Source organism: Phascolarctos cinereus, unplaced genomic scaffold (assembly GCF_003287225.1).
Source record: "Phascolarctos cinereus isolate Bilbo 61053 unplaced genomic scaffold, phaCin_HiC Scaffold_7;HRSCAF=346, whole genome shotgun sequence".
Lineage (NCBI taxonomy): Eukaryota > Metazoa > Chordata > Mammalia > Diprotodontia > Phascolarctidae > Phascolarctos > Phascolarctos cinereus.
Window position 1 is genome coordinate 3386834 of NW_027556180.1, and position 70335 is coordinate 3457168.

At 51.1% G+C, this 70335-nt stretch overlaps 2 protein-coding genes across 2 annotated transcripts; both read left to right on the forward strand.

The window, feature by feature from the left end:
* The first annotated feature begins 21067 nt into the window (after positions 1-21067).
* LOC110193165 (leucine-rich repeat-containing protein 15-like) lies at positions 21068-37067 on the forward strand. The gene is made up of 2 exons (XM_020964807.2): positions 21068-21306; positions 30866-37067. Exon 2 carries the CDS (start codon positions 30871-30873, stop codon positions 32620-32622), a length of 1752 nt encoding a protein of 583 aa, XP_020820466.1. The 5' UTR covers positions 21068-21306; positions 30866-30870; the 3' UTR covers positions 32623-37067.
* A 3465-nt stretch (positions 37068-40532) lies between these two features.
* On the forward strand, positions 40533-47387 carry CPN2 (carboxypeptidase N subunit 2). The gene is given in 3 exon segments (XM_020964779.2): positions 40533-40672; positions 45630-46634; positions 46636-47387. Coding segments are annotated over 2 exon segments (1644 nt in total). The 5' UTR covers positions 40533-40672; positions 45630-45633; the 3' UTR covers positions 47279-47387.
* The last annotated feature ends 22948 nt before the right edge of the window (positions 47388-70335 follow it).

Genomic DNA, 70335 nt, shown 5'->3' on the forward strand with positions numbered 1-70335 from the left:
GCAGCCCCTCCCTCTGACTGGATGGCTCTCCCAAAAAGCCCGCAACCTGGACTGTTTCCTGTCCCCGTTTTCAGCTTCCTTACCCGAGTGTAAGCTGCCTGAGGGCAGGGGCTGCCTTTCTTTCTGCTTGGGTTTGCATTCTCAGTGCTCAGCACAGAGCCTGCTGCCCTGGAAGCTCTGACTCGGGAGGCAGCTTCCATCATCCATCTTCCTCACCCGTGCCTGGAGCAGCTTCCACCCCAGAACTAAAAGGCTGCTGTGACACACCCGTAAACCTTGTCTCCGGGCTCACTTCTCATGCACCTTAACATTTCATTGTATTGACGTAATTGTCACTTCCCAATACACCCCCCTCCCCTTCTCCCCTATGGTGGCTCCTTCCCCCTAAGAGAGCCCCCCTCAAGACATACAATTAAATATAATGACAAATGATACATTATCTAGTAGCACGCACCTCATTCCATGCCTAGAGTCCACTACCCTTCTAGAAGAAAATACATTTCGTCATTGGTCCTCTTGAGTCATGAATGGTCGCCACAATGATTAGAATCCTGAGCTGTCTCAGAGTAAGAAGGACCCTCAGCGCCCAGATAGACCGACACAGACCTTAAAAAGAACCCCCAGATACCCCCTCAGTGCCACACATCCCATGAGCTGTCTTCTGGTGTGTTCGCCTTTGCATTGGGTGGCCAGGCCTCCTTCTTGGAGGCATGTGGACAGACAGGATCCCCCCCTTCCTCTCCTAATAGCCAACTTCTAGATGACACTTTAGGATCGTAAACTACCTTACACAGTTTATTTCACTTCATCCTCGCAACAGCTCTGTGAGATCGGTGCTATTATTATCCCCACTTTACAAATGAGGAGAGAGGTTAAGTGGCTTATCCATAATCATGCAGATAATAAGTGTTGAGGGCAGAATTTGAATCCAGCTCTCTCCTGATCCTCAGGCTGCCAGCCCTCTAAGGCAGGGATTCTTTTTGTTTGTTTGTTTGTTTTTGCTAGGCAATGGGGTTAAGTGACTTGCCCAGGGTCACACAGCTAGTAAGTGTTATGTGTCTGAGGCAGGATTTGAACTCAGGTCCTCCTGAATCCAGGGCTGGTGCTCTATCCACTGCGCCACCTAGCTGCCCCTCTGAGGCAGGGATTCTTAACCTGGGGTTTTTTTAAGCTGGTTCTTCCTAGCTTGCTTATGCTGGAAGAGCAGGGGCAACTCATGAGCCCTCCCTGATCAGCACCTTTGACATTCTCTCTTTCTAACCTTGACCGGTTCGACCCTCCTTGGAGTGGAACCTGCTGGTCACCTGCTCCTGGGGTCTCACGTGTTTATGATGAACTTAGCATGGATAGACAATTGGTTCAGCCTGTTGAAACTCAAAACTCCTGAGCTGCCCACGTCTGCCAGATCACCTTCCTGATAGCGGGATTATGGCAAGCCTGGGGGTGAACTCTCCTTCTCCCCCCTCCCCCTCTCTCTTCCTCTCTCCCTCCCTCTCTCCCTCCCCTCTCTCTCCACACACGTAATATATATATGTATGTATGTATATATATATATATATATATATATATATATATATATATATATATATATATATATACACACACACATAATGTAGCTAGACACAGTATTTCAGTAAAAGTGGTTTTGTCATCATGTTGTACCATCTTTCTCTGGCCCCATTGTCTGAAGGTGAGGTGACACCACAACTCCCAGGCTTCCCCAGGACCGATGAGGTTTGGGGGAGTCTCTCATCTCTGTCATTCACTACAGCCTCCATCAGTGGTGTTCCCCCCAACCTGGGGGGTCCAAGGACTAGCACCTTCAGTTCCCTTTGATCACTTAGATTAACTTTTTTAAAACGTATTTTTATTTTTTTAAAGCTTTTATTTAGTATCTCATTTCCCAGTTACATGTGAAAACAATTTTTAACATTCATATTTAAAACGTTGAGTTCCAAATTCACTCCCTCCCTCCTCCCCTCACTGAGCAGGCAAGGAGTTTGATATAGATTATACATGTGTAGTCCTGCAAAACACTTCCATAATAATAGACATGTTGTGAAAGAAAACAGACAAGAAAAAAAACTCAAGAAAATAAAGTTAAAAACAGCCTGCCCCAGTCTGCATTCAGATATCCCCATCAGTTCTTTTTCTGGGGACATGCGGCATTTTTCGTCCTAAATCCTTAAGGGTTGTCTCAGATGGCTGCATTGCTGAGAAGAGCTAAGTCATTCCCAGCCGCTCATCGAACCATACTGCTGTTACTTTGTACTCAGTATGCTTCACTTTGCATCAGCCCAAGCGAGTCTTTCCAGGATTTTCAGAGAGCTTCCTCCTCGTCATTTCTTATATCACAATAGGATTCCATCATGCAGAGTAACTTTAATAGAAGACTATTTACTTCAAAGCGAATACAATAACAAACACAAACATTTCCCCCAGTACCTCAATGGCATAACACCCACTATACTGCCTTAGTCTCTGGAGCAGGAGGGGATTGATTAAGTTCATGGGTCAGGTGGAGCCTTACCTCTCAGATGAAGGGCTTCGCTGCTGGCAGATGAAGGAGTTTCTGTTTTTTCCTATTGGTTAACAGGGAGTCAGAGAATGCTGCTGAGCAGGAGAGTGGCAAAGTCCCAATTGTGCCTTAAAATCCACGTGGATAATCCTGGGCTTATTAAAGCCAGGGGTATTGACAAGGAGGCTTTGACTATAATCGGGTCACAGGGCCAGGAGTCTGTCTGAATAAGAGTGGAGATGGTGGGAGTAGAGAAAGGGCTGGAGGTGGGAGATATTGTCAGTGGACAGGGCTTGGCAGCTGATTAGATAAGGGAGGGGGTGGAATGAGTCAAAAAATGCTTTCAAGTCCCCAACTCCAGGGCTCTGGGTGGAGAGTGGCACCCTTGGCAGAAATGGGCAAGTTGGGAGGGAGATTTGAGGGAGGTTGGGTGAGATGCAGGATGGGAGCTCAGGAAGATGGGAGCTGCAGATATAAATTTGGGAGGTGTCTGCCTTGGGTGACAAGTCCATGAGAGAGGGCAGAATCACCCACGCAGTGAGAATGGGTAGGCAGAGCCTTGGGGGGGCCCACACTTAGGGAGGGGAAGGAGGAAGAAGGGCTGGTAAAGAATGACAAAAATCGTTCAGAGGAGACCAAGTGGGCAGGAGAGAGCAGTGTCACTGAAACCAAGAAGGGTATCCAGGAGCTGAGGGGCAGGTGGCAGGCAGGGTGAGAAGATTCTGTCCAAGCCCAGTGTTTTTAATTGCAGACTCAGGGGAGATCCTGCAGGGCTAACCCCTTGCTAATCTCATGGTGCTATGGAGATGCTTACTAGCTAATATATCCCTTCAGGAGTACAGTTCTGTTAGGGAGGTACATTGGGCCCTGGGAATATGGGAGTTCAGCACTTATGTCTTGGTGTGAGCCTTTGAGTTCAATGACGAGCTGAGAAATACCTTGATAGCAGATCCCTACTCCCGTGCCCAGCTTTCTCACTAACGTGGTTCTTTACTCACTAGAAGAGCCCGATGTCAGGGTGTGGTTGGCTCATTGTGATCCAGACTGACAAAACAATTCCGAAATCACGTCCTCCTGATGGGTCAGCAGCGTCACCTTCATAAATAGACGACAGGATAATGAATTCATTTTATAGATGGAGTTATGGGAGCTCATTTAAATACCAGTTGAAGACAATCCCTATATTTTCCTCCCCTCCTGAGCAATCCCTGCTTTGGTTTGGACCAACCCAAAAAGTTCTGCTGAGGGTCTCAAAGCACCTGCTCATCATTGGGAGCCAAATCCCATTTTAGGCACTGACTTTCTGGGGATTCTCTCCCCATAATCTCTCTCACTTTAGTTCTCTATCAGCTTCCATGAATAATTATGTCTATGCCTGTCACCTCCAAATCTATAAATCCAACCTCTGCTTCCAGGCCCTGCTCACCAACTGCCTAGTGGACTTTTCAGCACATTTCAAATTCAATATGTTCAAAAGAGAACTCATTGTCAGTCCTCCTCCCCACCCCAACCTCCGAAACCAAGCCCCCTTCTGAACAACCTTTTGCTATCAAGGGCACCACCTTCCTTTAAGTCAACCTCAGTCATCCTGGACTACTCACTCTCTCTCCCCACTTCCAAAAATTTGCCAAATCTTGTTGATTTTACCCTCTCCCCCCTCCCAGCATATCATATACTCTCTCATTTCTCTGTGCAAACCCAACTTCTACCCCAAATCAAGCCCTCATTGCTTCTTGTCTCAGCTACTAGAGTAACTTCCTAATTGGATTCCTGATATCAATTATCTTCCCTTTTTAAAAATGAAATGTTATTTTAATTCTCATCCGTTTTCAGTCCATCTTCTATACAGCTGCCTAATTGACAGTTCTGAAATGCAGTTCTGGTCATGTCACCCCCTCCTCAAGAATTTTTGTGATAAAATACAAAAAGCCCATGCTGGTCTTGCCAGCCCTTCAAGATCTGGTTTCACGCACCTTTCCACTCCTCTCTACTCCTCAAGCCCTCTCCTGTCCAATCCAGCTGTTGGCTGTTTCCGCTTCCTACAATTCCACCTTGCACCTTCATATCTAGCTGGTCCATGCCTGGAACACCCTCCAGTCTCACATCCACATTGTACCATCTCTCTCAAGCTTCCTTCATACCACAGCTTGGGTCACATTCTACAAGGACTGTTCAGATGTTTAACACACTCTCTCTTTCTAAAAGACCTTAAGAAAAAAAATCCACAAGCATTTATCAAGCACCTACTATGTTCCAGGTGCCATTCTAGGTGATGAGGATTGAAAGAAAAACCCCATGAAATAGCCCTTTCCCTCAAGGAGCTTATATTCTATTGTAACACAACTTGTCCACAGATAAGTAAATGTAGTATGTACATATATATATATATATATATGCACAGGTATATATTATATATGTGTGTGTAACATATGAACCATGTAACTTAATGGGCAGCCCATGTATAACAGGGTTCTATAAAAACATTATGGAGATTCCTGCTTTCTGCTCTCTCCACCCCCACTATGTCTCCATAGGGATGGGTTGCTGCCTTTTTGGGGAATGGCAGGACAGATACAGTTGGGCACCAGCTCCCTCACTCTCCTATCTTCACAAGGGTTTGGGGCTCAGAATTATATCTATTGCAATCAGATATAGGGATCTGATTCTTCGGGGTTCAGAATAACTGCCTTTGCCTGGTCCTGGTGTCTCTGTGCCAGGTCAGCACAGAAGGAGGAAAGTAACAGCTTCATCTTGACCAGTTTGCTTTCTCCTTCCACTATGCATGAATTGTACAAAAGGTAACCATGGGCAGTGAGCAAACATATACGGCAAAGTGATCAAATAAAAAGAATAATTGAGAAAACTCTTTGGATTGGCATAAATGATGGATACAAGAGTTGGGGGGCTCTGGGTGGGATGAAATTCCAGCTCAACCAGAGAGACAATGACCTCACCTCTGGGAGTGCAGGGGCTGGGAACTGCAGGACATATAGACCAGCTGGATTTTCTCCACATGCCTGCGGCTCCCCAGGAAGCCTCCTGTTGTCTGGTCAAAGTCCAGATCTTTCCTTGCCTAGTCTTTCCTCTTCTGCCTGTCCCTCCCAGAAGTCTCTCGGCTAATCTGGAGGGGTATCTCTTTACATACATACAGACAGTATTACAGGGCTGACTGTTCTCCAGGTGACTGCTAAGCCTGCCCGGCATGGGGGGGCTCCACATACTGAGATTGAGAAGGGCACCAGCCAATGGGGTACTCTGTAGCACTCTGTAGGAACACATGCATGTGTAATATACATAGATATTATACATTATACATGGAAATACACACACACACACACACACCACACACACACACACATGCACGAACATAGGTTATTTCCTTAAAAAAAAAAAGGTAGTTCCTTGAGGGCAGGGGACTGGTTTTTATTCTTGTACTCCAGTGCCTAATAGTGGCTGGTACATAGTGGGTGCTTGTTGAATTGAATTGAAAGATGTGGACTCAATTTGTGGGCTCAGGGGTCAAGGTCAGTGACCATACATTTCCATTCAGTCAGACCCGCCTTCACTGAAATCCCCTTTCTGCCAGCCTGGGCCCAGCAGCTTCTTCCCTGTCTCCTGCCTTCCAGTCAGTGGAGAGCTAGGTCAGCCCCACCGGCTGTTAACCTACTTCTGCATTCTGCCTCACATTCACTGCTAATAATAGTAATAAGCACTCAGCAGCATTTTTCATCTTCAAAGTATTTTACTGTGACAATTTATTGTTGGTAAATTTCCTCATTTCCCAAATGGAGAAACTGAACCAGAGCTGTTAGGTGATTACCGGCAGGCTCCAGGGAGATGGGCTGGGTGGTGGAGCTCACTGCTACTGTTTGGCATTTGTTAAGTAGCCAAGTAGGTGGGGCGGGGAAAACACCAATAAAAAACAATGAGGCTGTTTTCTGTTTCTGGCTCTCTTTCCTTCTTTCCTCCCTCCCTCCCTTTCTCCCTCCCTTCCTTCCTTCCATCCTTCCTTCTGTCTTTCCTTCCTTCCTTTTCTTTTCTTCCCTCCTTCCCTTCTTTCCTTCCTTCTTCCTTCCTTCCTTCCTTCCTTCCTTCCTTCCTTCCTTCCTTCCTTCCTTCCTTCCTTCTTCCTTCCTTCCATCCTTCTCCTTCTTTCCTTCTTTCCTTCTCCTTCCTTCCTTCCATCCTTCCTTCCTTCCTTCCATCCTTCCTTCTCCTTCCTTCCATCCTTCTTCTCCCTCCCTCCCTTCCTCCCTCATTCCCTCCCTCCCTCCCTTCCTTCCTTCTTTCCTTCTCCTTCCTTCCATCCTTCTCCTTCTTTCCTTCTTTCTTTCTCCTTCCATCCATCCATCCATCCTTCCTTTCTTCCTTCCTTCTCCTTCCTTCCTTTTCTTCTCCTTCCTTCCTTTCCCCTTCCTTCCATCCTTCTCCTTCCTTCCTTCCATCCTTCTCCTTCCTTCCTTCTGATGGGGATGGGGCCCAAGCCAAAATCTTCACCCTATCTGACTCACAGGCCCCAGACCCTCATCTTCCTTTGAAAGCCTTAGCCTTACCTTTTAATCTTATTCAGATGCACCCTAAAAAAATCTGGCTCCCTTTTGTCTATAGGCCCCAGAAAGGCCTTCCTTTATCTCCTTTTGAAAGTCCTAGCCCCACCTTGATTTTGTGCAGAGGTCTTTCAAACTTCTGCCTTCCTGTTCCCTCCATTATCTATTCCCATTGTCTATTCAATCTCTCTGACCTCCCCAATTAGAATTCTTACCTAGACCCTTTTCCCAACCCCCTTCTCTGGCCACCCAAAGTTACTTTAGTATTTAAGATCCACCTTGGCTCTCATTCAGATGCTGAGAATCTCAGGCCCACAAGGCTGAGAACCTCTCATGCCCACTCATCTTTACGGGCATTACCTGGCCCTAAGTGTTTTATCACTAATAAACTTTTCCTCTGGCCGAAGAAGATTTGAGTTGAATTCATTCAGCAGGGCCCGGTATCGCGATCTTGGGGTTCCAGCAGCACCCCAAAACCCCTAGATCTCTTCACTTCCATCCTTCTCTTTCCTTCTTTCCTCCCTTGTTCCCTTCCTCCCTTCCTTCCCTCCTTCCCTCCTTCCCTCCTTCCCTCCTTCCTTCCTTCCTTCCTTCCTTCCTTCCTTCCTTCCTTCCTTCCTTCCTTCCTTCCTTCCTTCCTTCCTTCCTTCCTTCCTTCCTTCCTTCCTTCCTTCCTTCCTTCCTCCCCCTTCTATGCCCTGCTGGGAGCGTTGCAGAGATTTTGACCTCTGCTGTCATGGAGCTCTATTTTGGAGTTAGTGCTGGAAAGAACCACGGAGATAATCTCCTCCAACCCCTTATTTTACACACCAGGAAACCAAGGCCCAGAGCCGAGAAGGGCCTTGCCGAGGTCCTGGGGTAGTCAAGGCGCCTTCTCTGTTACACCACTTTGAGGCTCCTCCAAGACTCCTTTGTATTCAGCAGCCGTCAGTTTGTTCATCGCTTATTCGGATGGCGATCTTCGTCTTCCTCCAGCCTCTGCTGCCTCTCCCCTCAGTGGCCCCAGCCATATCTGGGTCTTGACAGCACTGCCGTCCCCCTCCGCCATCCCAGCTCAGAGCCTCAGAATTCTCCGGCCCCTTCCTCTCTCTTAGAGCCTTCCCCCTATGTGTTGTGAAGCCGTTGAGGATGATGCGGCCTCCATGGTGGCTCTCTGACTCTTCCCTTCTGTCCCTCTGCCATGCCTGCCCCTATTCAGGCTTTTATTGCCGATTCCCTAGATAATTGTCCCCATCTTCCTGGATCATTTTCTGCCTTTGTGCTCTTCAGTTTCTGGTTTTCCCCACTTCACCTGCTCAAAGACCCTCTCTGGCCCCCTAGGGCCTTCAAGATTAAATGCCAGCTTCTTGAGCATTGAGGGCCTTGCACAATCCGGCTGCGACCCACTGGCCACCTTTCTTGGACTCGCCTTGCTTTTACTCTTTCCACATTCGGTCAGGTGGGATCACCAGCTGTCCCTTGCTGCCGCCAGCCTTCTCTGGCACTTTCCTTGTCCTGCACTCTGAATTCGAGCTCCTTCCACACTACCTCCTGCTGAAGTTCTTCAGGGCCCCGCTGGGGTACTTCATAGACTTAGAAGCCTCTTCTGATGCCCCCATCACTTCACCCCGGGGTGCCTGGCACATCGGAAATGCCTAATTAATTCTTGTTGATCGACTGAGTGATTGGGCATCACAGGTGTTTCTATCCATATCTTACAGTTGAGGAAGCAGATTTAGAGAAGCAGTGACTTGCCCAAGGTCATGTCACTAGCTGGATGTCAGAGTGAATGCTGATGGCGGTGAACCCTCCCACAGACACTGCTCTGCTTAACCTCTCAAAGGCCTTCCTCTGCAGGGATATAGGGGTAGGAGATGCAGGCATCATTGTTCCCATTTCTCAGGTGAACAAACCTGAATTTTGGAATTTTCAGGACCTTTAAAAGGTCACAGGAAGGTGAGGACTCTGACTGAGGTGTTCAGTCTCCTAGCTTGGGATGTGAACACAAATGGGGTGGGAACAGCAGAGAGTGTTATGGGAGGTCGAAGAACCCAAAACGGTCACTGTAGGAGACAACCAGGAGGTCAGCCAGTCCAGCGCCATCATTTCATGGGGGAGAAGGGAAGACTCCAAGGAGAAGTCATCTCTTGGGGTCTGCTCAGGAGGCTATTCAGGATGGGTGCAAACAGAAATCCCAGTGAGGGTGGTGAGTGACAGGGTATGCTCAGTCCCAGTGGCCCTTCTTTCCCTCTTTCTTTTTTTTGGGGGGGAGGGGAATAGGGTAGATGCAGGCTGGTACGAGGCAGGACAGAGGGTATGGTTTTTCATGGTGTTAGGACCTTACAGATCATCTTGTCCACTCCCCTCTTTTCTGAGGCGGAAACTGAGGCAACCCAGAGAAGGGCATCGGCCTGCCCATGGCCAGGAAACATGGCACTCAGACTCCCTCCATGGTTGGTGCTGGTTCTCAGGTGATTGCCTTCTTTCCTTACTATTCTCTCAGTGCTGCTGCAGACCCAGAGAAGGGCCTGGTGCCAGCCGTGGCCTGGGCAGCTCACCAGCCTTCCTGGCCTGGGCCCCACGTGGTGCTGTGTGTACATGTAGCTCTCCGTCATGCAGAGCATTCCAGAGGGACCTGTCCATTCCTGCAGCACAGCTGCCCCAACCCTGGGCTCCTCCAGGAGGGCTCTGGCCCTTCCCAAACCCATCTCTGACCTTTAATTAAAGCTGGCGAGGCTCCAGAAGCACTGTCAGCTCCAGGCACCTGGTTGAGCCTGGCAGGACCGGCCCTCTTTTACTGCCCTATAAACATGGGGGTGTCTCACATGAAACATGGGTGAGATGGGGGTTGAATCAGCTGCTTTAGGCCAGAAGGCTCCTTTTCCTCCAACCCTGTCCCTTGGCTTGTTCATTGTCTACATTCAAACTGTCCAGGGCCTGGGCAGGTGAATCACTGGGTTTCCCAGATTGGAGGGGCGTGTGCCGCCTGGGTGTGTCTGTCCATCTGTCCCATGTTTACATGGGTGTGAGGCAGGCTTCTCTGGATGAATCCTTCTGAGACACCAGGGAAAGTTCCTTCTCTGCTCATGGGGGATGGAGACCCCAGATCTGCAAGGCCTCAAGAGGCAAAGAGGTACCTGAAGAATGAGCCAAGATGAACACTGGACTCCAGTAGGGAGATTATCTCATTGGCATATAGTCATTTGCAAGCTTCCTCCTCTGCGAGGCTGTGAGCCCCATGAAAGCAAGGGCTGGCATTTTGGGGTACTGCTTTGTGTCTCCAGCATTTAGCACGGTGCCAGGCACATGGTGGGTGCTTCAGCAATGTGTATTGGCTGACTGTTACATGGCCATTGTTTTCCTTGTGAATTTGATTTTTTTAACTCAACTGTTGAACACTGTCATCATCCCCATTAGATTTCACACCAGTAGATCCAGCCAACTTTATGGCCCATCAAAAGCTGCTCGCATGGGGCTTCCAGCTCTAGCGCAGTGCGTCAACGCTCCCTCCCAGCTTGGCGTTTGTATGCTTTCTCTGCCTTTATCCAAGTGACTGAATGACTCTGCTTCCAACCTCATCCGTCATTCAACCCAACCTCCTCTCCAAGGTGACTGTGTTCTGTTCTCACCTTCTCCTCCTCATCCTCGATGACCTCTGGGCAGACCTTGGCGCCCTGGATCACCGATTCCTCTGGGTACTTTCCCCTCTCTACATGGTTGGGATGCTTCTCTCTTTGTCTGATTGCTCCCCTGGCTCCTTTCATCCAGGTCATGCCCACTGGCTGTGAGTGCCCCCCTTAGCTCTGTCCTAGGCACTTCTCTCTAGTCTCTCTATACACTCCCATGTGGTAATGTCGTCAGCTCCCACGGGTTCAGTGATCATCTCAATGCAGCCGATTTCCAGATCTATTTATCCAGCCCTGGTGTCTCTCTGAAACTTTAGCTCCATATCAACAATTGCCTGTTGGGTGTCTTGAACAGAATGTTCCTGTCCTGGATAGCTCCAACTCAGCAAGTGCAAGAGAGAACTCATTATTTTCTCCCCAAAACCAGTGCTTGCCTAGTACTGAAAAGAGCACGGCCATGCTCCCCACCCCCTGGGAGCTTCACAGCCTCATTTTGACCCTTGACCCTTTGCTTTCATTTGCCCCATGTATCTGAGCAGTCACCATGCATTGGGATTTCTTTCTCTATGGTGTCTCTCCTATGTCTAATCTCACAGTCATCACCCCAGTTCAGACCCTTATTACCTCTGTCCTAGACTATTGTAATATCCTTCTTGGTGGTCTGCCTGCATTGTCTCCCCCCCCACCCCCCCGCCCCACAATCCAGTCTTCACACAATTGATGAAGAGATTCTCCTGAAGGGTAGGTCTCTCCATGTCACCTCCTCTCCCTTCCACCCCAACTCAACAAACCCCAGTGGATTCCTCTTGCCTCCAAGATCAAGTATAAATCCCCATGTTTATGATGGAACGCCTCCTACCAGCTGATCCCTCCCTATGCTTCCAGTCTTCTTGTATATCCCTCCTCTTCATGGATGCACTCCACAATCTGGCCATACAAGCCTCTTTCTCACATGTGACGGATGCCCAATTTGCTCTCTCCAAGCCTTTGTACTCTGTCTCCCATGTCTGGAATGTTTTCTGTCCTCACCTTCTCTTCCTGGAATCAGGTTTCCTTCAAGACTCAAGTATCACCTTTTGTAAGAGACCTTTTTCTTTCTTTCTTTCTTTCTTTCTTTCTTTCTTTCTTTCTTTCTTTCTTTCTTTCTTTCTTTCTTTCTTTCTTTTCTTTCTTAGGCCATTGGGGTTAAGTGACTTGCCCAGAGTCACACAGCTAGTGAGCATTATGTGTCTGAGGTTGGATTTGAGCTCAGGTCATCCTGACTCTGGGGCCGGTGCTCTATCCACTGCACCACCTAGCTTCCCCTAGAGACCTTTTCTGTCCTTCTCCCCAGCTGCTTGCATTTCCCCTCTTAGGTCATCTTCAGTTCAATCCTCATACAGCTTGTGTTTACCTATTTCTTTCCATGTTGCTTTCTCCATTAGAACATAAGCTCCACTCACATGTACATGTGAGAGAGCATACAAACGCCAAGCTGGGAGGGAGCGTTGATGCACTGCGCTAGAGCCGGAAGCCCCATGCGAGCAGCTTTTGATGGGCCACAAAGTTGGCTGGATTCATAGCAGCTCTTTCTGTGGTGGCAAATAATTGGAAATTGAGAGGATGCCTGTCAGCTGGGGAATGGCTGAGCAAGTTGTGGTATATGAATGTAATGGAATAGTATGGTGCTATAAGAAATGATGAGCAGGCAGGCTTCAGAAAAACCTGGAAAGACTTGTATGGACTGATGCTGAATGAAGAGAGCGGAACCAGGAGAACGTTGTACACAGTAACAGCCACGTTGTGCAATGACTGACTTTGATAGACTTAGCCCTTCTCAGCAATGCAAGATCTAAGACATCTCCAAAGGCCTCATGATGGAAAAGGCTATCCACATCCAGAGAAAGAACTATGGAGTTTGAACGCAGATCAAAGCAGACTCTTTGCTATTTTTTTACTTCTGTTTTGTTGTTTCCTCTTTCTGGTGGTTCCTCCTATTGGTTCTAATTCTTACTTACAAAATCACTAATATGAAAATATGTTTAATAGGAATGTATATGTAGAGCCTATATCAGATTATGCACCATCTTGGGGAGGGAGGTGGGAAGAGAGATGAAGAAAAATTTAAAACTCAAAAGCTTATGGAAGTTATTGTTGATAAAAAAAAAAAAGAAGTGATGAAAAAATGAAATTAAAAAAAAGAACACAAACCCCTTGAGGGAAAGCACTGGTTTTGCTTCTTCTTTTTTGTATACGCAGCACTTAGCATGGGGCCTGGCCCTTTGTACATGTTTGTTGATTGATTGCTCCTTGGGCCTAAGAATTATTGTTTCCTTTATTCTTTTTTCACATTTATATAGTGCTTTATTTTTAATGGTATTTTATTTTTTTCTTAATTACATGTAAATTTTTTTAACATTCATTCATTATTTTTTTTTTTGATTTTGAGTTTCAAATTCTCTTCTTCCCTCCCTATCCCCTTCCCTGTGGTGGTGAACAATCTGATATAGGTTATACATGTGCGATCAAGTAAAACATCTCCACGTTAGCCATTTTGTGGGAGAAAACTTGAACAATAAAGAAAGGAAGGAAGGAAAGAAGGGAGGATGGAAGGAAGAAAGAAAAGAAAGAAAAAAAGCAAAGAAAGAAAGAAAAAAAGGAAGGAAGAGGTGCAGCTAGGTGGTGCAGTGAATGAAGCACCAGTCCTGGAGTCAGGAGGATTTTAGTTCAAATCTGACCTCAGACATATAACACTTACTAGCTGTGTGACCCTGGGCAAGTCACTTAACCCCAATTGCCTCACCAAAAAAAAAAGAAGGAAGAAAGAAAGTGAAAAATAGTATTCTTTAATCTGCATTCAGATGTCATCAGTTCCTCTGGAAGTGGATAGCATTTTTCATAGTACTTTGGGATTATCTTAGCTCGGTGTATTGCTGAGAATAGCCAAGTTATTCACAGTTGATCCTCGTGCAATATTGCTGTTACTGTGTACAAGGTATTCCTGGCTCTACTCATTTCACTTTGTGTCAGTCCATGTTTTTCTAATATTATCCTGCTGGTCATTTCTTATAGCACAATAGTATTCCATCACAATCATATATTACATCTTGTTCAGCCATTCCCCAATTGATGGGCATTCCCTCAATTTCCAATTTTTGTCACTACAAAAATTTTTGTACAAATTGGTCCTTTTCCTTTTTCTTTCATCTCTTTGGAGTACAGAACTAGCAATGGTATTTCTGGGTCAAGGGATATGTACAGTTTTATAGCCTTCTAGGCATAGTTCCAAATTGCTCTCCAGAAAGGCTGGATTAGTTCACAACTCCACCGACAGTGCATTGGTGTCCCAGTTTTCCCACATCCCCTGCAACATTTATTATTTTCCTTTTCTGCCATGTTAGCTAATCTAATAGGTATGAGGTGGTACCTCAGAGTTGTTTTAATTTGCATTTCCCTAATCAATAGTGATTTAGAGCACTTCTTCATGTGACTATAGGTAGCTTTGATTTCTTCTTGTGAATAGTGCCTGTTTATACCCTTTGACCATTTATCAATTGGGGAATGACTTATATTCTTCTAAATTTGACTCAGTTCTCTACATAGTTGAGAAATGAGTGCCTACGCTATGAATGAATGCAGGCTGATTGTTGTTCTTGATTGTGTTCATAGTGAATGGTGATGTCGTTGGTACGGGACTAGTTGATGTGAAGTACTAGAGAAGGGCTGGTTTTGGGCAAAAGAGAATGGATTCTATTTTAAACATCCTGAATTTGAGATGTCCAAGACAGGGACATTCAGTCTGAGATATCAACAGGCAATTGTAGATATGGGACTAAAGTTCAGGAAAGATACCAGGGTTGGGTAAATCTGGATAAAAGCTGGAAATCAGCTGCATGGAGATGATCATTGAACCCATGAGAGTTGATGACATGACTAAGTGGGAGTGTTTAGAGAGACTAGAGAGGAGTGCCTAGGACAGAGCCTTGGGGAATTATTGTTGATCCTTAATAGAAAATGCTAACTGGTGCAAGTTGAAGGCAGATCCCGGTGGGTACTGCAGTGTAGACCTTCAGATCTGACATCAAGCATTAGTGATTGCTCATTGGATGCGCCAGTCCAACCAGGCATGAATCTATCCACTCACAACTATTGTCTGCCCCTTGCCTGTACCTCTTTCTCTTATCCATAAGGAGAGCATGAGAGAATTTGTCCACTGCTCTGTTGAACTAGATAAATCATGTATGTTTACAGAAGCTGCCTCATCTGTCAGTCTAGTAACTGTCAAAAAGGAAAATGCTAAGGCTTCTTTAATGAAAATTTTCACAGGAAGTCAATAAACATTTATTGAGAAACTGCTATGTTCCAGGCATTGTGCTAAACTCTGTGGAGAGTTGCTTTCTTTGGGTGGCCAATTCTAGGCACCCACATGATCCTTTTGCAAATACCTCTAGAGAGCCAGCGAGGTAGAGATTGCAAAGCTCAAAGGATTCCCTCAGCAGCATGGGCTGCAGTAGAGTGGGTGGGATCTCTTCCTCTGAAGGTGTCTTCACCAGGTCTGGAAGCCACATCTGTCCAGCACAGCTGTATAATCAACCTGGCTAACAGCAGAGGGATTGACTACCAGCTCTCTTGAAGCTTTTTACGACATCTAGGACTGTAGAATTTCTTTTCTAGAGGAAAGGGCTTGTGACCATTTATTAGAAAAATGTAGAATCCTGGAGCCAAAAGGGACCTTTCAGGACTCTTCCCTAACTATTGTGGACATCCCCCAAGCCAGATAGGCAGCTTTATCTAACATAGCCCATATTTCAGCAGAATCCTGGAGTCTGAGTTAGGAGGAACCTCCGAGATCTCTAGTCCAAGCCATCTGACCAAGTCTCCCCATTCAGCCTTGACTTGAAGCCCTCCGATGATGGGGATCTCACTGTCTCCTGAGGTAGATGGTGCTTCTCTGGGGCAGAACTCATGGAAGGAGGCTTTCCTTTCCTCAAGCCTTTCTGCAGCTTCTACTCACGGCTCTTCCTACTTTCCTTCGAGACTGAACGGAACTAGCCTAATCCTTCTTCCACATCACAGCCCTTTAAATACTTGAAGTATATCTGAAGTATTAGTGCGCCCCCCCCCCGCCAAGTGTTCTTCATACCCATGTTCCTCTAACCATTTCTCATGGGATGGACACAAGGCTTTGCTTCATCCTGGTTTCCTTCTCCAGACACTCTCCAGCTCATTAATGTCCTTCCTAAGAGAAGGCAGCCAGAACCAGACATAATGGCCCAGATGTGATCTGACAGCATGCAGGAGGATTCTTCTGTTTTTATTCAAGCCATGAGAGGCAGTGTGGTGTAGTGGTCACGATGCCTGGGGTCAGGTCCCACCTCTGACCCAAACCGTTGTGGGCGTTCAGGAAAGTCATCATCACTCTCCACGCTCTGAGCACCTTTCTTGTGGTTGTTGTTGTTGTTTTTGCTGTTGTTTTGGTTAGGCAATAGGGTTAAGTGACTTGCCCAGGGTCACACAGCTAGTGTTATGTGTCTGAGGCCAGATTTGAACTCAGGTCCTCCTGAATCCAGGGCTGATGCTCTATCCACTGTGCCACCAAGCTGCCCCTCTGAGCACCTTTTTAAGACCAGAAGTGGAGGAGAAGGTTCTGACCTGTGTTGGTGGAGGGACTTTCCTCCTGTGGGAGTTTCCTACCCCAAAGAAATCCCAGGTCAATTCCCTATCCCTGGCCTTGGAAGCTATGCCTCTAAATGCAGTACAGCATCCTATTAGCTCCTGCCATTGTCCAGTGCTGACTTACATTGACCCTGCAGCTCATTACCCCCTCTCCCACCTTTGTCAGATGAATGACTGTCTGGTCATTCATGCCTCCCCTATCTTGGGCTTGTGAAGCTGATTTATATTTTATCTTGGTGCAGCAAAATGGAGGGGGCAGTAAGGAGGAGGGAATGTAGGTACAAAGGTTCGGAGGCCATTCAGCCGATACATTTAAGGCAGTCCAAGAAGCCAAGGCACTTTGTTCTCACAGGGAAGCTAGACAGGAATGTTACAGGTGACAAGAGACTTAATGGTGATGAAACTTAATGGGGGCAGGAACATGGGCATTGGTCTGGTGATGGAAGTTCTGGGCACATCCATTAGTCAATCAATAAGTATTGTTCTTGCCAATATCATTGGTTAGTACCCAGTATGCTAGGCACTGTCTGAGATGCTGAGGGCCAATTACAACCAATGAAACAATCCCTAATTGCCAGCAATTTGTGTTCTAGTAGAGAAGACAGCAAGTACATCTCTAAAGAAGAAATATAAAGAGAAGAAATACAAATAAATATGATGTAGAGAAATACGAGGTCACAACCACCCGTTGGATCTGGAAAGGCTTCAGACAGAAGATGGTGCCCGGGCTTCATCACCGAGAATGGAAGGGACTCTATGGGAAATCTCCGCAATGGAAATTGATGTGGTCTCTGCCATTCTCTTTTGTAGAAAGAGAAATCCTAGGCCTCTCCCTGAGATAGTGGACCAGCTAAGTTGTGACCAGTTAGTGGCAGTTAACAGGGAGCCGATGAGTCACAGGTGCTGCTTTGTCAGGTGTGTGGGCACAGGCTGACAGGCTGTCCTAGAAGGCGGCACCCCTGGGTGCATTTCAGTGAGGTAAGTGCCTTTTCAAAGTGTTTCCCGTGTGCCAAACATGCTAAGCACCGGGTTTACGAATGCAAAGAGAAATCAGTCCTTCCCCTCGTGGAAGTTCCATTCTAATGGGGGAGACAGTACAAATAAGGGAAGGGTGACCCAAGAAGTACACTTTGCTGTGAGAAGCTGAGCACGTGAGATAGGTGTGCTTTCCAGGAATGCTGGCAGCGCTGATCTGATTCCACTTCCAGGGCTGCCAGCAGGTGATGGGAGGCTCCCCGCCCACACCATCTGCAGGGACGGGCTCTCTGACTTCTAAGATATGGGCACCATAGTTCCTTCGTGTCCATCCTCTCTTCAGGGCTCCAAGGACAGAGAATGGTTTACTGACAGTTAGGGAGAAGCAGTGTTGGGGGATGAAGTAGTTTTCTATTTGGAATACCAGCTGGGGAGGAAGGGAGTGGTTGAGATCATGGTGAAGGGAGTAGGAAACAAAGAAACCCAAGTTGCCTGCATCTCCCAGACTCGCGTCATTTTATGCCTGTGTACTTTTCATTTTTGGCTGTGAATCATGGACCAAAATGCCCAAGAATGTTGCATGATTCAAACCTTATGGCTTGACAGTGGCAAGCCACCAACCCACCATTTCAATAATAACACTATGCACTTTTATGTCTTTCCTTTCATCCAGAGATCTCAAAGCACAAGACAAACATTAATTAAACCCTTTGCCATTCCAATAAGACACTGCAGGTAAATATTACTCTCCCATTTTACAGAGCAATCAGACCATGCCAGGGAAGGGCAGAGTGTCTTGGTCCAAGGCAAGCAGCCAGGTGAATTGAGGCTACATTTTAGAATTGGACCTTGGCATAATGGAACCCAGTCCCCAGAACCCTAACCTTCAAACCTCTCCAAATAATAGAAATTGTTTCTTGTCCCACCAGGGGATCCTTGGAAGGCTGGTTGCAGAGGTGGTGCTGGGAGAGATCCCTGGGTCTTAAACCCTTTCCCTTCCTGTTGCTGTATCATCCTCAGGTAGAAAATTCAGGTTCTAAGACTACCCCACCTGGAGCCCTGCTCTAGCTCCATGTCATCTGTGCTCCAAACTAATACGCTGAAGAGGAGATGTGTGGTGTGTGTGAAGAACCAGAAAGAAGCGTGATGTGGAGTCAAAGGTCCCGAGTTCAGATTCTGGCAGACTCTGGTATTGGCTGACTGTCCTGGGCAGATTTCATGGCCTTAGTTATGTAAAATGAGAGGATGGGACGAGCTTCTCTCACAAGCTGCTGCTCCCAGATTCCTGTCTCTCGGATCAGTGTGCATGGTTTATGGTGCCCATGAGAACAGAGACTGCAGAAAGACACTGGAATTTCAAACAAATGTCTTTTCTATAAATAAAACGGGCAGAATGTGTTGTGAATTATCTGAACCCAAAGCACCACCCTCTGTAGTGGGAGCCAGCGGAACCCTGTGGCAACATTCCTCAATGGGGGTCTCAGTCAAGTCAAGTATTTACTAAGCACCTACTATGTGCCAGGCACTGTGCAAAGCACTGGGGATATAATAAAGATAAAAGACAGGCCCTGCCCTCAAGGAGCTCACAGTCTAACGGGGAGACAACAGGCAAAATGACCAGGTACAAACACATCACATACAGGATAAACTGGAGATAACCAAGAGAGGGAAGGGGGATCATGAAAGACTTCTTGGAGAAGGTGGGATTTTAGGGGAGACTTGAAGAAAGCCTGGAGGCAGAGATGAGGAGGGAGGGCATCCAAGGCGCGGGACAAAGCAAGTGAACCTGCCCAAGCAGGGAGGCAGATTACCTTGTTCAAGGAACAGCTAGGAGACCGGTGTTGCTGATTTGAAAAGCATGTAGTGGGGAGTAAATTGTAAGAAGACTAGAAAGGGCAGAAGGTGCAGATTAGGCAGGACTTTGAAAATCAAATGAAGGATTTTGCATTTGATCCTGGAGCGAGCCCCCGGAATGTATTGAGTATGACACTAGGAAAATTGCTTTGGTGTCTAAACAGAGGATGGACTGGAGTAGGGGGACACTTGGGGCAGGGAGGACCCTCCAGCAGCTACTGCGATGGTCCAGGGGTGAGGTGATGAGGGTCTGTACCAAGGTGGGGGCAGGGTCAGAGGAAAGGAGCCTGTATGAAAGGTGTTTCAAAGGTAACACCAGGGGTGAGAGAGTGCAGAGTCTAGGATGACACCAAGATTGTGAGCCTGGGGAATAGGGGGGCTGGTGGTACCCTTGACAGTAGTGAGGAAGTTAGAAAGAGGGTAGAACAATGAGTTCAGTTGTTGACATGTTGAGTTTGAGATCTCTCCAGAATATCCACTTCAGATCGTCAAATGGGCAAGGGGAGAAGTGAAACTGGAGATCAGGCAAGAGGTTAGAACTGGATAAATAGATCTGATACTTGTCTGAATCGAAGTGATAAATGAACGCACGGAAGCTGATGTGATGATCAAGTGAAGTCATCTAGAGGGAGAAGACAAGAAGTCTCATGACAGAGCTCAACTTGTGGGCTGCATCTCTGATGAGGACCCAGCAAGGGACTCAGGAGGAGTTGTCTGAGAGGTAGGAAAGAACCAGGAGGGAGGGGAAAAGAAAGAGAGAGAGAGAGAGGGAGAGGGGGAGGGGGGAGAGAGAGAGAGAGAGGGAGAGGGGAGGGGGAGGGGGGAGAGAGAGAGAGAGAGGGAGAGGGAGAGGGGAGGGGGGAGAGAGAGAGGAGAGGGAGAGGGGAGGGGGGATGGGGGAGAGAGAGAGAGGGAGGGGGAGGGGGAGGGGGACAGGGAGAGAGAGAGAGGGAGAGGGAAGGGGATGGGGGAGAGAGAGAGAGGGAGAGGGAGGGGGAAGGGGGAGAGGGAGAGGGAGAGGGGGAGGGGATGGGGGAGAGAGAGAGGGAGAGGGAGAGGGAGAGGGGGAGGGGGAAGGGGACGGGGGGAGAGAGAGAGAGAGAGGGAGAGGGAGAGGGGGAGGGGGGTCCTGAAAGCCTAGAGAGAAGAGAGTGTCCAGGAGAGGAGGGGGACTGACAACGTCCAAGGCAGCAGAGAGGTCAGATGGATGAGGACTGAGAAAAGGCCATCGGTTGTGACCCTTAGGAATTCCTAAGCAAGGATGCAGCACGGCTCTTTTCTTGGGAAGGTGTGACTGTGCACATCTTTAGGTATGCGCACATAGATAGGCTCTTCTCTGACCCGATGGGTGATAGTGCCTTGATCTAGGTGAGGAATTATGAGAGTGAGGGAGAAGTGAAAAAGGAAGAAAGGAAAAAAGAAAGAAGAAAGGAAGGAAAGGAGGAAGGAAGGAAGGAAGACAAACAGGGACATACAGGTAGTGTAAAGAGAGCTGGATTTGGGAATGAGAAGACCTGAGTTCAAATTCAAGCTTTGCCTCTGACTTTCAGTATCACCTTGAGCAAGTTGTTTCTCTCTGGACCTCTGCTTCATGCTGAAATGAGGGCTTAGATGAAGTGGCCATTAAGGACACTTAAACTTCTAGAAGATCTTTGATCCTAAGGGATGCACAGGAGGGTGAAAAGAGGAGAGAAGGCAAGAAAGATAAAGAAAGAAAAGGAAAGAAAAAAGAAAGGATTGGAGAACAAGAAAGAATAAAGAGAGAAGGAAAGAAAGAAAAAAGGGAGAGGAAGAGAAGGAAGAGAAGAGAAAAGAAAAGAAGTTAGGAAAGGTGGGGAGGGAAGGAGGGAGGAAGACATGAAGACACAAAGGAGAAGGGAGAAGGGGGAGTGCTTCTTGGTGCCATTGGACAGCCCCCCACCAGACAGCCAAGTTGGCAGAGGTAGGGAGCAGCCCAGGCTGGGAGCTCCCCCTGGCTCCCAGCACACGCCTGCTCTCCTAACCTCTGACACTGCCCCTCTGCTGATTCATTGCTTTGGACCGTTTAAATAGGGGGACGACCCAACTTCCCCACACTCATGAAGCAGCACTGAGCCATCCCACATCTTCTCTGGACTGCCTCTTCTCAGCAGCTGCCCCAGAGGAGGAGTTGGTAAGTAGTGCCTTGAACTCCCCAATCAGCCGGCCCAGAGCAGCCACTTGGGAGGCGGCCAGTGCTGGCTTGGGGAAGCCTTGAATATCCTCCTGTTCTCCCCTCCCTTTTGTCTCTGCTTCTCTCCCTCATGGACAATCTAGCTCTGAACGACCCCCGGTGGGGAGTCTTTGTCTTGTTGGGGAGGTGCTCCAAATTACCCCAGGATTCTTTGGCAGAAGAGCTGGGACAATGAGTGCATGGTTCTGAAGCTATCCAAGGTGGGCAGAGGCCAGGTCCTGGGCTGCTTCCTTGTTGAATGTTTTTGAGCTTAGAGTAGTAAATCTGGGTAAATTCTCTGCTTTGAGCTGGGCATCTCTAGAGACCTGAGCGGAAATCCAGGATTTTCCTCTGGATTGGGGTCTTCATTTACTTTTTCCTGCCAGAACTCTCCTCTATCATTCAATGATGGAGTCTCAGGGCAGTATTTGGGGAAAGATGAGACAATTTGGATGGAGAAGAAGGCTTTCAAAAATCTCCTCAAATATCCATGGTCTTTACTTTTGTGTCTGGAGGGGAGAGACAGTTCTTTCTTCAAGTGGACAGAATTTTTTCATTCTTTCTGCTTAGGAACTGTTGAAAATCACTCTGCCTGTATTTACAACCACTGGGGGTTTTTTAGAACAGAAAACACAGAAGATGAGAGCTTAAAATATGGAACATAGAGCCTAGAATATCATACTTATGAAAGGTCTTAGAACACGAAACAGAGAATGCCAGAATTGGAAGGCATTAGAGAGTATAGAAGGAAGAATGTCAGAACTAGGAGGGACCTTAAAATACAGACCATAGAGTGTAGTCAGAGCCCAAGTCTGAACCCCTCATTCGACAGAGGAGGAACCCGGGCACCTTCCTTCCTTGCCACAGCCTCAGGATTGGGTTCTTTCAGCCCAGTTTTACTTTGGTTCTACAGTGTGAGTCAGACTTCTTTTTGTGTGTCAAGTGGGAGATGCTATTCCCCAATTTCTCATGCCGCCATCCTGAGCCAAGTGGCATAGCTCAGTGCCTAGGCATTCTCTGTGGTGGCCTTAGAGACCAGCAGAGTAAGAACATCCTGCTAGGAATGAGCTTCATCTCCTGCATTAGATGCCTCCTTCTCAGCTTGGGCTCCCGCTCTTTTGCTTACAGACCCAGGGCCAGTTGCTGGGGCTTTATGGGTCACCCCCTCTGCACTCACCTGAAATGTTCATGGAGAGCTAGTCATCCTTCATACTCAGGTCAATCTGTGGTTTCAGTGGCAGATCATTCCCTTTGAAATGACCTTCTTGAATTGCTGTGGCTTCTGCTTTGTGACCTGGAACCCGTGGAGCCAGGGAATGAGCTTGTACTGAGGTCTGAGAGGAGGGGAGGGTGCTCAGCCCCGAGGATGGGGAGGCTGCAGAGCCTTTAATAGGGGCTGGAGGGAAAGGTGAGCTGAGCTCATCAGCCACTGGAGAAGCAAGAGGAAAGGAGAGAACCAAGGAGCCCTGAGAGGTACCGAAAAGAGGAGAGAGATGGCTCGTGAGGCCAGGAACAACAGACCTCAAGGGACAAGGCTAGGCAAGGGAGGAGCTGGAAATGGCTCCTGGCTGGCGCCTGCTTTCCCAGAAAGAGCTCAAGGACTGGGAGCCAGGCTGCTGGTGGCAGTCCACTCCTCTTCTGAGGTCTCTACATCCTCCAGCTCCATGGGTTGCCCTGGGACTTTGGGGTACAAGGTCAGGAAGCTGTCCTCATAAGCTCTGGCCAAGTCTAGTTCTGTTTCAGCCTCACTGAGGGGTCGTGGGGCCCTGAGGCGCCATCAGCTGGGTAGGTCAGGAGCTTCTTCTGGAAAACTTTATTTCAATCCTTCTCCTTGCCTTGCCGGGAAATGCCTGAAAGTCTTTCTTCCCCAAGCTCTTTTGCTAAGTTAATTGTATGTCTGCACAGATTTCTACCCAAAGCCGCAGTCAAACCTTTTCTCTAGAGAGTTCAGAAGGGAGGGATAGAGGGAAGAAGGAGGGATAGCTAGAGATAGACAGAGACAGAGACAGAAACACAAAAGACAGAGATGAATAGAGACACAAATACAGAAAGAGAAAGACAGAGGGAGAGGGGGGAAAGGAGAGAGAGAAAAAGGAAAAGAGGTGAGAGAGAGAGGAGAGAGAGAAAGAGAGAGAGAGAGAGAGAGAGAGAGAGAGAGAGAGAGAGAGAGATAGAGAGAGAGAGAGAGAGAAAGAAATAGGCAGAAATGGAGAAAAGGGGAGAGAGATCTTTAGGCAAAGATAAAAACATAAAATAATAATAACTAGTATTTATAATGAGTTCAAATCTGGCCTCAGACATTTACTAGCTGTGTGACCCTGGGCAAGTTACTTAACACTGTTTGCCTCAATTTCCTGCTCTATGAAATGAGCTGGAGAAGGAAATGGCAAACCCCTCCAGTATCTCTGCCAAGAAAATCCTCCCAAAAAGTCATGAAAAGTCAGACATGACTAAAAATGTCTAAACAATGGTATTTGTGCCCCACTTTAAGGATGGTAAAGTGCTTTATATTTATAAAGTTAACATTTGTTAACTCATATGATCCTCACAACCCGTGAGTTTGGCGCTTTATTATTCCCATTTTAAGGATGAAGAAACTGAGAGTAGAAGTTAAGTGGCTTGCCTAGGGTCACGCTGCTACTAAGGGTCTGAGGCAGGACTCTTGCACTCTCTCCATTGTACCACATAGCTGCCTCAAAGAGAGAGAAAGAGAGAGACAGAGGCAAAGAAATACAGGCAGACAGATCAACAGAGGTCTGGGTAGACACAGAAGCAAAGATACCCCGAGGAAAAGAAACAAAAGAGAAGGAAATCTTGATGTCAGTGGCCCTGGGCTCGGTGAGCTTGAGTGTGCAGGACGCGCCATGGGGTGGTGATGGCAGCCCTGGTGAATGAGCTCCGGATGACCCCCAAGCCTTTGCCCAGCTTAGCCTACAGAGCCACTTCCTTCTCCTCTGGCCTCTTCCTCCCACTCTGTGCCATCACATAGTCCAAAAGCTAGAGCCAGTCAGGATCTACCAGCCCCTTCAGGATGCTGTCTTTGGGGCAATGTGACAAGGTGGTCTTGAGGTGGGGAAGACATCCGGAGAAGCCTAGACACTAAGAACAAAACACTGCAGGAAAGTGTGGTCAGAACGTCTCCTCCTCCCACATCCGGGCCCTGCCTCTCATGGTTCCCCTCCCCAGTACTGCCACACCCCTACGTGCTTTCAGAGACCCTAACTTTGCCACGGGGTGAGGTTGGCACTCTGGGCCTTGTTTTCCTCATCCGTGCCTTCCAGCTACAAGAGAGTCTATGGGTCTTTGTCTTCAGCTGGAAAGAGGAATGAGCAGCCTAGCATGTCAGTGCCCAGATGAGCGTCAGCCAAGCAGGGTGTTACTCCTGATGGTGCTACGGCGGGTCTGAACCCTTGGTGCCCTTCACCTGGAGGGCAGGGAGCCTCACCCTGGCTCCCAAATTCAGATCAATCACCCTACTCACATCCTACTAAGGGGCGACCGCACTCGTGGGTGAGTGAATAGAAGCATGGCCCACCTGGGGAGGGGTTTTGGAGGGCCAGGGAAGGCCCTGAGCTGATTCCTGAAGGCCAGCGAGGCTTCTTCGGGCAGCTGGCTGATAATCAGCCTGTTCCAAGGGCACCCGAGGGTGCGGAGGCCCACGGGGCACTGGAGGAGGAAGAGACGCAGGACGTAAAAGTGGTTCTTCCCCTTCTCCCCAACTGTCCTTCTGGGGAGATGACCCCTCCCTTTCCAAATGGCTAGGCTCAGTGCCTGCTCCAGGGAGACACAGATTGGGGGAGGGGTTAAAAGGGACTTGACTAGAGCCAGGATGGGGATGAGTGGGCCCATCTGGTCATGTCCAGAGGCACCTGGCCAGGACCATTTGTTCCGCCCAAAGCTTCTTCTCCTGGCCCTCCTCCGAGGAGCCTTCGTCCCTGTTGGAAGCTGAGAGCTACAGTATTAAACACAGATCTCCAACCCACCAACCCACAAACAGTCGCAGCTTCTCAGCTAATTATGTGTTCTTCTGTGAGTCATGCATGGGGCTCCTCTGGCTGGTGCCCAAGACCAAGCTTCTAGCCTGGGAGAAGGGAGGGCGTTGCAGGGCATCGAACAACACCCAGGGGACCACCTGTCCAGCCTGCGGCAGTGGATGACCCAGCCTGTGGACGCTGAGGGATGGACGCTTGGCTTCTCCACTTGGGAAGCTGGGTCGAGTCACCAAAGTTATTGAGGACGCAGCAATGCCACTGGTGGGGAGGGTATAATTAATGCAGCCTGGAAGGCCTTTAACTGGCATCTGCCCCACTGGCAGCCAAGCAGCCCTTGGCTAGCGTGTATTATTGAGCCACCAGGAAGGGCACCCAGGAGGGTGGCACCCAGGAGACTGGGGCACTGGCTGACAAGTGAAGGGGCCCATGTAGAGATGGACCTCGGCAGGGCTTTCTCTGCAGGGCTAAACTGCTTTGGCAAATGGCGGCCTCTGGAGACCCTTCATTCCCTGACTGCTGGGACTGGGCTCATGTTTGTCACTTCTCTAGTCACTGAGAACTTGAGTCTGAAGCTGCAGGGTTTGAGGGATGATTTGAGCAGACCTTGCCAGGAGTGGCAGTGGATTGATTTTTCCTTGATGGAAAACAGGAAACCACTGCTTTTGTGGGAGACCACCATAGGCCCTGGAGCCCAGCCACACTAAGGAGAAGTGTCTGCCAAGGGCGGGATGTCTGTGGGGCTGAAGGAAGTCCGGGAGCTCATTGCGAATAAGGACGGCTCAATTCAGAAAAGGAAGCGACCAAGAGTGACATGGGGCAGAGGATGGCAGAATGTGAGAGGCTGGACCACCTCCTCTCCTTGGTCAGACAAGGAAGCTCCTGTGAGGAGAGTCGGCTGGGTCAGTCCTCAGTGACCGGCAGCAGCTGGGACCTCCGGACCAATGACCTCACAGCCTTTGTGACCCAGCCTCACGTGCTCACAGGCATCGACAGATACAGAATCTGAGGTGGAAGGGCCTCCCGCCATGCAGGCCAATCTGCAGCTCATCACTGATCCCTCCCTCCTCTTAAAGAAGAGAAAAGAAGAGGTGGAATCGAGTCTGAGTCTGTTCATCTGTTTACACACCAAGCAGCAGCTGAGGCCCAGAGAGCTGAGGGCATTTGCCAAGGAAGTGGCAAGGCCAGAGTGTGAACCCGGGTTCTCTGCATCTACACCCTGAGACCTTTCCACTGTTTACCACTGCCTGCCCACCCCCTGCTCCTCTAGCCTCCTCATGAAGCCTCTCAGTGACCTCTAGAGGGAGCTCCTTGTGCAGACTCACTGATGTTAGGAAGGATTTTACTGATAGGGAGGGGAATCCTGCTGCTCTGAAATGTCCCCAGGCCCCCCAGTTTTGGCTCCTCTTTCTGCCCTCAGGGGCCAAGCAGAGCTAGTCTAACCTCTCTGTCCCTCATGGTCCCTCAAGTCCCTTAAGGACAGGAGCCTGTACTCCTGTTTGGTCATCTCTGTGGAGGCTCCTTCATCATTTTTCCTGCACTTAGCTCTGCCTGGGGAGCTCTGGTGGGGCAGAGGGTCACCTAAGAGGTCTGGCTGTAAGTCTGGAGGAACACCAGGGGGCCTCCTGGTCTAAATGGTCTAAGTGGCCCAGTCCTGGATACTTCTCAAGAGAGAATCTGAGAGAGGGTGGTTTGGAAGTTGGGATCAAGCCAAGAGTCCTGAAGAGATTTGGGGACCCAGCCACTAGGCTATCAGCTGTGGTTCCACAGGTAGCAGCTGGTCTGGCTGGAGGGCAAATGCCCTGGACCAGCTCAGTGTCCGATGGAGGAATCTTGAATGCAGATTCAGGGCACACAACGATGCAGATGTGGCCATTGCTAGACCTTCCATGGCTTCTAATGGGCAACATGAAGTGGTTAATTCCTTTGTATACAGCCCCTCCTCTTTCTGATGAATAGCTTAGTGAGATCAGCAGATTCAACTGGTACCTACCAGGTGTTAACCTTCTTCTCCCTGCTCCCTCTCACCTCCATCCAACTCAGTCCTGGCCTCTTTCTCTTTGTTTTCTTATCTATCTATCTATCTATCTATCTATCTATCTATCTATCTATCTATCTATCTATCTATTCACTCACTTATTTATTTATTTATTTCATTTATTTATTTATTCATTCATCCATCCATCCATTCATTTATTTATTTATATTAATTTATTTTGATTTATCAACAATCACTTCCATATGCTTTTGAGTTTAAAATTTTTCTCCCCCTTCCTCCTCACCACCTTCCCCAAGACAGTGCACAATCTGATATAGGCTATACATTTACATTCCTATTAAACATATTTTTGCATTAGTGAAGTTGTAAGTTAAAATTAGAACCAATAGGAGGAACCACCAGAAAGAGGAAACAAAACTCGACAGGCTTCTCTTTGGTTTCCTTTCATTCCTTTGGAAAATCCTCTCTCCCTCCCCTCCACCCCTAGTCTTTTCCTCCCATTCTCTCTACCTCTGTCTCATTGTCTATCTCTGTCTGTCCCTGTTTGTCAATCTGTCCACCTCTCTCCCTCCCTCCCTCTCTGTGTCCGTTTCCTTCTCCCTATCTCTCTCTGTCTCTGTCTCTTTTTTCTTCCCTCTCCTGGTAGCAGCTGGATGGCTAGAACCTCTCCTGATGATGTTGCTTCTTTCACCATCTTCTCCCGTGATGGTGCCTTCTTCTCTCTCATCCTTTACTCCCAGGGCCAGAGGAACTGGTGAGCACAGTCCTCTCTTTCTACTGCTACTCTCAAATCCTCCATCTGCTGCCATCATTCAGTAATTTATCCTCTTTTGGCATTCAGCTACACATCCAGCTAGAAATTCCTCTCCAGGTCCTTGGTCACTGCCATCTACAGACCTTCAAGACCTTCTTTGGGGATGTAGGCGCTTTGCTTAGCAGCTTTCTCTCCAACCCATTCCCTTCTATCATCTTCAGGGACTTCGATATTCACTCCAATGAAGCAGACACCCTAATCCCTCAGTTCTTTACCCTCCAAAGCTCCCATGACCATGACTGGATTATCTTCACAATCCCTCAGTCACCTTGTGGTTTACATTGTTTCGCGTCAGGACCGCAGAATCCCAGGCTCTATGACTTGGCAGACACCTCAGAGGCAGCCAGCCTAAGCTATACCTGTGCAGGTATCTCCCCCATTCTTGGCAAGCAGCCCACTGAGCCTTGCTTAAAGACCCACAGAGAAGACTAATCTACACCCAGGTCTCCCGCCTGCACACTCAGCCCTCTCTCAAGTATGCCAAGCCCCCGCTCTTATGGCATCTCTAATGTTCCAGCCATCGAGGCCTGAACTGATAGCGTTGTTTTGGACTCTACGTTTGCCTCAGCCCTCCATCTCATAATGTCTGGAGCCTTGTTGAATTCCTTTCCTCACTATATCTCCCTTCTGCTCACCAGCCCACCCTGCTGCTTCAGGCTCCCATGCCCTCTTGGCTTACAGTATTTTACTAATGTGGTTCACTGATCTCCTTGTCTCTAGTATCCATTCTCCCATTAATCTGTCCCACTGCCAGAGTGATGTTCCTAAAGCACAGGTCTGACCCTCATACTCCCTTGTTCAAAACCTGTCAGGGGCTCTTACTACCCACTGCATAACTGACCAACTCCTTTCCTTGGGATTCAAGTCCCCCCCCCCCCTTACTCATGCCATTCTCCTTCTGGCCCTCTATGATAGAGCCGAACTGCACCCCTTATCACTGTCTGATCCGTCCCGGTCTTTCCCTCCACAGTGTATTTGCACACCTTGTCTGTCTCCCTTGGCTGAAATCTTCCTCTTTCTTGGGAGCCTAGCTCGGGTTCATCTTCTTTCCAAAGACTTCCTTTCCTCTCCAGCTAGACATGCCATGCCCAGGCACTTGGACTATTCTAGGTAAGGTTGTTAACATGTGGGTCATAGCCTCAACTGGACTGTGAACCCTGGGAGGGCAGGGCCCCCTTTTTTAAACTTTGTATCTCCAGTGCCCAGAGTAGTAAAAGGGCTTAATGAAAGTCTATTGAACTGAGTTTAATTGGAAACAAAAGTCAAAGGCATTCATAGTCTCCCCATCTTCTTGAGACATAGTGCAGAAAGCCCTGGACAGGAAGTCAGGAGAGATCTGGATTCAAATCCAGCCTCTGCTGTAGGATCCTGGGTTAAGTCATCTCATCCCTGTGAGGCAGTTTCTGCAATTTGCTTCTCTGAGTGTTGTCCTGGGGGGCATTAAGAGGGACCCATCCAGCACACGTCAGAGACAGGATCGAAACCCAGCTCTTCCTAGCTGTTAGGAGAGCTCTCTGTCTGTTACACCCCCGCTGCCTATCAAAGAGACAGTGCAGACCTGAGTCCTCTGAAAGATAATGAAGCCATCATACCAGGGTTAACAGGAGGATTAAATGTCTTAAGACAGGAATGCAAAATTCCAGTTGTTATAATAGAGGAGTGCTTTTGTGAAAGCTACAAGGCACCTTAAGGATTACAGAATCCAATTCCTTCATTTTACAAATAAGGAAACTGAGGCCTAGAAAATTGAAATGGATTGCTGAGAGTCCTTTAGCTAGCTAGCGTCAGAGTCAAGACTAGAAGAAATCGGCTTTGCTTCTTTGGTGCCCCCTAGATGTCTCAAACAATGACATGAAGAAGAGGCAGAAGTCAGTCAATCAACAAGCCTTTATGAAGTGCCCGTATATGAAGGGGGAGACAGCATGGAGATTGCTGGGCCCATATATGGTCTATCAGGCATAAATGGAAGGTGGTCTCAGAGGGAAGCAGCTGGGGGTACTTAGAGCTGGTTAGGGTTGGGCAGTTAGGGTAACACAACAAAAGAGAGGATTGGGAAAGTGCTCTGACTTATTTGAAGGAGGAGGGAACACTTTTTACAAGTGAGGAGGGGTCAGGGAGCCCATTCCAGGTGGGATGATGGGAGGAAAAGCATGAATGTGGGAGAGAGTGCCAAGAAAGGGAGATGAAAAGTCGTTCGGTTTGGTTGAAATGCCAAACACACAAAGAAGTCTGGTCAGCTAGGTGGGGCAGACAGCAGATGGACTTGAATGCTTGAGCCAGGGCTTCATCCTTTGCTCAGGAGGCAATGGGCAGCCAGTGAAGGTTTTGGAGTAATCACATGTGAGGAATGCTTTTGGGCTGTGATATGGGAAATAGACCCGGCCAGGGAGCGACAGGAAGCAGGGAGTCCTCACAGACTCAGTGTCCTCTTGGCTATGTTTTCAGCTTTACTGTATTGGTTCCCAATTTCAGGCCCTTTTGTTCTGTTTTATTCTGAAACTCTGGGTGGTTTTTTCAGGGTCAGTACTGGGAAGGAGTAGGGATGGAGGTGGGGAGTGTAAATATGACTTTGAAAGCTGGTCTGGCCTCTGAAGGATGCTGACCAGCTGGGTCTGGTCTGTGAATAATGTTTTCTTTCTCTCTCTCTCTCTCTCTCTCTCTCTCTCTCTCTCTCTCTCTCTCTCTCCCTCCCTACTCCCCATCACTCTGCCCCTGCAGGTGCCATGGAACTGAAGGGCTATGTGCTCTTCTTGGCCGTGGGCTTGCAGGCCCTGGGCCTCACCTCCTCCTGCCCCAGCGAGTGCACGTGCTCCAAGGCATCCCAGGTGGAGTGCGTGGGAGCGCGGATCCTGGTGGTGCCCAGCCCCCTGCCCTGGGATTCGATGAGCCTGCAGATACTCAACACCCATATCCGCGAGCTGAACTCGCAGCCCTTTCTCAACGTAACGGCCCTCATCGCTCTGCGCATCGAGAAGAACGAGCTTTCGGAGATCGCGCCCGGGGCCTTCAGCCATCTGGGCAACTTGCGCTACCTGAGCCTGGCCAACAACCGGCTGCAGACGCTGCCCGGCGGCCTGTTCCAGGGCCTGAACAACCTCGAGTCGCTGCTGCTGTCGGGCAACCAGCTGCTGCACATCACTCCCGCGCACTTCGCGCCCTTCAGCAACCTCAAGGAGCTGCAGCTGCACGGTAACCGGCTGGAGCTCATACCGGACGGCTGCTTTGACAACCTACCCGGCCTCGTCAAGCTGAACCTGGGCCAGAACCACCTGGGCCGCCTCTCGCCGCACCTCTTCCAGAGGCTGGGCCAGCTGCAGGTGCTGCGCCTCTCCGAGAACCAGCTGAATGACATTCCGGCGGGCACCTTCGACGGCCTGGGCAGCCTGCAGGAGCTGGCGCTGCAGCAGAACCAGCTGCGTCACCTGGCGCCGGACCTCTTCCGGGGCAACGGGCAGCTGGAGAGGCTCTACCTGTCCAACAACCAGCTGGCGACGCTGCCGCGAGGCCTCTTCCTGCTGCTGCCGCGCCTCAACCGGCTCACGTTGTTCGCCAACGGGCTTCGGGAGCTGCCCCCCGGCCTGTTCGGGCCCATGCCCCACCTGCGGGAGCTCTGGCTCTACGACAACCAGCTGCAGCACATCCCCGACGGCGCCTTCGAGCCGCTGGGCCAGCTGCAGGTGCTCGTGCTGAGCCGCAACCAGCTGCAGTCGATCGCGCCGGGCGCCTTCCGGGGCCTGGGCGCGCTGCGCGAGCTCTCCCTGCACAGCAACGCGCTGCAGAATCTCGACGGCCAGGTCTTCCGAGCCCTGGTTAGCCTGCAGAACGTGTCCCTGCAGAATAACCGGCTCCGCTTCCTGCCTGGCAACCTGTTCGCCGGCGTCAACGGCCTCACCACCCTCCAGCTGCAGAACAACCAGCTGGAGAGCCTGCCCGTGGGCATCTTCGACCACCTGGGCCAGCTGTGCGACGTGCGGCTCCAGGACAACCCGTGGCGCTGTGACGCGGGCATCGAACCCCTGCGCGTGTGGCTCTTGACTAACAGAGCCAGGCTGGGCGGCTCGGACCTCCTTCCGGTGTGCGCCAGCCCAGCCGAGGTCCGGGGCCAGGCAATCGTCCTGGTCAACGTCAACGTTGGGGTACAGCCGGGGTCCAGCCCGAGCTACCCTTCTGTTTCCCAGTACCCCGACACCCCCCAGTACTCAGATACGTCTCGGTACCCGGACACCACCTCCGTCTCCTACACAACCGAGTTCACCACCGTGGAGGAGGACCAGACCGACTTGACCACCACGGAGGACGTAAGCGAACGGGATGTGTGGGGCATGACCCGCGCCCAGAGCGGCCTGGCCATCGCCGCCATCGTCATCGGCTGCATCGCGTTGGCCTGCTCCTTAGCGGCCTGCATCTGCTGCTGCTGCTGCAAAAAGCGTAGCCACGCGGTGCTCATGCAGATGAAAGGGCCCAACGAGTGCTGAGGAGGGCTGGGGACCCGTTGGGAAGGGCTCTGGCCAGAGGGGGCCCTGAAGGGCAAAGCCAGCGCCCCGCCAGCCCAGCGGCCTAGGCTTAATGCCCTCTTTCTTGCCCCCTGATGAGCGTGGCTCCTTCGTCGGGCACAGAAATGGGTGTGCCGTTTTAAACTAGGCTTTACATTGCACACGTGAGAGAAAGATGGGTTGGGGGAGGGGCGGGTTGAGGCCTTCCGGTTTTGTCTGTTCTCCCCTAAGGGACAGAAGCAGCTTTGGGGATGGGGCTTTCACTCCCGCAAATTCCCTGAGATGTCAAGATCCCCCCCCCAAAGCAAAGTAACAGGTGGAAAGTCCCTCCCCCAACCTCTCCCAGGGTCTAAATTAAGAATGACTTCCCTGACCACTTGCTATGAACCCCTCACTTGCTCAATAGACCGCAGGAAAAACCCAGCACGCTTAGTGAAGATAGTTCTATGAAGGGGTCCCCCCTCTGGCCTCTCCTCCATTCCTAGCCCCAAGCAGGGACTCTTTCTTTTGTGGTGGTGGCTTTGCCTCTGCTCTCTGTCCTCCACATCAGCTCTCCCTCACACCCTCCTGAGATGCAACTGGGCTGGGGTGATGGAGCTCTGCCCAGGGTGTAGAATTTAGCTGTTGCTGACAGAAATCAACCAATCAATCACAAGTTCTGTGCCAGCCTTGGAATTGGGGATGCTATAAAGACAAAAATACAACCCTTTTAGTCCCTTAGCAGGCCAAAACCTCAGAATCAAGCACCTGGTGAGCAAAAATAATTAGTTAAAATGGGATACTGCCCGATAGCAAGATGGGGTAAGCTGTTTCCTTGTGTTCTCTGGCTCCTCCCACCCCTAGCCTTGTGTATTGCCAAGCTAACATGGTGCAGGGACCCCTGCCAGGGTCCCTGGGCTTCTGTCTCTGGCCCTTCCCAGCCAAGGGCCACTGTGCCCTGGGCACAAAAGTTCTGAGGTCCAGCTGTGACTCCTTGCAAGCCCTAACCTAGAGTTCATTTGCCTTTCATGGTGCCTGACTGTTGGGCAGGCAGCATTTGCTTCTTAGAGAAGTGGGGCATCTGATAACATCAAAGCTGTCCACCAGCTCTTCCATCAGAAGGATGGAGAGAAGGAAACATAAAAACACACACACACACACAAAGAGAAGAATTTCTGGAGGTAGAAACATGAACAATTTTCTTCTTGGGATACAGGTCCAGGATTTAAAAACAACAAAAAAAACAAGTGTAACATTTTTAATTCTTAAAAAAAAGATAAAAAACCCAAACCCAATCTTTTGAAAAGTAAAACCAAGAAACATTCCGAATCTTTAAAAGTGTAAACCAGCCCATTTGTGCCCAAATGGGCAATCGCCAGTTGGAGTGGGCTCTCTGAGGTCCCCCTTCAGCTTCTGGGCTGTGGTGTGGCAGTGCCAGGAGGTCTGGGGCACCATTGCTATGCCTGATTCACGGAGGAGAGGCACCATAATGCAGTAGGGGAAACCAAGCAACCAAACGCCGCCTTTGGTGGCTGAGCATCGGGGTTCGAATCCTGTCTCTGCTACTCATTGGTTCCCTGGATGGTGTTCGGCCAAGCCCAAGTCTGCTGTCCTGGGCCACGAGGGGCCGAGGTACACGCCAGCCCTGAATCCTAGGGCCTCCTCTCCTTGCAGGTGTCTCCTTTGAGGCGTTGGCTGGGCCTCTGCTACCGGCTGTGGAGATGGGTGAGGATGCCTTTCTGAGAAGCAGGGGTAGCACTGGCCCCCATGGACTGCCTTTCCTCTCCTGGCCCGCACCCTTCTCCTCCTTGATATCACCTGCTGCCTCACTCTTTCCTTTTAGAGAAGGGGTGTCCCCAGCTATATGGCTTTCAATTTTTATTTCTAGGTTGAGGAAAGTGAAGTTGCTTAGAGATGAGATTCTGTAGCTCAGTTGCCAATTCTGTGGTTCCCAGCCTTCACTTCTGCTTATGCCAAGGCTGAACTCAGCAGCGAATTGACAACTTTGCCCGCACTGACTCCAAATATGGCAGCTGACCCAAAGAAACAGAGCCGCTTTGGTCTGCTACAGCATCACCTCCAATCTACTTGTAAGAGCTCCCTGGGCAGCCCAGAGTCGGCACCCAAGGCCGCCCTGACACACGGCAGCCCTCATTACAGCTTCAATCTTTCTCCATAAAGTAGGTCCAGATAGCAAAGAAACTAGAGAAATGCTGACGTCCAGACAGCAATTAGTTAAGTAAGAAGGGTTTGATGACAGCCTGCTGTATGCCAGGACCTGGGCCAGTCACTGCTGGTACAAAAGCCGGATGGCATGGCCCCTGCCCTCTAGGAGGTTCTATTCTGTCAGGGGGACAACAAGGGAAGCCTGCTTCCTCTCCTCTGTATCAGGAGAGCACTAGGTCTGCATCAGCCTCTTTCTGGGCCCGACTTTGCCCTGCCCATTTTGGGTTGGTTGTGACTCTACCCCCTCCCTCTTGGTTTGGCCCCCTGTGCACTCCAGGCGTAGAGAAGGCATCTGAGAGGCCATGGAGTTCACACTCTTCTTTCTGCTGCTGTGGAAACTGAGGCCTGAGGAGATGAAATGCCTTTGGCCAAAAGTAGCAAGAAGCAGTCAGGATTCGGACACATGCTCCAACATCCCTGCCTCGTCCTGCTGCTGCTGCTCTCTGGTGGTGACCCACATCCTGGTGGGAAGCTCCTTCTCCCCACATGGGTGGATTTCACTTCTGAGCTTGCTTGACTGGGGAATGGGTGTGGGCCAAGGCCCATTCTGGTTTCTGAGAGCACATTGACATTGACTCCACACAGGAAGGCGGGTGCTCTGACTACCTCATGAATAAATGAGGAAACTGAGGACCTGCCATCACACAGATAGCAGGGGGTAGAGCTAGTTCTGTGACCACAACTCCAGAGGGTGGGGGATGGATCTTAAGTCTAATGTTTTATTGTCCTCTTGGGTTGCTATTTACTTAATGACTTCAATGAATGGTGCCCTTAAAAAGGCTTTCCTTCAGTCCTACATGAAAGGCCAGAGCTGGGGGACCAGAGCCTCCTTGGATAGCATGAAGGCTTGGCAGGGCACTGGGGGGCCACAGTTGGGAGGGGGAGCTCCCTGCATTGACTTCTGCTCATGGGGTGAGGAAGGAGGAGAGGAGGCCCTGGTTAGCTGGTCACCTTAATACTTGCAAACCTAGATCATTGTCTCCAACCTTCAAATGAATCCCTGAGTGAGGGGGCCATCCCATCTGTTGGCTGGAGCAAAGTCTGATGGAGCCCCCTGCAAGAAGCTGGGTTGGACTTTGACCACCTTTGGCCTGTGGTCTGGTTGGTGTGGGGAGAGTCTATCGTGGCCCAGCACCTCATCACCCTCTCTCTGAAACAGCAAAGATGGAATCGGTTCTTCTCTCTTTGTGCCTGCCTCATTCTGAAATGCTTCATGAATAGACAGTCCTCTGTTCTCAGTCCTAAACCAGCCTAGCCCTGTTGTCCTGGGAATCCTTGGGTTCCATGTACTTATTCCTTTGAAATACTCCAGGGATAGCTGACCCAGATCACCATGCTTTGGCATCTTGGTAGACAGTTTTATGAGTTCTTGGGGCCTGAATAGTTCATCAATCTGGGCCCTCCCTCCAATTGGACTCCTGAATGAGCTCAGCTGGGTCTTAGCGAGCACATGCAAAGTCCATGGCTAGGCCTAGGGCTTGAAGGTCTTCTGTCTTGGTCAGTAGGGCCCACTAGAGCTTAAGGTCAGCTCATTGGGAGAACCTTCAAGAATCCAGGGTCCCTCCTCACCACAATGAGGTCACGTCATCAACATAGAGTATGTGCTTTGGAATAAAGACATGCAAAGAGGCATTCCCCAAAGTGGCCCTGTTCTGATTGCTTCTTCTTGGGCCTGAAAAAAGTTTTTCCAGGCTTTTGAGATGTGGGTGGCCAGGGTCCAGGGTCCACAGATCACCAGGAGATCATGAAGACATCTCCTTGTACCTCAGATAGCATGGCTCCTCGGCAGGGCTCCAGGTGTGTCAAAGTCGTGGAAGGCTGGGAGAGACCCCTGGGGCTCCTCAGAACTCAAGCCACTCCCTCTGCCTTTCCTGGGGGAATCCAAGCAGGGCATCTCAGGACAGACAGGAAGGGCATGCTTGGGAAGTTGGTGGGAGGAGCTGTCCAGCTCCCCCCAGCTCACCCTCTCAGCCATTCTCAGTACTCAGCTTGTCCAAGTGAATGCTTCAGAGCCTTCAGCCCCTTCCTGGCCTCAGAATCATTGGCTCAGCCCGGTTGGCTGGAGTTAGCCTTCCCCTCACTTGTGGTTGCTAGTAGTTCCTGGTCCTCAGGGATTCTTCAGCTGGGTGTTCTGGAGGGCGGGGTTGGGGATGTGTCTTTTGCTAGACTCTCCTGGTGTCAGATATGGTGTGGTAGATACATAATAAAGGATATATCCAGAATGGAGTTGCTTGGATTCATTTTGGGGCTGGATTTCACAGGTGTAAATATACCTCTGACCAGGGGCTAAGGGGTGTGTGTGTGTGTGTGTGTGTGTGTGTGTGTGTGTGTGACCTGGAAGGACAGTCTATGACTCCTTGGAGAAACAGACCTTGGTCGGGGTGGTGGGGGTGGTCAGACAGAGGCCAGGAGGCCTGGCTGGAGCTTCAGAGAATGTAAGTTCTGGGAGAGGTCCTCATTTTACAGGCGAGGAAACTGAGGCAGAGAGAGGTGGAGAGACTAAGTCTTGCAGCACTGTCCTCTGGCTCCCCAGGCCATCTCTTTCTCCCATGTCCTAGAGATCCATGGCCAGAGAAAGGCACCTGCATTTTCTCCACGTGGCCAGCCCTACTTAGAGACAGGTTGGAGTAAGGGAAGGGAATGAGCATTTCTCTAACACTGTGCTAAGCACTTTACACTTACGATCTCATTTCATTCTCACAGCAACCCTGTGAGTGAGGTAGGTGCTGCTATTATTCTGTGCTAAGTATCTGAGGCTACATTTGAACTTGGGCCCAGAGCTCTGCCCACTGTACCACCCAGCTGCCTTTAATTAGATGGCCTCTGAAGTCCATTCCATCCTGGAGGGGCTGAGGTTCCATGACTCTGGTTCTGAGCCATGGAGTGCAAGAGTGGAAACAGGACACAGCCCAGGTAAAGCACAGAGAAGGCTCACATTTCTACACTTAATGAAAAACACAAAGGAGAAGTTCAGCAGGGGCAGGGCTCTGGCCCCTAGAAACGGCCCCCTTTGCTGGGGCACTGCCAGGACCTCCCCTCCTTGTGAGGAAGATAGTGCATGGAGCATTGCCCCCACTTCAGGGTCTGCGGGCCTCAGGAGGATGGGCACCTCTGGGGTGAGGGCTGTCGGTCCACCTTTGGTGTCCAGCTGCCACCCAGCTCTCATGGCTTCAAGAAGCTGGAGCATGAGCAGCAAACACAGCCCAGAAAACCGTCTCAGCAGATGGGCTAATCCAGGTTGAGGGGAAGAGACAGGCCACAAACCCGTCGGTGAGTTAAGGGGTGTCTCCCCCAAACACGTGAAGACTTCCCTCAGTGGAATGGGAGGATGGGAACAACGTGTTCCAACAGCCATGAAGGCGGCTGAAGCAGGCACTGTGGAGAGCTCAGACATGGAAGACACCGAGGTCCTCCTGGGCTGCCGCCATTCCTCTCGACTTTCATATGGCCACTGGACTCTGGAAGGGAGAGCAGGGCCTATGCCTTTGGGCAACTCTGCCTCACTTCAATCCAAAGCAAGTTAAGGTGGCGCCCTGTGATGTGAAGGACAAACAGCTACACCCCCATTTTACAAATGTGGAAACTGAGGCTCAAGGAGCCACCCAGAGTTATGCGAGGGGCGAAGATGCCCAGCAGGATGAGACCCAGGCCCCCAAGTCCACGCTTTTTCCCCTACTCTTACACTGGGCCATTTCCCAGTGGTGACAGCCAATGGACCCTCAGCGTCTCAGAGCTGATGGGAACCACAGTCACCAGTTAGCCCAGGTTGTACCTGGTCATTGGTCCCCTCCCCTCTGCCACAGGCCACCAGGCTAGTCCTCCAATCTCTGCTTGGAGATCTGCTGGGAAAAGAAGGCCAGCCACCTCCCAGGGCAGCCCTGTCCCCTTAGCCAGCTTTCAGGCTCAGGCAGCCTTTCTACGGCTTGCCTTCTGGTCGTGGTTGTGGGCCGAGAAGACCAGGCTCAGGCCTGCACGGGACAGGAGCCCTGGAGATAGACACTGAAGAGAGTTTCCAAGTCACCCCTTCTGCAGGCTAAGCTCCTGTCTCCTTCAGCTGATCCTCACGAGGCCTTTCCCCAGCCTAGTGGCCCCTCCGGATCCTCTCCAGTGTAGCCCATTCCATTCACCTTTCTGAAGTGTCTGTTCCAAGCTGCAGCACTGGTGGCCCAAGAGTGGCCTCAACAGCCAGAGTCCCGGACTAAGAGGTGCCCCTGCAGGCGTCCAGCCCGGGCACTTGGCCATCCCACCCAGGGGCTGCTGGTAAATGATGGGGAGGATTTCCAGGCTGCTGGGGGAGGGGTGTCCCTGGGGGGACTGCTCTGATAAGAGTTTTGTTTGTTTTTCACTGACCTATATGTACTCAAGCCTATTTATTCTTTGGTCCCTTGAACCAAGGGCATGCAGGGACCTGGTGACTGCACACTGGGGGCAGAAGGGAGGATGGATTATCTGCGAGGGGGCAACAAACCAGAGCAGTGAAAGATCCCTCCAGCCATTCCCAGGTCCTTCCTGCGGGGTCGGAGAGTCTCTGACACAGCTACCCTCAGCCAATAAGCATTCAGTAAGCACCTACTGCATACGCTAAGCACCATGCTAAGCGGAGAGGTCACACATGAGGAGAGGTACCTGGGCTCTGCCCACTTCAATCCCACAAGAGACTTGTGCAAAGTGGCCTGGGGTGGAAGGGGCTCCCTCCAGAGACCCCAGAGGAGAGAACAGGGTGGATTTATGCCCTAGACTGGAAGGGTTGGAGCTGGAGGACGGGCTGGCATCCTCGGTCCGGGTCCTACTGGTCACTTCCTTCTCTGGTGTCAGGGTCCTCCTCTCCATCGGGAGTGGGGTGGATCAGCCGACCTCTCAGGCTGCCTTTGCAGGCCAGGTCCTGTGATGTTGTGAAACCTGCTGTTGGGATGTTGGCCGATACTGTCCTGGGCTGGCCTGACGCTCCTTTAGTGCACCTGAGGAATCTGGAGCTGTCCCCTCCCCCTTTCCTCCTTCCCTTCCCCTGCCCAGCTGCGCCCTGAGCTGTCGGGGAGCGAGGCACCACACAGTGACCTGGGAAGGAGGCAAGGGGAATAAATGGGGAGGGGCAACGCTCTTTCTGTCCTTTATTTTCTCCACATCTCCAGAAATAGATCAGCTGGCTTCTCTGTGACAAGATCACTGGAGTCAGAAGATGCCTCCTTGGCTTTCCGGGCTGCCCTTGCGCAAGCCTCTCTCTGGGCCTCCGTATACAGACCGGGGTGGGGGGGGTGTTGGGGGGGGAAGGAGGTCTGCTGAGCAGCTCGCTGGGCGTCTTGGGCAGAGCCAGGCTTTCAGAACTTTCCCAAAGGAGTCATCAGAGAGTCAGGAATAAAAAGGGAGTCAAGACTGGGGCCCAGCCAGGGCCTGGGAGGTCTGGAGCCCGCTCCTCCCCAGCCTGTCTCCTAGGAGTGGCTGCCCCTGTGGGGGTGAACAGGAGAAGGTGATTTTTCCTGGTGGCTCCTCGGAGGAGCAACGAGTGAAAGGAGCCCAGGGCCCTAGTTACTGTGAGTGCTTGGGTGTCCACCTGGAGGTCGGGCAGGAGGGGCTGAAGCCTCATTGGCTCAGGTACCTCCTCTCACGCCTGGATCCAGGGATGCGTAGGGAGCACCAGAAGGGTGCAGGGTGGTGCCTGAGGTTTAGGACTAGAATCATTGACCCAGTGGCTCTTGGCTCGGGCGTGGGGGCTGGCACAGGGGCTGGTAAACATTGACTTGCTGACGAACATGCAGTTCCTAGCTTCCTGGTCACAAGGAGGAAGAACTCATGGTCCCAGTTCTTGCCTGGCCTGACTCCTTCCCACATGGTATGTCTCACCTCTCCTTGCTCTGTCTTGTCCTGTCCTGTCTGTTGAGTCCTGTCCAATGAGTGTGCACCCAGGGGTGTGTCCTGGCCCTTGCTGGGCCTACCCGACCCGGTCCTAAGTATAGGGTGTTGGGGAAGAGTGTTTGCTGGCCCGAGGCTGAAGGGCTGGGGAAGGGAAGGGCTCTGGTTGCTCTGAGCCTCATGGAGCTGTCGGCTTCCTCAGTGCACATTTATAGGAATCACCTCCATCTTTGTGAGCCCTGATGTGCTGGGGTGCCTCAGAGAGGGAGGATCCCAGGATGCACAGTGGGGGAGGCCGGAGGGCAGTGGGCTGGAGGAAGACCCATCAGCTAAGCCTGGGGAGCAGGCAGATGCCTGGACTCGAATCCTTCCAGTGTTAGCTCTAGGACACCAGCCGGTTCTTAAACAACTGAGTTTCTTTCTCTAGGAAGCTCAAAACCTTTGCCAGGTTCACTCTGATCCTTTCCCTGTTCCCTCCTTCCAGGCAGAGACGGGGTTATCATCCCAGCTTGACAGGAAGGGAAGCTGAGGCCCAAAGAGAGGCCTCCTCAGGCTCACGTGGCAGGTGACTGAGGTCTTGCTGAGCGACAGACGTACAGGGAGCATCGTGGGAGTGTACGGGGAGTGGGTGCTGCCTCCTGAGCCAGTTCCAAGACAAGGGGCCTGGAAGGAGGGAAGCTGAGCAGGTCTCCCCCGACTCTCTCTTGGGGCTCCCCAGGTGCTTGGAGACCTGGGTGCTAGGCCGGCTGGGGTCCTGCAAAGATGTTTCCAGGCAGCAGACAGCAATGTCGCCTGCCCTGCCTCGCCTTGCCTTGATGAGAACATGCAATGTTTTGCGGGCTTGACTCAAACAGATTCTTTTGCTGGTTTTTGCAAAAAAATGTACAGACCATCACTTCAAATGAGAACCAGGCGGATTTCTGGCTGTGCCCTGAAGGCTTGGCCCTCAGCCACCCCTAGCATTCCCTTGGCTGGGAAGGGCCCCATTCCTCCCTTGCTCCCTCTCCCTCAGAATCCTTGGTGGCCCTTCTAGAAGGTGGGCTGCTGCGTTCTGGGGTGGGATGTCTCGGGGGAGGCCCTTGGCTTCTGTCTCACTGGGAAATTATAAGCTTCTCCTGAATAGGAAGGAAGGAACAAGAAAACAGTCTGAGGGGAGGAATCTGGCCTCGTGGCTCATTCCTTCCTTACCTGCCACGAGGCCAGGCTTCAGTACAGATCCAACATTCTTCTGACAGGGAGCTCGCCACACCCAGGAAACCATCCTCCTGGTGCTCCCCTCTCCAGGCTCCTACTGTCTTCTCTCAGATTATGGGCATCAGCCCTCAGTCTCCTGCCTCCACCCGCAGTTCTGCCATCACTGAGGACCATAGATCTAGAACTGGAAGGGACCTTAGCTATCACTGAAGCCCAGAGAAGTAAAGTGATGTGGCTGAGGTCGCACAGCAAAGTCAGGATCTGAACCCGGGTCCTTGTACTCCAAATCCGGTGCTCTGTTGCCTCACCATCTAATCTGGTTTCCTGTGTCCTCAAACATATCTAGGACCATTCCCTTTCTCGGAAGCCACATGGCAGAGTCTTCTTCCCTGCATGGGGGCTGGCACGGTGGTGGGCTTCTGAGTCAGTGCAGGCTGGGGGACAAAAGGCCACCTTTGGATCCTTGGATGGAGAAACCTTTTCAGAGCTACTGGCCAAACTTGGGGGACTTAGCCTGAAGTGAAATGCTTTTGGAAAATGTTTTTGTGACCGACTGTAACTTGTAGTTTAAGAGGCGAGATAGGTGTCAGTGTCTGGCCCCTCTGGGGGCTGTGGGGTCGTGCCCCTTGAGGGCCCCCTGCATCTGCCCCAAAGCACATGGGACCAGAAGGGGCTTTCAGGGCTAGGCATGGTGAGCCTCTCACTCAGGTTCAAACTAGGAGCTCTGGGAAATGTTCTCTCTGTCTCTCTCTTCCTTTCTGACTCTATCTCACTTTCTCCTCCTCTCTCTCTCTCTCTCTCCCTTTCTCCCTCCCCCTCTTGCTCTATCTGTTTCTGTCTGTCTCTGTCTCTCTTCCTCCCTCTTCTCTCTCTCTCCCTCTGTCTCTGTCTTCCTGTCTATCTCTGGCTCCCTCTTTCCCTCTCCCCTGTTTCTCCCCCTCTCCCCCTCTGTTTCTCTGTCTCTCTCCCTCCCTTCCTCTTTCCCTCCTCCCTCCTTCCCTCTCTCCTTCTCCCTCTGTTTCTCCCTCTCTCCCCCTTCTCCTTCTCAATCTGTCTTTCTGTCTCTGTCTCCCTCTGTACCTCCCTTTCTTTGTGTCTCTTTCTGCCTCTCTCTCTCTGTCGTCCTCTCTTCTTCTTCCTTCTGTTTCTCCCTCTCTCCCCCTTCTCTTCCTCTATCTTTCTGTCTCCATCTCCTTCTTTCTTTCTCTGTCTGTCTCCCTCCCTCTCTGTCTCTGTTTTTCTCTCTCTCTCTCTCCCTCTTTTCTTCTCCCCTCTGTTTCTGCCTCCCCCCCTTCTCTCAATGTTTCTGTCTTTCTGTCTCTGTCCGTATCTCTTCCTCTGTTTCTTCCTCTCTGGCATTTGGTACCAGATGAAGGATCCTGGCCACCACCATCCTGTGGGATGGTGGGAGGCTTGGGAAGACCTTTTCAATCTGTTGGGACAAATTTCACAGAGTAGCTAAGGCTGGAGACACTGTCCCAATGGTGAGATGGGAGTAAGAAATGGTATGAGAGTGGTTCCTTAAGGTTGGCAAAGGACTGGGTAAGGGGAGGTAAGAAAAGAGGGCATGCCAGGGGTGGCCTGAGAGAGGCTGAAGGGCAGACAGAGGGGATATTTTGCAAGGTGAATTGAGGGTGAGGAGACAAGTAATTGGGGCTTGCCTGGCTGGGAGCAGGGTAGATAGACGCGGTGGATAGACCACAGAGACTGGAGTCAGGAAGCTCTGAGTTCAAATCCAGCCTCAGATGCTTACTAGACCTTGGACAAGTCACATAACTTTTGTTTGCCTCAGTTTCCTCATCTGTATGACAATGACAATCGTAGCATCTCTCACCAGACCGCTGTGATAACAAAGGAGAGAATATTTGTAAAGCACTTTGGGAACCTGAAAACTATGCAAATCATCACTGTTCCTATTTTAGTAGCAGTTCCAGTCCTTGCTAGCTTTGTGACCTTGGGCACAAAGCCTCAGTTTTCTCATTTGTAAAAAACGATGCTTCCTTCCAAGGGCTGTGTACAGATGGCCAGGGCATCAGGTCTCTTGGGGGACCAGGCAGGGAGCTGGGCAGGGGTCAGACAGGGCCGAGCTCCCAGCCGAGGAGTGGCTGAGTTGGAGAGGTGAAGTGGAGAGGAAGAGGAACTGGTTGGAATTAGGAGAGGAGGAGGAGGAGGGGAAAAGTGCGTCTTTGCAGTCTTCCTAGGCCCCAGAATCCTCGAGGGCAGGCAGCACGGCCCACTCGCTCACGTTGACTTCTCTCCTGCCTCTCGTGTTCCAGGAGAACTGGTCTGGTTTCCTCCTGGGTCTCTGGCTCCCTTTGCCAGTATTTACCTTCTGGGCACATGCCCTGTGTCCCCCACTAGACTGGAAGCTGCTCGGGGGCAGGCTTTGGTTCTGGTTCTGTTGAATTCTTAGCACAAAAGCTTGTATACAGTAGGTGCTTCATGTTTGTGGAGTTGAATTTGCTAAATAAAAGATGAGAATAAGTGTTTATTATACACATACTATGTGCCAGGTACTCTACCAGTTGCTTTACAATATTATCTCATTTGATCCTCACAACAACCCTGGGAGGTAGGTGTTATCATCATCCCCATTTTACAGATGAGGAAACTGAGGCAGACAGAGGTGAAGTGACCTGCCCAGGGTCACACAGCTAGTAAGTGTCTAAGGCTGGATTTGAACTTAGGTCTTCCTGATTCCAGGCCTGGGGCTCTATCCACAGCGCCATCATTGCTTAAGAAGTTAGGAAAGATGAAGACAGAGCCCCTGCTGTCCTGGGGTTTATTTAGGGCTGATTAAATGCAAAATCCCAGAAGTGAAGGGACTTCAGAATGATAGGATCCCAGGCTTGGAGCTGGGAAGGATCCTCAGCGGCCTTAGAGGACCTGCACCATCAGGGTGGTGTCAGAGGTGGAATTTGAACTCAGGGTCTCTGCCTTCAGAAACAGGGCTCTGCCCGCTGCGCTGGGCCACACCTCCTGCCATCATTCTCAATAATGGTCCTCCAGCCCTTGCCTGGACCCTCATTAGGGAGGAGCCCACCCCCTCCCAAGGCATCCCAACGCACTCTGAGTCAGCCCTGCTGGTGAGGGGGCTTTCCCCGACAGGCAACCTAGACTGGGCTCTTTTCTACTCCCTTTGCCCCTTCCCACTTTGCTGTTCCTGGTTCTTCCCCCAAGAACATGGAGAACAAGCCTCATCCCTCAGCCGCACTTGAACGCACTTCTCATGCCCTCCGGAGTCTGCTCTCCTCTGGCCTAAACATTGACAGAGCCTTTAATCAATGCTTGGTCCCTTCCTTCGGGCGGGGAGAGCTGGGGAAGGAGACTTTGGGTCCTGAGGGCAGATGATGCACTCCAGCTCTGTCTTTGCTGGTCCTGGGGCAGTGGGCTGGGCGGTTACCAGGTCTGAATTGCAGCTTCTCTGTAACATGGGGATAATGACATGTTGTTGACCTCAGCCCGGGCTTTGTAGGAGGAGATGGTCTGACAACAAACATTTATTAAGCACTTACTGTGTGCCTGGCCTTGGGATACCAAGAAAGAAAGTGGAAGAAGCGTGGCCTCATTCTGAAGGGGGCAGACCCTGTGGACAGATGCTGGTGGCCCGCAGTGGGAGTGCCATTAGCCCTTGAGCGTGCACACTTTAGGCTTTAGCATTAGGCCTGGCACCACTGAGTCAGGACAAGAGGAACCTCAGAGTTTCGAGGCACACCCACACCCGTATTTTCTTCCTTCCTCAGCACGATGATGCTCCCCGGGGCCTTCCTGCTGGGCCTCTCCCTGCTGCTCCTGGCCAGGCTGACCCAGGCCTGCCCTGTGGGCTGTGACTGCTTCAATCGGGAGGTGGTGTGCACCGCTGAGGACATGGATGACGTACCTCGGGGCATCCCCAAGAATGCCACCGAGATCATCTTTGTGGAGACCTCGATGCTGACCCTGAGGTCCTGGGCCTTCAGCAATGCCAGCGGCTTGTCCAAGGTGGTCTTCCTCAACACTAAGATTCAGTCTCTGCAGGCAGAGGCCTTTGGCGGGCTGCCGGGGCTGGAGGATCTGGAGATCACAGGCAGCCCCCTGGTGGGTCTTCAGGATGGGGCCTTCAGGAATCTGACCACACTCTGCAAACTCACGCTCAACTTCGACACTCTCAAAGCCCTGCCAGCCGACCTCTTCCAGGGCCTGGACACCTTGAAGTCCCTTCACCTGCAAGGTAACCAGCTGCAGACGCTGCCCCCGGCGGTCTTCCAGCCCCTTGAGGCTCTGCGCCTCCTCAACCTTGCCCAGAACCTCCTGGGGCAGATCTCTGAGCAGCTCCTGGCTCCCCTGGCCAGCCTCCAGACCCTGAAGCTGAGCGACAACTTCTTGGCCACGCTCCCGCCTCTGGCCTTTGGGGGCCTGGGCAGCCTGCAAGAGCTGTTTCTGGACGGCAACAGGCTCACGGAGCTTCCCCAGGACGTGTTCTCCGGGCTGGGTGCCCTGCAGAAGCTCTGGCTGCAGCACAACGCCATCGACCACCTCCCCCCGACAGTCTTCTCTTCCCTGGGCAACCTGACCTTCCTGAACCTGCAAGGGAACATGCTCCGGGTGCTCCCCGGAGGCCTCTTCGACCAGACGCCCAACCTGGCCAGGCTGTCCGTGTCCAGCAACCGGCTGGAGAACGTCTCCGGGGGTGCGTTCAGAAACTCCCCCCAGCTCAGCGTCGTCACCCTGTCGCACAACAGCCTGCGCAGCCTTCCTCCCGGGCTCTTCGACCGCGCCCAGCCTCACCAAGCTCTACCTGGCCAGCAACAACTTGACAGCCCTGGACAGGCAGCTCTTCCAGAACCTGACGCGCCTGCAGCTGCTCAGCCTCGCCGACAACTCGCTGACCAGCCTCCCCGACGGCATTTTTGACAGTAACTTCGAGCTTTTCAACCTGGCCCTGCACGGCAACCCCTGGGCTTGCGACTGCCACCTGGCCTACCTCCTAAAGTGGCTGCAAGAGTACATCGACCGCTTCTTCAACCTTCAGACCTACTGCGCCAGCCCCCAGTACTTAAAGGGCCAGGTGCTGCCGGCGCTGCAGGCGGAGCAGCTGGTGTGCCCCGCGCCCCTGGAGCACTACAGGTTCCGACCTTTCCTGGTGGAGAAGGAGGAGGAGTCAGGCAGCAGCTGGGACTTGCCTGCGGAGGATCGAGCCCCCACCAGGTGCACCTACAGCAACCCGGAGGGGACGGTGGTGCTTGCGTGTGACCTAGCGGTCTGTCGATGGCTCCGCGTGCAGCTGTCCCCCAGGCAGACCTCCTGCACCCCGGGCCTAACTTTCAATTCCACTCAGGAATGGGTTTTGAAATCAAGCTGCGGCTCAGTCCAAGTCACTGTCTCCATTAATGCCCTGGGTGGAGGGGACTAGAGAGAGGCCAGAGACCGTCCCACACTGCGGCTCTGGAGAGCTCCTCCAGCCGAATGAGAGTGTTTCCTAAGAAACCAAGAAATAAAGGGTACTAGTGATGCTGTCCCAAGGTAAAGTGTGCCGTGCTTGGAGGCATCTCACCTGGACGCTGGGTCAGGCCAGTGACTCCTCCTCCTCCTCCTCCTCCTCCTCCTCCTCCTCCTCCTCCTCCTCCTCTCCTCCTCCTCCTCCTCTCCTCCTCCTCCTCCTCCTCCTCCCTCTTCCTCCCTTTCTCCCCTTGGGGCTTTTCTTAGCAGGTTTCCTGAGCTTGGACAGGGATGCACCATCCTTGTATTCTGTGCCATACCTATTAATATTGGCTCAGTGTCAGTGTCTGTGAGCCCATCCCCAAGCTTTCTTATGGTCATTTAATAATTAAGGTCACAACCCAGTGATGGGGATGGGATCTGAACCCTTTAAAGGAAAAGACTGTGTCTTTGGGATCTGGACCTCAAAAAGAAAAAGCCCCTGGACTATCCCACATGCTCCAAGTCCCTGAGCTTGCCTGGGATACCCAGCCCTTCCCACTTAGTCACTGCCCCTTCATTGTGTCCCTCCTTGTCTGCAACTGGCCCCACCCAAGACCCCTTCCACAGGCCCTGGTCTCTGGCGTTTGCCTGAGGCGCTTGGCACTTGCGGATCCTTCTCTGTTACCTCCCGGTCACCCAAGCTATTGGCAGCTCCTAGACCACATCCAGGTCTCCCCAACCTGCTGTGTAGAAGTGTCCATCTTGCCCCCATTAGATGGCTTAGACATCTTAAGAGCCTAGCTGGGTTGTAGTACCATTACAAAGGCTCAGATTCTTAAAATCAGGCCAGTAGCTCGGATTCTTGGAATCTCACTCCCCTGACCCGTGTCTTTGACTGAAAGAAGGCTTGGGTTGAATTCATTTGTGGCAGGACCTTCGTCACTTGCCCTTGAATTTTGGGGTACCAGCACCCCTACAGCCCCAACACCAGCAGAAGAAAGATGGCCCTATTGCTCTTTTTATCCTGACGGACACAGGCACAAAGAATCCCTCTGCCTTCCTGGTTGAGTTTTGGGTTATCTTCCTTCTGAGGGTTGTTTTCATTTCATGATGAGAGGCTGAACAGGAAAGGGACTAGAGGGGATACAGCCTTAGGGCCTCCAGGGGGGGAGACGGACCTACCTGGGCAGAGCCCAGGGTGCTCACCCCAGTGTTCTGACACAGGTGGAATCAGACCAAAGTGGACACATCTTCGAAGAGGAAAAGGAGTCAGACAATGAGGGGAACCAGGCTGGGAGGAGAGGGGCTGTCCTGCCCTCTTGCCTTGACTGGTCATCTGCCTAAGGGCTTCTGGACAGCCCTGGGGAGGTGGGAGGAGTCAGGGGTGACTAACAAACCTGATTGGGCTGGGAAGGAACCATCAGGACCTTTGGACGGTTTGGGAACTTGGGAAAAGTAAAACAGATTACCCCTTGGATTCCCTTGGACAAATCACTGCCTGGGCCTCTTTGGGCCTCACTTTCCTCTAGATGACTCAGTCTGTGATGGATGAAGTGGCTTTTTAACCTCCTGAAGCACAGCTGGGACTTGCTAGGCCAGAATTAGGAGAGGGACAGGACAGAAGAGGGGTGGGGAGAGGCTGAGGTCCAGGGGATCTCAGAGCTGGGCAGATGCTCCCTCAGCAGGAAGTCTCTTCTGAGGAAAAGCAGGCCAGGTGGGAGGGAATCCCTGCTTGGCAGCCAGGACATGGCCACATGGGGGACAATCCTGAGCTTACTCCCAATTTTATGTGACTTACAGGCTTCCAGAGAGCTGTGCTCACAACAACACGGTAGGCAAAGGACAGGTGCTGCTGTCCCCATTTTCCAGAGGAGGATGAACTGGGGAGAAATTTCTCCAAACTCACACAGACTCTCAGAAACCAAAGGGGCCTCAGAGAAGAGGGTTGGGAGGGACTTAGAAAACCCTCGTGTTTACAGATGAGGAAACTGAGGCTCAGATTTGTCCAAGGTCGCACAGGTGGCAGAGGGCAGGGCTGGGATTCCAAATTCATCTCTCTTCCCACCAACTGTTCTTCAGATGCATCCCATCAAATAAAGACTTGAACTGGCTTCCTTGTTGCTACCCCTACCCTCAGCACTGCCATCCCAGGACTGTTGCTCCCTGCCTTTCCCTGTCCAGCCTCCCTGGGTCAGCACAGCAAGCCCAGCTCAGCTCATCTCTCTGGCCAGGCAGGCCCAGAGGGCCTGGGCCAGAATGCCCAGGGTGTGGCCCAGATACCACAGTACACTGACCAGTGGGGCCCCAGAGGCTATTTGGACTTAACTGAATTTTCTTACTGTCCTCAGCAGATACATTCAGTAAAGTCTCTGTGGCTTTTGGAGGTAAGTGGTATTTCTTTCACTTTCCCCCTTTAGCTGACATTGGTCCCTGGAAGAAAGGAGCCTGGGCCTGGAGTGGGGAGAGAGTTGGGTTCAGATCCTGATTCAGACAACAACTGCTGGCTGTATGACCCTGAACAAGTTATGGCACGTCTCTGGGCTTCCTCAGTTTTCCCACTGGTAAAAAGGAGGGGGTTGAACTCAAGCTTTCCAGCTCTGGATCTAAGATGCTTCTATGACTGCCTGAGGAAACTTTAGAACTACGTTAGGAATGATTTCCTTCTTGCAACATGGGTCCCCATGCCTCTGTCCTGGCCCTACTTCCCTCTTGCCAAGTCCCTTGGGTACCTGCATTGGCTTGGTACTTAGCTACCTGCCTGCCCCCTGCCTCACCTCTGCCCACTCTGCCCTGGACTCTGGACAGGGTGCCAGAGGTTACTCAGGAGCACTGCCCATCTTTGGAAGGCCGTTGAGCTGGAGAGTGTCCAGAGAAGGGTAACCAGGATGGGGAGGGTCCCGGGGACCAGGCTCCTTGTAGGCGGATCAGTGGAAGGAACTGGGTGTAAAGACTCAAGGGGAACATGAGAGTTGGGGTGCCCTGTGCAGGAAGGATTAGCCTGGTTCTGCTGGGCTCAGAACCAGGTGGAGTTACACAGAGGCCAGTTCAAGTTATTGTCAGAAAAACTTCCTAATGTTTAGAAGTATCTCTTTGGTCATGGGCTGCTCAGGGGTAGGGCAGGGACTGTCTCCCCTTCCCCTCTCCCATTTTGGGTCCTCAGCACTTAGCACAGTGCCTGGCACGTAATAACCACTCAACAAGTGTGATTGATTAATTGGTGCAGGTCTACTGAGGGCCCTCCAAGTAGATGCCTGGGGACTGCTGGGCTTAAGGGATGCAGATGGGTCAGGGGGCAGCTGAGGTCTCATGCCCCCAAGCACACAGTCACCATCAGAATAGCATTTATATGGCATGCATTTAGGATTGCAAAGTGTTATCTCATTGAAGCCACCTTTGCCTCACACTTCCCAGGCCTCCTCAGGGAAGATCCATCTACTCTGTGCCCTTGGGGGGTGGGTGTCAGAAATGAGGCTGGTGGTGATTCATCCCTCCCCCCTCAGGGAGAACCATCCCAGAGCTACCCCTGACAGTGCCAGGGTCCTGGGGAGCAGCTCCTACTTTGGGGAATTGTCCTCTGCTCATTTTTTTCCACTTTGTTTTTTTTTTAACAAAAAAGTATTTTATTAATTTATTCTGCTTGATCAACAGTCACTTCTGTAAGCTTTTGAGTTTTAAATTTTTTGGCCCCTCCTTTCCCGCCTCCCTCCCCCAGAAGACTTGCAATCTGATATAGCACTTTTTTCCATTTTGACATGACCCAGGACTCTTCTGGGGACCCCATTCATACAAAACCCCTGCATTTACATGGGACCCACATAGCTCTTAACAAGAGGGAGAGTGTGCCCCGTGCCCCCAAGATGCCACCTCTGGAGCCTGCCCTGAGGCCACCCCGACTGTCCCACCTTCAAGCTGAGCTGGGTCCTCAGTGACTAAGCTTCCCCTTATCTCACAGAGCCTCTTCAGGGTACTATACTGCCAATCATGGGTTCAAATACTGCCTGGATAATTGCTAGCTGGGTAGTCATGGTACAGGCTCTCAGTTTCTCTTGGCCTCAGTTTCTTCACCGGTAAAATGGACATTAAAATGCTGGGTTTCCCTGCTTCACAAGCTTTGGGAGAGCCAATTGAGATAATAGACATCATTTTCACTTGCAAATCTTAAAGAGCTATGGAGATGCCAGTTTTTTTTATTATTCTTTAACACGATAGCTCAGAAATTCTGGGACTCGGTGACAAGCTAACGCGCCCAGGGCCCGGGCCAGGGAGTTAGGACATGGGGCTTGGGTCCCCCCAGGAGCTGAGCCTCCGTGTCTTCGCTGTTGACCCAGGATAAAGGAGGTGCTGGCCCCTGAGATGCCCATGAAGGGAGAGGGAGAGGACTGGAGTTGAGAGGTCACCGCCATAAGGCATTCCCTGAAGAGGAAACTCACTTTACCAACACAGGGCAGCCTCTCTCTGCTACTCAGAGGCTTACAGAGCTGCCTGAAGCACAGAGAGGTTAAAATATGATTTGTCATATTGAGTTTGAGACCCCTCAGAAGGAGATGCTCAGTCTGCAACTGATGGCAAGACTCAGCTCTGGAGAAAGATTAATGCTGGAAATGCAGATTCCAGGCCATCGGGGTACAGATGCTTGGATTCCTGGAGACAGAGGGCTTGGAGGGAGAAGAGAGCTCAGGACAAAGCCCTGAGGGGCCCCCATGTGAGGGGGGATGGTCCATTTAGCAGCAGAAGGGGGTAGAGAGTGGGAGAGGAGCAAAGCCAGAGGAAAAGGGAACGTCTCCAGTGTCAGAAGCCGCAGAGAATAAAACCCAAGAAATGGCCAGGGGCATTAGATGGGAGGCCTTGGACAGCGCAGTCAGCTCAGAATTTAGGATCTGGGAGAAAAGAGGGGCAGGAGAGAAACCCTGGGTCTTGTTTGTGTGGCAAACAATGCTCCCTCTTTCCCCCCCTTAAATGCTTGGGTTTACAAGGTTGGAAAATATTATACTTCCTGTAATGTAAGGCCATACCAAGGGCTCATGTTAGTTAAATAGATGAGAGACAGAGAGACAGACAGAGACAGAGGGAGGGAGGGAGAGGGATAGAGACAGATGAAATTTTTTTTTATTCTTTAATAACATTATTAAATCAACATAGCATGGCAATGGCCACTGAGAGGCTCGGACCAATGAAACGACGCAGACTTGGTAGCAAGCTTTCCAGACACCCACCCAAGTACAGGCTCTCTCTCTCTCAGGTGTTGCTCTGTTGAGTGGCTCTTCTCCAGGCCCAGTCCTGTCTGGGAGGTTGACTGGAAGCCCCGACTCTGAAGGTGGCTTGGGTGGCAGCCCTGTCCAGGCAATCTATCTCTCTCCCCTCCCTGACAGAGCTCTAGCCTCGATGTCCTGTTGCTACCAGCTTTAATCCACACTCTTCCCCACCTTAACTGAAAGTTTTCTGATTCCTGTTGCTCAGCTTTTACTACGCAGCTTCCGCTGTGTCTTTTATCTCTGGATGTAAGAGAGAAATCGGGGTTTTGTCCCATGCTCCAGGGAGGGAGAACCCACCGATTAATCATTCATCTCCTCCTCTCCACCGGGTCCTTCTCATCACCAACAAAAGCATTTTGGGCCTTCCTCCACCCATGCTAAAAAACAAGCAAAGCAACCAAAGGGGCCTAGTCCTTCGAGGGAGGGGGTCTACTCACAGGAAGGAAAAGGTCGCTGTGAAGGGAGCAGATAGTGTTTATCAGCACCTACCACATTCCAGGCATTTTACAAATAGTGCCTAATTTGATCTTGACAAGCACCCTAAGTGGAATCATGACCCCCATTACCCAGTTGAGGCAAGGCATTCAGAGGTTAAATTACTAGGCCAGGGTCACACATCAAGTGTCTGAGGTTGGATTTGAACTCATCTTCCAAACTTTAGACTCAGTCTTCTTGAGCTTCCTTTAGAGAGGTGGCTCTGGTTTCCATTCATCTCCTATGTCCTAAGGAATACTCAGGCCCTTCTGTCTCTCCTTTGATCTTCCCCCTCCATCGGCATCTCCCTACTTCTCCCCTTGCCCTTGCCCAAAGGATCTTTTGGGTCTGCTTTACAAGCTTGGGAGACTGGATAGCTGCTCCAGAGGACTTCTTTCTCCAAGTCCACCTTGGCTCCCCCAGGTCCATTTTGTCCACTGGGGTGTTTGAAAGGGGCAGCAGCTTCTGAGCACCACCTTGTGGCCCTACGAGGGAACGCATCCAATAAGCTAAGAACAGGACCACAAAGGCCCACGAGAGTGGTAAAGGCCACTCTAGTCCAGCACCCTGATTTATAGCTGAAGGAAAGGGGCCCCAGAGGCAGGGAGAGGAGCTATGCTCTTCCTCCTCTTCTTTCTTCCTCTAACTTTTCTCCTCCTCCTCCTCCTCCTCCTCCTTCTTTCTCCTCCTCTTGCTGCCTTTTAAAATCTCAGTAATTTCAGGCATTACCTTGAGTCGGGTCCAGGAGCCTAGGGGTGTGAGTGGGCAGTAGCTGGGTGTCTAGGTGGCAGTTAGCTCATCTGTCCAAGGTGCAGGCAGTGAACAGGCGTGACCTGATGTCTTCAGAAGCTCAGCACAGGCTGGTCTCCAGGGAATTTGATGGTATTATCAGTCTTGTATAAGAGAAGACTCATGACGGGAAGAGACAGAGAGAAAACAGTTGGATTGTTTTCTCCTGTGAGTGATTTTGTGTTTGCTTTTATCAGTTCCTCTTCCTGTGTCCCCTCTCCTCTGCAGCTTGCAATATGAGAACCATCCCTCCCCATGTCCCACCCCCTTTAGGAAGGATTTGGGAAGGGGTGAGATTTCCAAGGGCTATAAAAGAGGATGAGAAATGATGACTGTAGCAAACCAATAACTTTCATTTCTCTAGTTTTAAGGTTTGCAAAATATTCTCCTCCTTATACCCCCAATTATTATTCATGTGTTTTAAAGATGAGGAAATTGGGACTCAGAGAGCTGAAGGCATTAGCCTGAGGTCTCAGTGGCAAAGCCAGAACCCAAACCCAGATGGTTCAGCCACTATTGATTGGGATGAGGGTATGGAGAGCGGGCAGCAGCCTGAACTCCAGCACCCAGTGGGGTGGGCTGTCCTGAAGCTGAGAGGATGTTCCCTAAAGTGTCAAGATGGGGTCAGAGTCCAGCTTGCTTTTGAACTGCTGTCCTGGCTTTTGTAAGCTCAGGCTCTGATCCTGGAGCAGCCAGGGTCCCTAGCACAGGGCTCTCTTGCCAGATGCCCTGGGCCAAGGGATGCAGAGTTGTTCTTTTCTCCATACCAGGATGCTAGCCTGCTGCAGGGATTTCTTCTCACCCACAGGACAGTGCTGCTGGCTTCTGTGGTCCTTCCTGGCCTGTGGCTGCAAGGCTTCAAGCTGGCTTCCCCAAGTAGCAGCCCTGGAGCCCACGAGGCAGTCTTTGCCAAGGAAGAAGTGCGGGAAATCCAAGCAGCTGTGGGCCCAGCCATCACAGAGCTCTACTTCACCGACACTGGCATCTCTCGAATCCCAAAGGGAGCCTTCAGGAACATGCAGGGCCTGATGAAGGTAGAGTTTCTGCAGAATCCAATTGAGACGGTGGAGGTGGGCACCTTCGATCACCTGAGGGAGCTGAAGCAACTGGAGATTTCCAGCGCTCCCACCTTGCGGGCCCTACCCCTGGGGAGCTTGCAGCCACCTGGGTAAACTGAGGAAGCTCAACCTGAAGAATAATCACATTGAGCAGGTGCCCGAGGGCCTCTATTCAGACCTGGGAAGACTGGAAGAGCTGTTTCTGAATAACAACGCCATCAGGGTGCTCCCTCAGGGCCTCTTTGAGGGGCTGCACCAAGTGAGGTTTTTGCACCTTGGCAGAAACCATCTCGAGGCGCTGCCAGGGCACATGCTGTGCCGCTGGGCCTCCTGCACGTCGCCTCGGGGACAACCAGCTCCGGACGCTGCCCACCCGCCTCTTGGACGGCCTCGGGGAGCTCCAAGAGCTCGATCTGCAGGGCAACGGGCTCCGGGAGCTGCCCACGGGGTTCCTGCACGCCCTGTGGGCGCCTGGAGAAGCTGAGCCTGGAGCGAAACGGCCTGGGGGGCCTGGAGGCCCAGGCCTTCTCTGGGCCCGCGCGCCTGCGCCAGCTCTGGCTCGCCTTCAACCAGCTGCGCGAGCTGCCTGAGCAGCTGTTCGTGCACCTGCCTCACCTGGGCGAGTTGGACGTAAGCCGCAACCAGCTGCGAGAGCTGCCTGCCCCCACCACCGAGGTAGCGCCACAAGGGCTCCAGAAGCTGCTCCTCTCCCACAACCAGCTCCCGGCGCTGCCCCTGTGCCGCTCCTCGCGAGCCTCTCCAACCTGACCCAGCTCGACGTGGGAGGCAACCGCATCGGAATGGTACACCCCGACTCGCTGGCGCCCCTGGCCCAACTCCTCACGCTCTCTCTTCGGGCCAACGGGCTGCAGTGCATTCTCCGAGGCTTCTTGGAGACCCTGCCGCCGCTTACCTCTGTCTCTCTGGGGGGCAACCCCTGGCACCGTGACTGTCACCTGCGCTATCTTCACTGCTGGCTGCAGAGGAATTGGAGGAAGGTGGAGACAGCAGCCTTGGCTGGTGGCCGCCCGACCTGTAGCAGCCCAGAGCACCTGCAGGGGCAAAGCATCGACTCACTAACAGACAACCAGCTCGTCTGCCTGTCTACACTGGCGGCCTCTCAGACGGCCGAAGAATCGACTACAAATCCGCTAGCAACTAAGTGGGTCGTGGGCACCAGGCAGGTGACTGCTGGGACAGCCCAGAGGCCATTGGGAACCAGGCGGGCAGCCATATGTTCCCCAGCCAGCACAGGACCAATGCCAAGTGCATAACCCCCTACAAGGGCCACACAGCCACCAAGTACCCAGCCTGCAACAGCCACACAACCACCTATGACCACCACACAGCCACCAAGTATACAGTCTACAACTACTACACAGCCACCAAGTACCCAGCCTGCAACAGCCACACAGCCACCTATGACCACCACACAGCCAACCACAAGCACAAAGCCAACAAATACACAGCCTGCAACAGCCACACAACCACCCACAATAACCACACAGCCACCAAGTACCCAGTCTGCAACAGCCACACAACTACCCACAACAACCACACAGCCAACAACAGTAACACAACCAGTAATACCCGTTCGGCTGCCAATCGCCCCAGTGGAAACCACACGACCTGCACCCCCGCATCCAGCAGTGACTACAAAACCTCCAAAGCCGCTGCCAACCACTGCTGGGGAGCCAACAATAACCATCAACCTTCCCAGCGCACATCTGCTGACGATCACATGGCTGTCAACCACCACTTTACCAACAACCTCTCAAACTATAAAGGTCCTCACAGAAACCGCCAGGCTGCCAATGATGACCCTTCCTGGAGCCTCGCCTCTCTTAGCAACTTCTGGGGTGACCCCAGAGCCCCTCTGGCCACCCCTGCAGCCCCTTGGATGACGCCAGTGCTCTGCTCTCCTGAAGCTGAACCCATCATCTCATCCGCAGCAGCCTCTCCAGCCCTTATGGACAGAGTCTCAACAAGCTGTGGCTGGGAGAAGGATTCTCATCTAGATTCCTGCAAGGGTTTTGATGTGAGTTCAACCCACCAGCACTGTGACTCAGCTTTTGTCTTGTACGTAACCCTGCTGCTGTTGCAATCTTATGCTATCTCATTGCTCAGATGTATGTGTCAAATCTATGCAGTCACTGGTCACAGGGACTGGCTGTGGGGGCCCATAAGATTAACAAAGATGAAGGGAATATAGGGAGGCTGTCCTGCATCAAGGCTGGGGCCCCACTTCCCCCATGAATGCCCTCCCATGGTCACCTTTTTCACCAGCGCAAGTACAGACCTTGCTCCTGCTTCTGGGCAGGGGCCTGAGCTAGATGAAGCCTTGAGGGGTGAAAGGGCATAGCGCTGAGACTGAGTGACTTTGGGATTTCATCCCATAGTGGAGTATCATGTCAGGAAGTCCTGCATTCAAATTCCACCTTATTAAAATCTCGCCTCTTACTGGCTAGTTGAATAGATGATGAATGCTTATTCCATTCCCTTTATTCATTGCTTAGTATGTATCAAACACAATGCAAATAAAAGCACAGGGGACAGAAAAACAAGAGAACAAGGAGGTCCCTCTTCTTAAGAGAAAGGTAGCTCATAAAGAGGATGTGGATAGTGGAGAATGGTTGAGACTGGGGAGTGGATGCCTGGGAAGGGGCCAAGAGGGAATGGAAGACAATGGATAATGGGGTGGTTGCTCAAGGACTCTCCCATCACCACGCCATCCTTGCTGACCACCACCTCAGGCACCTCCCTACCACTAGCTGAGAGGGAACTCATTCCTCATGAAATCATAGATCTGTGGAGGACATATCACTTCCCCTTCTCTCAGCTCACCTCACTTTGACTCAGTTTTGCCTTGTGTGAATCCCATCTTTTTGTGAGGTTTTCTTTAGCTTTAATCAGTAGATCTGGAGACATAGGAAAGTCAAGGAAATGGAGGATATAAAAGTTCTGGACGCTACTTTTGGACCCTCCAGGCTCTCCTCGGAGAGTCTGTGCACACAGTGGTGCATGTTTTATTGAGGTGATGAGTGACCTCGGAGCCCAGCTTGGACCTTATCTCTCTGGAATGTGGTGGAGAGTCAGAAAGTGCAACCTGAGGTGCCATTCAGTGCAACGATGCAGCTGAACCTACCCGGAGATAGACTTAGCATTGTGTGAACTCAGTTCAATGTGTGTTCATTGATGTTCATCATGATGACCTTGAGTCACCAGAAGAAGGAAAAGTTATGTTTAGTCTCCCAAACCATCTAATGTGGTCAAAATTTAAACCAAATAGCACTCAAAGAGCTAAACCCTCAGTTATCCAAAACAAATAATTCCTGGAGGATTCTAGATGCCTGAGATCGCACTAAAATATAAAAAATTCCCTCTCTTCCCTTCCCCCAACCCAGACATATGCACACATGATAGCACAATTAGGGTAAGGTACATGTGGGCCAGAGGTAAGGATTTTCTGTCTCTGAAGTCCAGGTACTTCTCATTCACCTTCTCTTATGTTCTTGAGTCCTTCTGGGCTCTGACCAACAGGATGGAGAAACATAGCCACCTCTCAGTTATATAGGTGCAGCGTCTAATTCGTGGATTACCCAGATTTCTCCCGTTGTTGCCTGCCTCCTGTCTATTTCCTTTTGCAGTGCCTCTACCAGGCAGTGGGAAGACCAAGGAGGGGCTACATTACCCTCTCCCCACCCCAGCCTCAGGTTGAAGCCCAAGTAGTTTTCTGTTACAAGTAGAGATGCAAGCCATATCTACTGTGTCTGTATGGAAGGGAAAGCTTGGAATGGACTGAAGAGAAAATTAAAGTAGGCTTCAAGAGACATCATATGTATTTGTTGAATGAATGACTGAATGACTGAAAAAGATGCTCTTGAACACAGGGCTGCAGGTTAATCACTCAATGGAGAACTCTGCTGAGTTGTGTGGTTCTGGGTTTTTGCTTGATTTTATGTTCCCCAGGACATAGAAGATCTAAAAACACCTTGCACAATTCCTTTCCCCTCTGGGCCTCAGTTTCTTCATCTGTAAAGTGGGTGTGTCCAGTTTAATGACTTCTAAGTCCCTTTCATCTCTCAAGCTCACTACCTTAGCTTCTCATGAGTTAGTAAACAAGTGAAAACATGGTGGGGTCATGAACACACCATCCATACCCCTCCTTTCTATGCCATTCCTGGATCTTGTGCTTTCTCAGGAGATCCGGCAGGTAGAGACTTGACCTGGAATCAGAGAGTCCTGAGTTCAAATCCAACCTTGTGTGGACAAGATACTTCACTTCCCTGGGCCTTAGGTTCCCCATCTGTAAAATGAGGAAGATCATAGCATCCACTTTTCCCAATGTTGTTTTGAGGATGAAATTAAGTAATCTTTGTAAAATGCTTGGCAAATCTTCTAGAGCTTTATAAATATTAGCTAATACTGGTGTGTAAGGAGGAGTGATTTGTGAATCTGGTTGGGTTTGAAGAAACTAGCAGAAAAGATGAAAGGAGATGAGAGGTGAGGTAAAGTATCAAAATCATGGGTCCTGAGGCTGCATGAGGAGAGGCAGACTTTCCTGGATGAGGAGGTGACTGTCAGTCCCTCTGTGCTCACAGGGAGCGTGGTGTCCAGCTCTGGGCACCACATTTAGGAAGGAAGCAAGCACCTACTATGTGCCAGCACTTCACTAACATCACAGAAAGATCACAGACATGGAGCTGGAAGGACTCCAGAGGCCCTCTGGTCTGACTCCATCCACTGTTTTACAGATGGGGAAACTGAGGCCCAGGGAAGTTATATGTCTTGCTTGAGGTTACATAAATAATGATCATCAGAGACAGGATTCGAACCCAGCTCCAGAGCCAGTATTCCTTCCACTGTATATTTATCAACTCAAGAGAATGCAGCAGAGGATAGCCAGGATGGTGAAGGTCCTTGAGTCCATGACATGTGAGGATCCATTGGGAGAACTTGGGGTCCTCAGCTTGGAAAAGAGGAGCACGAGAGTTGTCTTCAGTGATTTCAAGGGCTGTCACTTGGAAGAAGGATCTGGCCCCAGGGGGCAGGACCTGGAGCCCTGGAAACATGTGTGCACACAGGTGTGTACCTTGTGTAGGCATGTGTGTTTGTGTGAGGTCACTCCAGTGGCAGGTTTAGACTGCATGGAGGGGGGACCTTTCTGACAAGAGGCGCTACCTCATTAGGAGGCAGTGGGGCTTGGGAGCCGTTCTGCAGGACACGGAGGACCACTTTGGGGGAAGCCGTGAAAGGGGCTTTTGTTCAGGTACAGGTCAGACTAGATGGTGGCTGAGGGGACTCCCAGCTCTGAGATCTCGGGATTCAGGACCTGGAGGATTCTCAAAGCTTTGTTTTGGAGGCTGATGAGGCAGAATGCTAAAGAATGCTGGAAACCAGGGTCTCCCGAGAGGGGTCAAGTCATGGCGGAAGCCTGAACAGCGAGCACTCATTAGGAAAGATTGATGGAGAAGAGGGGGCAGCTGCACCTCAGGCAGAGAGTCAGCATGCTCTGCCATTCCATCACTGTAATTTATTGCCCAATAGGATCCTCCATAACAAGGCTGCCAGCCTTGTGTAAGCTGCCCCCTTCCTCAGGCCTGCAGCCTCCTGCATTCTCATCACTCACTAGGAGGCATCTCAGCTTCACAGAGATGATGTCCAGACATGGGACGTGTGGAGACACAAGCCCAAGGTGTGAATATAAATAGATATTTTTCCTTTCCAAATGATCCAAAGGATTAAAGAAAATGTAACTGGCTTTGGGACCCATAAGTTAACATCTCTTTTGTAGAAAACTTAGCTAAGTCTTTTCGTAGCCTTCAAGAGCCTTTGGTTTATCAGTGTGCAGGGCGCCCTCCCTCCATGCTTTGCCCACATCTGTGCTTGTTGGTCCTCTGGGTCATCTCTCAAGCATCGCACATTCTTTGGCAGTAGGTGCAGCCTGCCATCTGACAAAAGCTTGGAGCAATGATGCCTCGTGCTTGTGAGGTGGTTAGCAGTTGGTTGACGTAGCACCCTGACATCTTTCCTTCTTTCACCCTCACCCGCCTACACAAAAGACTCTGAGGTGGGCAGGGCCTGTTTTAGAGATGAGAGCATAGTGGGACAGGTATTGGATTGGGAAGCCAAAGACCTACCAATTCATTAGCTTGGCTGACCCTGGGCAAATCCCTTTACTTCTAAAAGCTCTGTTTCTTCATCTATAGAATCAGGAGGCCAGATCAGATGAACTCTAAAATCTTTGCCCACCCACTTCATACTTAAGTGACTTGGCCAGGGTCACTCAGCCTGAGCTTGGTAGAGCTGGGATTGGAGGACAGGTCTTTGGACCCAGTTGCAGGCTTGTTTCATGATGCCATGTGACTTCTCTCTACGGAAGTGCCCACATCTTACTGTATCCACACAAACCCATCAGTTGTGATAGCCCTACTGGTTCCAGATCAATTGACAAAGATTAACAGAGGCTGTAATAACAGAGTAGTTATTGATTTGGATAAAACACAGAGACTTGGAGACTTGTTTTCTATCCCACCAGTTCAGTGTTCTTTCTTCTGATTATCTTTTCTTATGTAACACCTTCCAGTAATTAGCTTATTTTAAGTCTCTGGCAATAAGCCCCTTCCCTTCTAGTTCACATGGCTCCTTCCTCTGTGGCTTTAGGGTTGTCATTCAGTCATTTCATTCAACTCTCCATGACTCCATTTGGGGTTTTCTTGGCAAAAATACTGGAGTGTTTTGCCGTTTCCTTCACCAGATCGTTTTACAGATGAAGAAACTGAGGCAAACAGGGCTGAGTGACTTGCCCAGGGTTACATAGCTAGCATCTGAGACTGGATTTGAACTCAGGTCTTCCTTACTCCCCACTCTGCCACCTAGCTTCCCTTAAGGAGGTGCTTTAAGGAGTTTATGTTAAATGAAAAATTATAATCCTAATCACTCTAAGCCCCCAGTTAGGAAAATTCCTAACATTCAGATCAAGGGGTAGCTCTCTGCCTTAATTTATATTTGTGTCTAGCTAACCTTTGACCCCTTTGTGGTGTAAGCAAAATTCAGGTTACTGGAAACATTTGGGCAAAGAAACAGAGTGTATTATGAGGTCAGTAAATAGATGCACTATCAAACAGTGTAGATAGGCACTGGGAGGGAATTTGGGGAAAGAGCAACAATTGAAGAGGAGAATCCAAGTAGTGACATCAGCCCAAGTCTTCCTTACTGAGATATCTGTCCTCTCAGGACTTTCATAAATCTCCCCCTACTCTCAGTCACAGCTCAGTTCTTCTCTCCTTTCACAGTGTGCCCTGGGGCTACCCATTCTTTCTAGTTTAGCTCTAGCCATTCCCACTCCTACCTTCTAGTCTCCAGTTCCTAGCTATATCTTCCCAGTCTGGGACAGCTCCTCAGGGTGTGACCAAGCCCCTCACTCAATAGAAAAGAACTGATTCCAGGAAGTGTGAAGACTTAAATCTCCTTAATAAAAAGATTTGTTCTGTAAAACTTGGACTCACTCAAAAGGCCGCACTCAAGGACCTAGAAGGCCACAATGGCCTCGAGGCCGCAGGTTCCCCACCTCTGGTGTTGACAGTCTGTCCACCTGTTCAGGAGCACCTGCTCTGGGATGGGAGAGACTCTGACATGGCTAAAGGCTCAGTGGGAGGGGAAGGCTGCCTCTTGAGGACGTGTTCTAGAAATGGCCACGAGGTGGCGCTGCTGTACCGCCTGGGTAGCTGCCTGGCCTGAACTGCAGAGCTGAGCTCCAGAGACCTCCCCAGCCTCCCCTCATACTCCTCAGCCTGCATCCTCCCTCTGACTGCTCCAGATTCCCAAGTCCCTGCATCCCTGGGGAGGGGACTCCTTTGAGCAGAACTGGGGCCAGTTCAGGAGGCAGTGTGGTTGAGAGGGTCGGTCTGGCTCTGTTGAGGACCTGAGTTCAGATGTTGCAGTTCTGGGGCTTGGGGTGGCTCACTCCAGCCAGGTTCCCCTTCTGTAAAATAAAGGGATTCTCAGGTTCTCCCTGCTCGCAGTCCTGTGTGGGAAAGCCCACGGGTACCTGGTTAACAGTTCCTCTGTGGAGGTGGAAGGTAGGCAGAGGTGAGGATGCTGGAGTGGACTCTCTCTTCTTCCTCCAGCACTGGGGAATAAAGCCTGCCTGGGTGCAGGGATAGTGGTGGCAGGAGCCCTCCTCACCCCCTCCTCAGCTCAGGATGTGTCAGGTCTCCATTAGGGGCTGGCAGGCAGGCCCCCTGCTCCTCCTGGGAAGGATGGATGTCAGGGAGGTGGTCTGCACACCAGGACCCCTAACTCCTCCTTGGGAGCCCCAGAGCTGTCAGAGGCGGAACACCAGCTCACAGGGGAGGGACGGGAGAGGGCAGTCCAAGCTCAGCCTCTCCAGGCTGTACCCCCCCACCCCAGCCTTCACCTCTGGGCACGACCTTCTATATTGCCGCCTCTGATCACACAGGCTCAGCCTCCTCTACCATCTCGAGCCCAGCAGCCAGCCCCCACCCCAGTAAAACAAGGACAAGATGGAGGCTGGACTCCATGGCTCCCAGGCCCCCAGTCCCTCAGACCCCAGATGAAGGCTGGGTGTTTAAGCCGGCTCTGACTTGTCAGGAGGCTTAAGGCCTGAGGTCTGAAGCTGCCTTTCCTGCCTTGCCTGGCTTCAGAAAGAGCCGGCTTTCTCTTTCCCTTGTATGCTGGGTTCTCCTTGGGCACGTTCATGCCTCCTGCCTTCCATCTTCCTCCTTCCTTCCCTCTTTCCATCTCTCTCCATTTCCATCTTCCTTCACTGCCTCCCTTACTTCCATCCCTCCCCCTCCTCCCCATTTCCCTCCCCCTCCTCCCCATTTCCCTCTCCCTCCTCCTTCCTCCTCTCCTTTCTTTCCAGTCTTCTCTCTTCCTCCGCAGCTTCCTCTCCTCCATTTTCCTCTTTTATCTCAACCTACATCTAGAACACTTTTTGAGCCAACGTGTTTTTCCAAAGCAGCAGCAGGAGAGAATAGGGTCTGCAGAGAACCTCCCCCATCAGAGGCTCAGATAAGTGTGTGCCTGCATGCGTGTGCACATGGGTTCATGTGTCTATGTGTACGTTGGGGGGAGGGAGGATGGGGAGGGGTGTGTGGCAAGCCCCTGCCCCCTCCTCACACGTGCGGGTCTAAGAAGGAGCTTTTGGCACTTAGCTGCATGTCATTCCTCTGACAATGAGAAGGCTTTAAGGGGAAAACAGCAGCTGTGCCGTCAGCACCAAGTTCTTTCAGGTTGTGTTTTCCAAGTCTTAAAATGGGTTTTGTGGTCACACAGAGATGATTTCTTTTGGGAAAGCCAAGTAAACATGCATTTCTTTCCTTGGGGAGGGGCCAGGACTCTCTGTCTCTGCCGGTCCCCCTGAATGCACAGTCTCCTGGCAAGAACATAGGGAGACCCAGAGGCCCTCCCAGGTGATCCAGGTCAATGCACAGAAACCATTTCAGCTCTGTCAGAAAAGCCTTCCTCAGCAGGTGAGCTGTCCCATCGAGGAGTGGGCTGACTCAGGAGGTAGTAGCCCCCCTCCCCCAGGTCTGTGAGAAGAAGCTGGACCACCACTTGCTGCATATGTTAGAGAAGGGATTCCTTTCATATGTGGTTTGGATCAGGGATCTCTTCTAGCTCTCTGTGAAATGTGGCCAGCTGGTCAGCCAAGATCTAGGGGCATGTGGGGGCTGCAGAGCCTACAGGGGCAGCCAGACAAGCCCAAGTCATCTGGTGCAGGGCATCCTGGACTGAGGCGGAGGCTGGTCAGGCACATGTGCTTAGCATCTCCATTGGAGAAGGGCCTGGGAGTCATGGCTCCTGAGGACTGTCCCAAAGGAGCTGGCCACGTGGCCTGAGGGGACCTGAAAGGCTGTCCCCCGGGGTGGGGGGAGCCTTGTTCTGCTACAGAGAGCCCAATTTAGGTGCAGTCAGGATTATGCACCTGTGCTGTATGTCATTTGTCCAGAGTAGCTCTCAATTCCAGCCTCTTTGCTTTGGCTGAAGTCCCTCCAGGTGTGTGTGTGTGTGTGTGTGTGTGTGTGTGTGTGTGGTGTGTGTGTGTGTGTGTGTGTGTGTGTGTGAAGGAGAAGGGGGACATGTAGTATGGCTGAGAACACAGGGTTCATCTTCAAGCCTGAGATCCAAGCTGCCCTGACTTCATGGGGAAGAGGGTAGGAAGGAAAGAGGGCACCGATGTCTGGAGAGCCCAGCTGTGGCCCCACATATTCTGTCCTTATCTCCCTAAGATCTTGAAGAATGATGTTCTCAGGGAGGTCAATCCCAGACGCTGATTTACTGCTGTTTGATGGAGAGAAAAGGCTTGTTGAATTCTGTTGGAGGGGAGGGATTGGGGGGGAGGCTCCAAGCCAGGGAGGGCCTGGGACTGCTGACTTATACCTGCCTCCCACCACAAATGACCCCAGTGAGCTCAGCCAACTGCCCTCAAGTCATCTCAGATAAATGGGAAGAAAAAAATCAAACCTCCCCCTACACATTTCTGGCTGATTCTGCTTGACCAGAGTGGAGGCCATTCCATGAGAAATTGATGTGATAAATACATCAGTAGAGATTTTTTTTACTAGTCTGCTTAGCACACACATGTGTGAGTCCAGATGTGACTTTATTGGTTGGGGAAGGGAGCTCAAAACCTTGGAGCTGGGCTGTGATTTCCTGTATTGGAATCATGCCTTGTCATCAGGGGCCGATGGGAGGGAATCAGACCAGGTGTGGACCTTGTGGGTGTCAGCAAATAGTTACTGAGGCCTCCCTGGGGGTTCTGGGGAGCCCCAAATGCCGGGGGGGGTTGCTGATCCACCAGATTGTCCTCCTGTTTGGCCACCAAAGCTCCCTCAGAATGATCTGGGCCAGGGGAGGCTCTACCTCGGATGTCCGTGAGACCATTCTCACCAGCGAAGACCCAGTGCCTGGACCTGAGCAGGGGAGCTGGTGGAGAGAGGGAAGGGCTCTTTCCTTTTCCTGGCTCTGTCCTGAGGAATCTGGGAGGATTTCTCCTGGAACCCAGGCTGAGGAATAAGCCTTGGTGGGAATCCTGTTGTTACAGGATCTAAGATGTGGGAGAGTCCTCAGGGCATCTACCCGAAGGAATCCCCATGGGATGAGTAGTCAGCCAGCCTCCCTGTCAGCCTCCAAGACGGGGAGCCTGGTACACCCTGGGGCAGCCTGGCCTGTTGGGACATCTTCCCCAGCCTCAAGCCTCCATTGGCCTCTATAACTCTGTTTCTGCTTCCAGTTCTGCCCTCTGGGGCTGAGTGGAACAAGTCTTATCTCCCTCTATAGGCCAGTCCATCTGCACCCCCCGGGATCCTCTCTTCTCCAGACCAGATGCGTCTGAGTCCTTCAGTCTGATCGTCATCGGATGCAGAGTCCAGGCCCATCTACAGCTTGTCAATGATTTCCTTGAACTGTGCATCCCAGAACTGGCCATGGTCCTCCAGAGGAGGTCTGACATGGGCAGAGGACCAGGAGACCACCCTCTCCTTTTTTGTGTAAGCTTTGCCTCTGTCATGCATCCCAACATCTGCATCAGCTGTTTTTGACTGCCACATCACACTGCTGAGTCATATTGAGCTTGCGGTCCACTAAGACCCCCAGATAGTCTTCAGAACAACTATTGTCTCTTGAACCCAAAGTTTTCCTGACTCTAGGGCAAGCTCTATAGCCAGTAGGCCCCATTGCCTCCTCCTCATCCACAAAAATGGGGATAATAAACCTAATTGAGAAGAAAAACTCTGGAACCTTAACACATACCATAGAAATGAGATATTACTATTATTATTTTTGGAGGAAGTTATAATGACATCAAAATACTATTAGGCCAAAGTTCTCGGGGACAATAGAAACTATTTTACTATTGGAAGCAAACACACACACACAACTCTTGGAGCAGAAGCTCCCTTTTGACACGAATGGCCTGGGGACACTTTAAGAATGTCTCACTTCTTTGACTCATTGTCTCTGCCTAGATGTTTGGGGAACTTCAGTGTTTAAGGCTCCCCAGAGGTAGCCACGAGATCCCCTTACAAGCACACAGGTTCACCAAGGTGATGTCTTGAACAACTTTATAGTCAAGTTAAGGGAAATAGAAATAGACAGACCTTGTATATGACTCAATAGAAAGCACTGGTGACTCAGGGATCTGCCCTTCTCCTGATGCAGATCATAGTTCTGCCACATCTGGGTTCCAGTTGGAGGTGGGCGCTCCCCTCTATGTCTCCTCTGCTGGCACTGTGCCTCTGGAAGCTTTTTCCCTCTGCTCTCAGCAGGCATTGTCAGTCCCTGACCTAAAGGCTTCCCCTCTGTGGTTCTCTCCTCCTCTCCTCTCTCCCAGGGGCTGGTCATCTCTTAGTTTTCCTCTGCTCAGCCCTTGCTCCTGGTTAGTGGCCTCTACCTTCAGACAGTTCTGTTCCTCAAACACAGGTGCTCCTCACCAGACTCCTTTCTGATGCTATATTCTCACTGTCCTTCAATGCCACATATTTCAGCTCTTCTCTGGAAGAAAGCACTCATAGACTTTCTCAGGGGACCAGTCATCTAACCTGGGCCATTGGGTAACTTGTCTCCAAGAGCATTTTTATAGCTCCTGACCCACTCACACCTCCTCTTTCGCCAGCCTTTTGTGTGTGTGTGGTCCCAACACCCCATACCTCAAGGGCAGACTTCTTGGGGGACTGAGGCATTATGGTCTTTGTGCTCCATGTAAGTGAATTTCTATTTAATCCCTAAAGTTCATGAGTCCCTGCTGCTTGCCTCCTCTGTTCTCCCAAGTCTGGGTGTTGCTTCCCCTGTTCACATGAGCAAATCCCACACAGCCTTGGGTCTGGGGAATGTGCTTCCTCCTGTATCACCCTCCTAGCTCTCCCCGCACCTCAGGCCACTTGGGCCTCATTATTCAAAAAGGAGATGAGGTCCACCTGGCATCCCTCACTCTTACAGCATCCACACTCTCCTGGTGATTGCTGCCTCCTTTTTTAGGTGATCACTAACCATCTCTGTAATCACCTACTGAAGAATTTGTGTTAGGAGCCAATGACAGACTGTTTTTGTTCCCCTTCTTTTTAAGGATCCCTATTTCCCCTCCTCCAATCTTGTGGAGGCTCTCCTCTTCTCCCTGTCCTTTCACTTCTGCTGGCTCTGCTGTCTTGGTACCTGAGGATGGAGTTTGCTGGAGCTAGATGCCCCAGACTCGGCCAGGTCAGCTCAGTGCTCATCCATCGCCTCTTTACTGAATTCCTGCTTCTTGGTTTTGTTTCCCAGTGTGATAAGACTTCTCCTTAGCTGAGAAAACAGAACCAAAATTCATGCTATTCTGTCTTCTTGATGTCATCAGCTACCATTGCTGGAGGACCAGCCTGGCTCACTTCAGGGATTCTCATGATCAGAGACACTGGTCCCCAAGTGATAAATGTGTTTGGTTGTGGGAACTCATGCAGACTATCTATTAATATGGAAAGACTTTTTGACCAGCCTCCATAATGATGTCACCAGATACCTTCATTTATTGTAGTAATTTTGAGGTGTGTGTGTGTGTATGTATATGTGTGTAGTGTGGTGTGTGTATGTGTGTGTATATATGTGGGTAGTGTGGTATGTGTGTATGTGGGTAGTGTGGTGTATGTGTATGCATGTATGTGTATGTATATGTATGTGTGTGGTGTGGTGTGGTGTGGTGTGTGTGTGTGTGTGTGTGTGTGTGTGTGTTCATAGATCATCCCTGCCTCTTTTCACTGCGGGTATTTAACCCAGTGAAACAGAAGGCAACAGAGTGATTCTATCAGAGCTATCATACAGCTGGTCACTTAGGGGAGTATGTGGAACTTTCAGAATGAGGGAAGGGAGGAAGAGGTAGAAGCCTGAGGAGGAAGATTGAGTTTGGGAGGATAGAAAAGCCCCCCCCCCCGCAACTGTACTCAATTATGCTTCTGTAGCAGGGATCAGAGGAGGAGAAGCTGACTCTTTCTGGTGTGCTCTGCCAAAAGCAGGTGCCCAGTTGATTGGGAACTGCCCAAGGCTCTGTGACTGAGAGCTGGGAACCAAGACTTGGATTTCTCCCGGTCACTATGCTGGTGGCTGAGGGATGTCATCATGGTAAGATGGGGGGGGAGGAAAGGAAGGAGAAATGTAATCCTGTGGGTGGTGTGGAGAAGGGTCCTGAGTGGTGGAGTCCAGGATTGTCCAGGAGAGCTATGAGATGTTGAGCTGACCAACTTCCAAGCTTCAGAAACTTCTTGGGTCTGTCAGGGGTATCTATTAGAGGCTACAGACCCAAGCTATGCGTGAACAGCCAATGCCATGTCCGCCATGATGCATTCTCTCACTTCTCCCAGATTTCTGGCAGGAGTCCAGAGTGGTGGGAAGAGGTGAACATCCTCCTTAGACCATGCTGAGAAAGAGGACCTGAGGTTACCTCTTTTACCTTTGGAGGTAGGTTGGTATAGTGGTGAGAGTGTGTTCCTAGGGTTGGGGAGATTTGGGTTCAAATCCCACTTCAGTCACGTGTCACTTACCTACTAGCTCTTTTGTTGGCCAAAGCCTAGTGTTGTCATTCATTCTTGCTAAATCAGCCCCATCTGATTGATCCTCTAGGGTGACTCTACCAATACCAGGTTTCTAGGTCTCATCTGCCTTGGGGTACAGAAAGCTGATGCTTTGTCAGCCCCCTAAATATAGTTTAGAAACAGCCCTTGGGTCTAAAGAGGGAGACACTGAGGGCAGTTTCAGGAGTCCAGGCTCCTGGACTCTCCTCCTGTTCTCTCCTCCTGGAACCAGATCCCGACTCCAAAGGTGTGGCTAGCCCAGCTCAGCCCAGCCAACGCTGGATCCTGTGTGGTCAGGATAGAATGGCGGGTCTGCTGCTCTGGCGTGGTGCCACCAGCCACACAATCTGAGGTAGCAACCTGGAGCGTAGGGTGGCCATCATTCGGGTAGGTGTGGGGAAGGCTGCTGGGTGGCTGTCTAGAGTCTCTGCTAGACGCATCCTTGTTTTGGTCCTCAACCCCTCTGGCTGCCCCCAAAGCAGCCACTGAGGGAAAGAGCTCCCACAACAGAATCACTGGCCAGAGGAGAGGATCGATGCCCTAGAGCTGGGGGTCTTTGGGGGCCATCTAGTTCAACTCTTCAGGAGACTGAGGCCCAGGGAAAGGCAGCAAACCCTCTCCCATGGTCACCCTAGGAGTTTGTAGAGCAGAGGCAGGACCTTTAACATCAAGCCCAGCACTGGTCCACCACACCATTCCACCACAAAATATCAACTGAGTGAAAAAATTGGGGCTGAAAGGGAGCTTATTCCTCCCCCAGCCAGGGAGAGGAAAGCCAAGGAAGGTTTCCAGCCCCCTAAGGTCAGACTCGTGAGGTCATCACCAAGGGGACGATCGCAGAGACAAAAGCCCTTTAGCCACACGACAGCTAGCTGTCCCAGGGTGTCCAGAGGGAGCACTTGCACACTGTGG

Coding starts and splice junctions, on each gene's coding strand:
- LOC110193165 (XM_020964807.2), top strand. CDS start 30,871: ATGGAACTGAAGGGCTATGTGCTCTTCTTGGCCGTGGGCTTGCAGGCC.